General features: G+C 31.3%; 3 protein-coding genes across 7 annotated transcripts; 1 reads left to right on the top strand and 2 right to left on the bottom strand.

Annotated features, from left to right (window-relative positions):
- Positions 1–5075: 5075 nt before the first annotated feature.
- On the bottom strand, positions 5076–20427 carry LOC143047754 (uncharacterized). 2 transcript variants are annotated; one of them, XM_076220989.1, is made up of 13 exons: positions 20367–20427; positions 17961–18124; positions 17330–17554; positions 16494–16633; positions 15038–15227; positions 12868–12976; positions 12560–12697; positions 11180–11392; positions 9976–10126; positions 8838–8982; positions 7917–8056; positions 6370–7264; positions 5076–5269 (listed from the first exon to the last, which is right to left on the bottom strand). In XM_076220989.1, exons 2-13 carry the CDS (start codon positions 18115–18117, stop codon positions 5250–5252), a joined length of 2523 nt encoding a protein of 840 aa, XP_076077104.1. In that variant the 5' UTR covers positions 18118–18124; positions 20367–20427; the 3' UTR covers positions 5076–5249. The 2 variants fall into 2 exon arrangements, with proteins under 2 accessions (XP_076077104.1, XP_076077105.1); XM_076220990.1 differs by lacking the exon at positions 20367–20427 and adding an exon at positions 20189–20301.
- A 3899-nt stretch (positions 20428–24326) lies between these two features.
- LOC143047753 (protein AMN1 homolog) lies at positions 24327–33468 on the bottom strand. 2 transcript variants are annotated; one of them, XM_076220986.1, is made up of 7 exons: positions 33379–33468; positions 31623–31755; positions 30514–30658; positions 29823–30040; positions 28115–28171; positions 27553–27664; positions 24327–26579 (listed from the first exon to the last, which is right to left on the bottom strand). In XM_076220986.1, exons 1-7 carry the CDS (start codon positions 33429–33431, stop codon positions 26500–26502), a joined length of 798 nt encoding a protein of 265 aa, XP_076077101.1. In that variant the 5' UTR covers positions 33432–33468; the 3' UTR covers positions 24327–26499. The 2 variants fall into 2 exon arrangements, with proteins under 2 accessions (XP_076077101.1, XP_076077102.1); XM_076220987.1 differs by having other exon boundaries at positions 33357–33421.
- A 234-nt stretch (positions 33469–33702) lies between these two features.
- LOC143047756 (ADP-ribosylation factor GTPase-activating protein 2-like) lies at positions 33703–51553 on the top strand. 3 transcript variants are annotated; one of them, XM_076220995.1, is made up of 13 exons: positions 33703–33818; positions 36894–37085; positions 38073–38204; positions 38847–39021; positions 39684–39805; positions 40229–40371; positions 40829–40957; positions 44079–44237; positions 44972–45127; positions 46219–46342; positions 46869–47072; positions 48160–48191; positions 51053–51553. In XM_076220995.1, the coding sequence occupies exons 1-12, from the start codon at positions 33747–33749 to the stop codon at positions 48163–48165; spliced, it is 1614 nt and encodes a 537-aa protein (XP_076077110.1). In that variant the 5' UTR covers positions 33703–33746; the 3' UTR covers positions 48166–48191; positions 51053–51553. The 3 variants fall into 3 exon arrangements, with proteins under 3 accessions (XP_076077110.1, XP_076077109.1, XP_076077108.1); XM_076220994.1 differs by lacking the exon at positions 48160–48191 and adding an exon at positions 47564–47601 and having other exon boundaries at positions 51053–51433; XM_076220993.1 differs by lacking the exon at positions 48160–48191 and having other exon boundaries at positions 51053–51435.
- The last annotated feature ends 13419 nt before the right edge of the window (positions 51554–64972 follow it).

Genomic DNA, 64972 nt, shown 5'->3' with positions numbered 1-64972 from the left:
TCAAGCATTAAAAATATAGTACAATAAAAAAAATTATTGAAGATGTTCATAAATAAATAATTTATAACTTTATAATATTAATTAAAAGCATGAAAACACATTTGTATGTAACATTACTAAATATATTTTTTACTAAAAAATATTTATAAAAAATCTGTACTACATCACTACTCCACATTACCAGATTTTGCTGAACACTTTCTGATCGCCTTAAATTCTTTGCGAACAGAACGAGACCTCAAGACAAGTGGTATATTTCAAAAGAGGACTGTTTCAGCATTCTCCGGAATGATTCACCTGAATATAGATATCAAGAGTTGGTGACACCATATGCTTGGGCATATATCCTGAAACAGTTTTCACTCAGGTCTGAAGTAAAACTGGAGCAGAAAGAGAGATTATATGGACAGCTACAACAAGCCAAGGCCAAATGAGGGTCAATTCAAAAAGTTACTCTTGTATCTTTCATCAAAGTGTGCTTCTCCCGTGTAGGCATATACTCAAACTAAGAGAAGTTAATCACGAAAATTTGTTTGTTGAAGCAGTGTCAGATCGTTGGAAGATTAACACAGTCAGGACATCACATAGATTATTTGATGATACCAGTCAGAGGCAGATTTAGGGGGGGGGGGCAGGCCTCCCCCCCCCTTTTTGGGAAAAAATGTGTTGCTTATATAGGGAATCATTGAAGCGTGACTGGGGCGGGCCCCCTCTTAGGTCAGTCAGTGGGCCCCACTTATGAAAATTTCTGGATCCGCCACTGCCAGTCATCAATGTGCTCTATCATATGTACACCAAAAAGAGTGAGAAAAATTTCTCAAAGCACAAAACACAGGGAGACACAAATTCTGTTACATGATGATGATATAAATGTAACAGACAATAAAGAAAAGGATACTGATGATGTTCAAATATTCGAAAAATCACGAAAACTAGTTTCGCAAGAAGAAGAACGAGATACTGCTCAACAAGAAGAACACCTATTGGATTCCAGTTGAACTTTGTGGATCGTGTGTTACGCATATATTACTTCCACCAAATATGAAGAAACGTGGAAGGCCAAAAGGTTTGACCCAAACTGTCATCTGTCTTCAAAAAAAGAGTACCCGAAAAAGCAATTGTGTGCCATTTCATAAGAAAAGTTCCAAAGAAATCAGGGCATTTTATGAAAAAATGGTGGGTTGAACCTGGTTTTGTGGCATGCCAAACCTCCCGCTTTAATGGCAGTGTTAATTACGTGGTTAATTATAACATTAATATGACAACATTACACGACAGGGTTACAATAAATAAACAGATAAATAGGAGAAAATATAGGACAGAGAAACAAACAAACAAAAGTCTTAAGAAGTGTGTCATAATAGAATCAAATCGGTAATTGGCAAATGGGCTATTGTAAACATTGATTTAATTATTGTCGAAAAGATGCATGAGAAGCTATTAAGAGCGTTTATAAAGAGAAGAAAAAGAACCCTACCTACATATGCAACATATGCACACATGATGCATATTCAAAGGAAGCCAGTGTAATGTGAAGTTCCTGTTTGGAGTGGCAACATTTATCTTGTGCTAGATTAAAACAACTTCCAAAGGCAAAGAATTGGTTTTGTAACAATTGCAAATGTTAAATCATGTGTCCTTTTGAAATTCGTAGCAAACAACTTTTAATAATGTCTTTTTTAAGATGTATGGTGTAGTTTTACATAACACTATTTTTATAGCATGGCAGGATATTTAAACCATAGATTTTACACATCTTCAATATTATTATTTTTTATTGTACTGTATTTTTAATGCTTGATATTGTGATAAAATGATTTTAAATTATTATTAAGCTTTTTTATTTTCTACTTATTACATCAATGAAGTTTTATTCAGTGCCGGCTAAATAGCAAATTTGCTATTTTGCCGGTGCCGGTCAAATAGCAAATTTGCTATTTAGCCGGTGCCGGTCAAATAGCCACTGCCTTATCACAATCATTTTCTTTTGTATTTTTTTTATCTAAATGATCCTGTCTTTTTCATTATTCAAAACAAATCTGAAAGCTTGTGTTGTGTATTATTTGAATTCATATCTATGTTGCACTCAAATATATAAATGTTACAACCACAGTATCAAATGAACCAATATGCAAGATGACTATTACTTAGCCCTGATTATACACCAACCAATTGTACTTGATGATATTAGGAAGCCAAAAAAAAAAAAACGCAATGGTTATGTTTACCTTAGTACCCATGTCCTTTATTGACATTTTATAAAGTTATTATATAGATCCCCCTGTACCTCTGTTCGTGCATGGCTTACAGAATAACTAATAAATTTAACATTATCTTTATGGACTACACTGTACAATCAGATATCAGACAGTAACTAATTATTAAGAAGTTTCATTTTTGTTTCTTGTGTTCGAACTTGAATGCACATAGACATAAAAGATTAATATTATTTTAATGAAGTTATTTGATAAAAATATATTATTCATTGTTTTATTATGAAATCATTTACATCATATATTACACATACAAATGTAAGTGTAGTTCACAAAAAAAGTGCTACTGTTTACTGTCATGACATTAAAGATTAAAAGAATAAGAACTCCAAAATACAAAACATTTATGATAAGGGACTTTCCGTTTTGAATTTCCTCAGTGTTCGGTATGTTATTTTACTATTTAGGGAGTTACCATTTAATTTTTATGGGGGGGGGGGGGGGGGGGGGGGGGGGGGGGCTATGATGTAAAATTTTGTCCTGCTTTTTTTTTTAGTTGTAATCTCTGTCCTGCCTTTTTATTTTTTACTCTATTCGGTCATGCCTTTTTTTTTTACTAGTTATCCTAGTTATTTTACGCAAATTGTCATCCTGCCTTTTTTTTACCAAGTTGCTCATCCGCCTTTTTTTTTTACTAAAAACTCCTGTCCTGCCTATTTTTTTCAAATTTCATCCTAGCCCCCCCCCCCCCCCCCATAAAAATCAAATGGTAGCTCCCTAATATTCATACCAGCTGCAGATAATAAGAAATAATTTCATTAAATATTTGTTTTTCCTCAAGTTATGATAAAAAAAATATTTAACTTCTCATGTTTTCAAATAGTTGAAAATCAAAAGTTTGTGATCGAATAAAAGAAGACAGGAAGCACTATAACTGTGTGACCTACTTTTAAATGTCTCATACTCTCTAACATAAGTGAGTCACTTGTTTTCTTTGATTAGTGTGGTCAGATTTGATTTTCTTTTTTCCCATATGAACTTAAATCAGAGTATATCAGGTTAATTGGGTCATGTCGGAACTTTTTATAGCTGACCAAACTTTATGGTATATGCTCATTGGTGACTGCTTAAGGATGTTTGCTCCTCTTGTTTTTTGAATTTTCGCCAGATATTCAGAATCCTTTGTTATTAAAAAAAAAACGCTTACCCCTTTTTTCTTTACTTAAAAACAATATTTGAAAATCCTATAAAATCCTTGTTATTTTTGTTTCTTTTTTGTTTGGACAGAAAAGGGTACCAATGTTCAATTTACGAAAAGTGTAGCAAAAATATTTACCACTAAATTGTCGATGGCTAATTTCTCGAAAACAAGCATCTAAACTCTTCATTTTTTTGCCTTTTTAGTTCCTTTTGTTAAATACTACCAATTTATAAAAGTCTTTTAATAAGCTTGTTATTTTGAAACCGAGTAGCGAACATCCTTAGAGGTGAAAACATGTCCTGTTTCCAATTTAACCACATTATTAAGTATTAATATCATTCAATAGTTCCCTCATTTTTTTTTGGCATTTCCTTGAGTAACTTAATTAGTTTCCTAATGCCTTGTAATATACTAGGCAGTGTTCCAGCTAGGATTTCAAAAGGGCAGGGTGCCAATCATAGAAAAAAGGCATTTGACATGTAATATGATAATATGAAAAGGGCATGTTTTAATAAAGATATTTATCAAACATTGTGTTTATTCATTGAATCACTGGTTATAATACAAGAACAACATCATTAGCCCATAGAGAACTCTATCTGTCTAGTAGCAAAAGACGTACACACTATATCCAGAAAGAGTAAGGCTGTAAGGTCATCAAAACAAAATTGAACTGATCCATGAAATATCTGCTACATGCATCAATCTTGAAAGGTCTACTTGCTTGAAACTGTTTTTCATTCTCCATAGATATATGTTGTTATCCTTACAGATAAAATGACAAACAACATTGTATTTATATTTTACATTATATAAACTGCTTGATAAAAGAAAATTAGGTATTGGCATTTCATTCACTTTAGAACCTAAACATACACTCTCAAGTCACTATCAAAGGAGGAATTCAGGATAATCATAGGTTTGCTCTGTGCTCCTTAGGAATGTCAACATATGATAAAGAACTTTAAATACCATCATTTTATTTCATTATTTTTATTACAAACTTTACATTGCTGTGTTGTCAAAGTTATCCACGAAACCTCTTTCTACATCAATGTGATCAGCGTTCTCTGAACAATATAAGACTAATTCAACTCCCAATCCCAGTCATAATGTGTAAAAGATAACAATAATAGGTTAAAGTTCTGTCTTCAATTCAAAGACTTAGCTCACAGCAAACAACAAAATATAAGGATAGCAAAATTACTAGTGTTGAACGATTCAAAGGATACAAACAAGAAACAACATGAACACATATCAATCAACCACACCAACAAACGACAGCCACTGAACAACAGACTCTTGTCTAAGAACTGGTGCATAAAAATAAGGACGGCTTAAACATTTTAACAAGCACCAACATTCAACCAAAAATATTACTAGGACTTGTTGCTGAGAAAATGTAATGGCATAGATAACTGAATAAGTTGGCAATGAAAACTATCAAACAAAATTATAGCACGACTCAATAAGAGAATTTACCTTTACATGCGTCAATAATTCAAAGGATGTAAAGTTTTCCAATCTTGAAGTAGTTTCATTTTTGACAGAAGATAATGCCTGTACCAAGTCAGGAATATGACAGTTCAAAATGTGCTTTTAATATTATGTGCATGTTCATGTTGAGCATGTTCAGAAAGTAAATAAAAAAACTCATAAAATATTTTTCTTGAATTTAAAGTGACTCAATATTTCACATCTCATTGTTTTATCTTAAATAGCAATAATTTTAAAGACTATTAATAATTATAAAGATCAGAAGCACTTAGAAATGTGTGACCATTATAATGTTTTAACTCTCTCAGAATGATCATAACTGTAGAATGTCAGCATGGTCAGGAATCCTCAAGGTTACCTGTAATATAAAAAAAAAAATTGACTTCTTGAAAATTTAGTACCTAATTTCCATGTATTAAGTACAGTGTATGTTCATTGCAAAATTGGTTCATGTAATATGCATATATACAGGGCTCTTTATGAAATAATATGCAATGCTTTAAACCTCTTTTCTACAGAAAATAAATCATTTACGTCTTTAAATTTCTTTACTATTAAATAAAAAATTGATGTTCATTGACTTGGTAAAAATTGAAAATTGACCATGAGGAAAGTGACTGAAAGCCAGTTTTGTGAACAGGAAGACCTGATATCACTTTTGCATTAGGGCAAAGCAAACAGGATAACAACTTTATCATGTTTATAGCCCAAATTACTTGTTAGCGTGAGCCCTAATATATATATATTTCTCTAATTCTTCGTCAAATTATCCCTTTCTGCACCCATTGTATAAAAAAATTAATCAACGTGTGGTTTGTTTGATCTCAGTTCTTCATTGGTTAAAATCCGATTATGACGTCGAATTTTCTTGCTTTCCTCTGAATTTCCTATTGTGACGGCATGAAAAAAGGCGACCATGCCTGATGACGTCACATAGAAAGAACACATCTTTTTTTCAGATCATTCGAAAAGAAGGAATACGTTTGCCTGCATATTGTTTGAAAATCATTAGAGAAAGATTCTACCACTGCATCTCGTGTAATCTGATATTTATCCACTCTCGACAGTTAAATTTTAAATATTTAAAACGCGAGGCTCGTGTTTTAAATTTGAAAATTTAACTGTCTCTAGTAGATAAATATCGTATCACACTCGATGCAGTGGTAGAATCTATGTATATCTATCAATGTCTATATGTATATCAAGTTATTCATGTATAAATAAAATATACATATATAGCTACTAGTACTGTAAATCTAGAATTAAGACAAAAAATAAATCTACTAGACACCAGTGGAAGAACTTTATGTCTCTCCTTATTTGTGAAAGTTTATGTCATAATGAGATGATACAAAAGTCTCTTATTTTATAAAAATATCTTTTTTGACAAGTTTTAATTTTTTCTAGGGTTACCAGTGCTATAGGCTATGAAATTCACAGTAATAATTCAATATTTACCCTGCAATAAAGATTCATCAATGGCTGTCTCCATTTCCTCTTGTGACATTTCTGAACTAATTTGATTAGATTGCACATCTTCATTGTCTTTATGATTTAGTTTTATACTATAATGTTCAAGTTGGGTAGTATCGACATCATCATTTGCAAAAGAAATTTGCATATCTGCAATAGACTGTGGGTTATCAATTTGCATATCTGTGCAATCTGATGACGAATAAGTCAGAGAAACATTATCGTCTGATGTAATTTGTCCGATTTGAACAGGATGAATATTACCATTAGAAAAGCTAAATAAATTATTTCCTACTCCAGAAATTGGTATAATTTGTAATCCATTCACAGAATACGGTATTTGAATGATTCCACTCATGTCCCCAGATAATGTGTTTATTTCAAGTGGCGCCACCTGTGACGATGTCTCACTTATTTGACTTTCTGACGGTAAAGGATCAATCTGCAAATGAGATGTTTCACATTTTCTTTTGATTCCTAGCTGAGTTGTCTGAATGTTTGTTTGTGACGGAGATTCTGAAATTTCAGAATTTTCTGATTTTGGAATTATATTACTTAAATCACTGTGTCCTTCACAAATTTGCGATGTATTTTCTATCGAGTTCATGCTCTGGTCTAAATTTTCACAACCTATATGTTGACCTAGATGTTCTATTGTATATTGAGAACTAATACCATCTTCTGATTGTAAACTGTCAATTGAAAGATTTGGTACAGAATTAAAACTTGTCACTAAACTATCAGTTGTACTAAAACTTGGCATAAAATTGTCAACCGAGGAAAAATTATTTTCATCTGTGTTCACATCATTAGTTTCATCAGGTTTTTGATCAGTCAGTATTTTGTCTGATATTGATGTAACTGCTTGGTCAATTTGTTGCTGAAAAGAAGAAAAAATAATCTAGATAAGTTCATTTAAAGTTTTTAGGTCATTTGTTATAAAATTTACCATGCTATTACATGACATCAGTTACCATGCTATTACATGACATCAGTTACCATGCTATAACATGACATCAGTTACCATGCGATTTGCCTGTCTAAAAATTCTTCAAAGATCTGAATCCAAAACTTCAACACCAGCATTTAGTTACCTTTTTTGAAATCATTTGGTCCAAAATTTATTAGATATGCTAGATTGACATCAATTTATGACAATTAAAAACACTTATCATATATAGCTAACCTTAACAAATAATTTAACTTCTATGAATGGTTATTAAATAAATGTTAGACAGATAGGAAGGATTGTTTAATTATTTGACATTGGTTGTGGGTTGTTAATCGTGATAAAGGTTGCATGTCTATATGATGAACTCTTGTATTAAAGCAATTTCACTGAGAGACCGTGTTTTGTTTTTGGTTTTTGTTAAAAGTCTACCCTCCAATACCTTTTTCATTGATAAGACTAACAATGAATGATCAATAGAAAAGATTCATCTAGAATATCTCACAATGCCAAAAACATTTGCTCAGAGCAGTTGTTTTTACAATATTTCAATTATGAATTGAAAAGATGAAATTATTTTTACCTGTAAAAGTGATCCTGCTGGGAACATATTTGGATGTAGTCTTGACAACAACTGAGCAGTCTCGGGGGTCAAGGTTGTACTCACTCTGGTTGTACCATCACTAAGATGTGTTTCTATTCTAGATATTACATGATGGCCATCTATAAAGAAATATAATTAATCAAATATCAATATAAAAAAACAAAGATATATTTGAGAACAATGTTCTAGTATCATTTTGTCTGCCTCTTTCTTTGTGGATTGCCTATCATCAGGTTAACTCCTTTAGGAAGGCATCTGGTTAGCACCAAAACGAAATTGACTCATGGTGTTGTAATGATCTTGATATGTAAATTATGACTCAGTTATTTTTGTTACAATGATCACCATGTGTCATGTGACAAGAAATTATAAAAACAAGAATGTGTCCATAGTACACTGATGCTCCACTAGAACTATCATTTTCTATGTTCAGTGGACCTTGAAATTAGCATTAGAATTAGAAAGATCATATCATATAGAGCATGTGTTATAAGTTTCAAGTTGATTGAACTTCATCAAAAACTACCTTGACCAAAAACTTTAACCTGAAGCAGAATAGACAGACGACCGAATGGACCCACAGATCGAAAAACATAATGCCCCATGGTGGGGCATAAAAATGTAAAGCAATCAAAATAACTCCCTTTTATCAAATTATATTTCCTAAGAATGATTATAAACTAGAATTAATGATGTGATTCAAAATATAAGTTTTTCAGGTGTAGCTAGTTACAGAAGGAAAGGTCATAACTGAAAAAATGGTGTTACACACCACTGACTATTGCTAATTTGAATCCATGAGTATAGCTTTACATTTTAAATATTAGTCAATCTACTTCCGAGGTAAGATATGAGTTTGACAAATTTCTCCTGTACTAATGCTTAAATATGCAAAGTTACCTTCACCAGGTTGTTGAGTCAGTGTCACAGTTACTGTTTCTGGTACTGGTTCACTGCCATCCGATCCCCCACCTTGCTGCAACCATAATGACTGGTCTCCACTGGAGTCTCTAGAATTGTCATTTCCAATTATCTCCACATTAACCTACAAGTAATATACTGATAAATCTCATTGTCCCTAATTTACAAATCAATAATGTTAAACATAGGAATATTTCTACCAGGAGAGCATAAATCGCTGTTTCAGAATCTAATGCATTTTGGGTAATATTTTCAAAAGTGTATGCCAAAACATTGTGATTTGTTTAAAACGTTCTAAACAATGGAAATTCAACAAATGACGTAATGTTATTTTCATTTTGGTGTACAAACAATGAGATTACCCAAAGTCCATTACATTCTGAGAAGGCGAATTGCAACTGAATACATACAGAGACAATTGTTTTATATGTACACAAAAAAAATTAACACTGCTTTAAACTCCAAGAGTTCCTTCATGGTTTTTGAAAGTTGATTTGTGCTATACCCTTGCAACATATTTATAAATGTACATTAAAATTACAGATTTTAACAAATATTTAAAAAAAATTCTTAAAGGATAAACAAGACCATTAACATTGCATCACATGCAGTGCAGAGTATTAACTCAACCTCAGTATACTAAATGTGAATTGTACTTGTTGATTGTTGCTCACTTTTTCCTGTAATGACTTGGACAGTAAAAGAATTAAGCATTAATAATTATAACAAAAACCAAACATTACAAAGCTGTAAACATTAAGGTTTGTTTTTTTTTCAGTGAAAAAAAAAATCTAGAACAAATGTATTGTTTAGATGACCAATGCAACACAGCAGCGAGTTCTGCTATTAAGTCAGATCAATTTCTATTGCACCAATTTTATTGGTTTTCGATTGAATATCATTTATGCAACCTTGCATTATGAATACTACTGTGGATTCGTTTATTTTCGAGGGTACCAATTTTCGTGGAAATTTGATTTCATAACTATCAAAAATTCATACTTCATATGTTGAACATTTTAATTCATGGTTTAAGTTTAGCCATGAAATCCACAAGAATTGGTATCCCACATATAACAATAAATCCACATGATCCACAGTATATTGAATGACATACCGTAGGTGCTGTTAGAGGCAGTGTTCCATTTTCTACATCTTTTAATGCCTGGTGGATATGGTTCTTTAGATCATTAACAGTAGGGAATAATGTCAGGTCATGTCGCTCTGGAACATTACCCCCATGGTATAGATCTCTTGTTACAAATGCCCTAAAACAACATTTATATCAAACATGTATAACCTGTATATGAGACAACAGTCATGACAGTAGTTTACCATTGCTCTAAAACATTTAATGTGAAAAACACCAATCATTCTGTGAGTATTTCCTACCAGTTAAAATTTCATTGTACTGGAACAAAATTTCTAACTTGGTCTATAACAGTTAACTTGTCATGGTGTAAGCTATATAACAAATATCAAGTAATTTGTTCAATCATGACGAAAAAAGTGTTTGAAAACTATACCAATTTTTAAATCAATATATTCAAGTTTGACCAAAAAAGAGTGGAAAACTGATTATTAGGGTGAATTTTCAAAGTCAAAGGATCATAACTTTGCACAAAACCATCAGACCAGAACAAAATTAGAACTTGATCTGTAAATTGTCATGATTAAACAATATATATCAAATATCAAATCAATATCTTCAAGCACTAAGGAAGGATACTTCAATAGGGTAAGGATAACCTGCAATGCAAGCATTACCTGCCATGCAATTTTTATATTCAAATCACATCATAAGACACCACATTATAATAAATGGAGATGTAGGTATACATTTGTACATCAAAATGACAGCAACTAAACAACAAAGTCTAGAAAAGTTGTAAATATTAGCTGCTATAAAAGATCTGCCATTTCAACATTAAATTTCTCTTAAAAGACACTCCCTCCCATTCCTCCTAAAAAGACAATATGAATATGTAAATATTTACAAGCACTGATGAGGTTCCTTACTTAGAAATATTTGAAGTCAACTTATGCTATGACACACTTGTGAAAAAAATCAATCAGAGCAGAAAGTTATCATCACATCTGCTTCCCAAAATTTTTAAAAACACAAAAAAAAACAAATAGATTTCTATTTGAAAGCAAATTGTGATACATGTATCTGCATGATCAGTTTGTTATGTAATCACTATGATATTAAAAGAGTGATCAACTTGATCATTAAGGAAATTTTAACAAGCTTCTAACCATCGCAATATTCAAAATACTTTCAACCATTAAAATAGAGTGTAAAAATAAATCATTTAAACCTCAATTGTTTTCTGATGGCATAAACTCTGGTTTCTCCACTGGCTACAAGATCTCTGATTTTCTGAGCAACTCTAGGATCTAGTCTATGTGCTATCTGATCGGAGTCCACCTCTGCCTCTACAGTGTGTACAGGTACAATAGGTTGGACGGCAGGGATAGAGGTCATGTCATGGAATTCATGGGCTTTTTCTGTTGGAAGCTGCACATAATATCTGTTTAGAAATAATAGATGGAAGTTTAACTAAAATTTGGTGAAATTTATAAATTTTGAGAAACAATTACACAACACATTTTATAACAAATACCCTAATCCTATGTTGGTTATTTAACTTTATTTTCATTATGAAAACAATAGCAATTCTCAGCTAAGGGTAATGGGTTTTCAATATTAACTTTTATTATCTAATCTAAGGTCTGTTGTTTTCATCTATTCCATTTGAGTTACCTCCCTTCGCCAAACAAAATTTAAGATCATGTATGATGCTCAAAAACACACAAAAAACTACCCACTATGAAATTGTGCCTTTGATGGTTACCATTGTACACAACCTAAACCTAAACCTTAAAATATAAACATTTGATAACTCTTCAAACAAACAAATACAGCATAAAGCTATCAACTTCTCAAATTCTCCACTGAGAAACCACATGACTTTGAATGAGTGAATACAAGATCAACTCATTTGAAATGGGTTTTGAGGTATTTACATTTCAAAAGGAGGGTCACAAGAGTATGGTAAAAAAATGCTCATTATGTAACATTGTGTAAATCACCCCAAATCCATAAAAATGGCAATAAAATGATTTTCAAATTCCTATTGATAAATTAAAAATATAATTTAGGAGTACTAGTTTAATTGAACGATAATTAAACTCCTGCAATGTCCTTTTTGTCTTATACCTCTTAACATTTCTAAGTATTTGTACATCTATGGTTTTCAAATGTCTAGGTTTAATGTCCTCATACATGTATGTAAAATGATTTTAGTGTTGAAGAGGACATACATGCAAATGATAAAGAGAAACATTTAACAAGGGGGAAAGTAATGAACTGACTGATTAAAACATCCTTTTTTTATATTTTCTAAAAGTTAGTGTTGTAAAGTTCATAAAGAATGGGTTCATATTAAATGAAAAACTTATTTCATCTCCCATAAATCTTATTAACCCTTATTATTCATGCATACTAACACAAGTTAAACTCTTTCTATAAATAAGATTTCTTTAATAAGCCAGTTATCAAAAAGTAAAAACTATATGCAAGATAAATGTGTAACATTGTATTTAGTTGTAAAGTGGCTTCAATCTTTTTGGGCCTGTAAATAGGACTAAAACATATCCTTTTTAAAAAAACAATTCAGATTACTCAATTTGTGTACCTTTCTTGTCCAAATCCATTGAAACCAGTCTGTTTTAATTCATGGAAAGCTCTATCCATTTCCATCTTCAGTGTCTTCTTATCTAGATTCAAATCTACAGAAAATTCTGGAAACTTCTTTACTCTTTTCACATAAATCCTGATAAGAAAAAGAAATGATTTTTTTAATCACTTTACAACTGTGTGCATGAATTAAGCCATAATTCAGAAAAATATAATTTTGCATAGTTTACCTACGTTCGTGAAATATTTTGCTACAATTTGACTTTTGAAAAGGACAGATTTGACAATAGTTTGATTGGAACATACCTAGCAGGGCAGGTGAGTTTATAGTCTCCTGAAGCATTGGTCTCTTTTTTATGTGGATTACCCTTCCTTCGAGGCCCATACTGACACTCCATTACAACTGCTCTGCTTCCTAAAATATATATGTATATTAGACATCAACATTGCTTATGTTTGAATATTCACATATTAAAAAGAATCTAGGCCTATTTTAAAAAAATCTTTGACCTCTGAATTTTTTCTTTATTCCAACTTAATTATGACTTTATTGGGTATAACTCATCATTGAAGATAATCTCATGAGTATATCATACTATAAGTATTTTGTTGTTTTTCTCTTTATAGAGGTTTAACAATATTATACATTTTGCTTTATCCAGGGAAAAATTCAATACACAAATCAGTAAGTATTTTGGATGTCCACAATCTTGGTCTTACATCATTTGCATTTACTTGGAGCATTTTTCATGTTTTTGTCAATCATTACCACTCTTATTTAAGAAGCAATTAAAAAACTATTAAAGCCAGTTTTTGTCTGCTGAATACTTTAGATATAAAATTCTTGATCTTGTTTGACTTTAATATTTTTATAAAGAAAAAGTTTGTTATATTCTTTTGAACTGTTTATTGAATTTTCCAGTAATCCTGAATAAAAGTTGTTTGAAATATACTTAATCCAAGCCTTTAGTTTTTTTACTTGTTTTATAATTTGACAAGCCTATTTTTGTCTATCAATATACTGTACATTTCTTTTATGTAGAATCTTTGATAAAATGGACCAAGTGTAAATTCCTGAAGAATCAACGTGTTTACTTAATGTATAACTTTCTTTAAGTAATGAGTTTATGTTTCAGTATTTAATGGAGCCAAATAAAGGACTGCTAGTGTTTTGATATATTTTCTATTGATTGTCTACCAAGTTCAGCTTTAACCCCTAAATTAGCAGATGGTTTTTTGGTACAGAAATTAACATGAACCTTTTCGAAAGGAGTCATATCCAAATATAGCGATCATTAAATCTATCTTATACTTATGTATCTACAAAAGTACAAATCAGCATTGAATATAAGATTAGTACATAAAGACTTTATGATAATGTCATACAGTAACTGAAACAAGAGTGCACACCCTGAAATGTCTCGCCTTCTTTACTAATCATTGATATTATGTTGAAAGACCTGAATATAAAGCTTTATTACAACTGTCACATAAACTCAACATTAACAAAGAAAACAAAACATTGATCAAAGAACCATGAAAATGAGGTCAAGGTCAGATGAACCATGCCAGGCAGACATGTACAGCTAACACTTCTTCAATACAACAAATATAGTTGACTTATTGCTTATAAATTAAGAAAAACAGACCAAAACACAAACACTTAACACTTAGCAATGGACCGTGAAAATGAGGTTAAGGTCAAATAAAACCTGTGTAACAAACATATAGATCATAAAATATTTCCATACACCAAATATAGTTGACCTAATGCATAAAGTATTAGAAAAATAGACCAAAACTCAAAAACTTAACTTTGACCACTGAACCATGAAAATGAGGTCAAGGTCAGATGACACCGGTCAGCTAGACATGTATACCTTACAATCATTCCATACAACAAATATAGTAGACCTACTGCATATAGTATAAGAAAAACAGACCAAAACACAAAAACTTAACTATAACCACTGAACCATGAAAATGAGGTCAAGGTCAGATGACACCTGCCAGTTGGACATGTACACCTTACAGTCCTTCCATACACCGAATATACTAGACCTATTGCTTACAGTATCTGAGATATGGACTTGACCACCAAAACTTAACCTTGTTCACTGATCCATGAAATGAAGTCGAGGTCAAGTGAAAACTGTCTGACAGGCATGAGGACCTTGCAAGGTACGCACATACCAAATATAGTTATCCAATTACTTATAATAAGAGAGAATTTAACATTACAAAAAATCTTAACTTTTTTTCAAGTAGTCACTGAACCATGAAAATGAGGTCAAGGACTGACGGAAAGTTCGTAACATGAGGCATCTATATACAAAGTATGAATCATCCAGGTCTTCTACCTTCTAAAATATAAAGCTTTTAAGAAGTTAGCTAACACCGCCCCCGCCGGATCACTATCCCTATGTCGAGCTTTCTGCAACAAAAGTTGCAGGCTCGACAAAAACCCTCAAGTTACCTGTATTTACAAATGGTATACCATCCATGGGAACATACTGTGATTTCCACATTAATCTTGTTGAAGGTTTGGCTGGACTGGGTGATTGTCTGGTACCCCATAGACTCTGTGTTTGTTGTTTGTGGAAAGTTAAGAGGAGGTCAAGATCCATGTCACTTTCAACATATCCTCTGTAATAATCTCCAATTTTCTATAATGAAAAAGTCACAAAACATTGCTTTATAAACTAGATGTGTCAAAGCGACACGAATGGCCCCGTCCCAAAAAGTTGAAAAATCTGCAATTTCAATAACACATTTGGACACAAACATGATGGTAGTCTCACATATCAAAAATCAGCTCAAAATCTGGAGGGGTATAAAAAAAAATCTGTATTTATAACTATGATTTTCCCTTATTTATCAAAGTCCAAAGCCTGTAATTTCAGTAAAAAATAGCGAAGAGGAACAAAACTTATACTTGATCTGTAACTTATCATGGTTAACTCACATACCAAAAATCAGCTAAATATCTGAAGGCGTTTAGAAAAAAACTCTGTATAATGGTTTGTTGCAGAATGACAGAATGACGGAATTACAGAATTTCAGAATATCGGAATTACAGATTTCGAACCAGGGTAAAACTATATGGCACCGACAACTTCGTTGCTGAGCCATAAAAAGAAGATTTGGTCAGATTGCTTATAATACAACTCTCCACAAAACAATGCTTTAGTTTGTTTGAAGAAAAAAGTTATAAAAGAGTTCTGCAGACGCCTGTGTTGTGCATGCAATTATTGCTGTTAAGTGTATATGAGTAATGTTGATTGTAAAATGAAAGTCCATTAATTTAAAAAAAATATATATAAAATAACTTTCCTTTAGATTCTATTTTTTGATTGAGAACATAAGCTTCTGTCCCAAGTTTTGTAACAATTCATGAAGGTCTAAATATTTTTTAATTTTAAAAAATGTAAAAATTTTTTTTTATCCTGGACTGTCTGTAAATATTAAAAGCAAATCAAAGTGCTTGTAAGCACTGAAGGGTACAGATTGTTTTAATCCATCAGTGGAAAGTAAAATTAAATATTCCATTGTATAAAGCATGGGTGGTTACAATCTTGACAAAGGAAGATAACTCCATTTTGTAAAAAAAATACTTTAAAAGTTAATATATCATTAATATTTTTAGAACAGATATAAGATTCCTGCACCTTGAAAAAGTAATGTAATTTTCTTGACATTTTTGTAACCCTCACTTTGTATCTGAGCATATATTTCATTGATAAATTGCAGAAAAAGTAAGGAGACATAGCAACTGGAAAAAAATGCTGACCAGTACATGTTTTAAAAGTAAATCTGGTTTTCAACCTCAACATGGTGGTATGAATAAAAGGAGATGCCTGGTTGGCTGGTTTTGGAATTTTTTAACAGTGCACTGACTGCTGGGTCAGCTAAAACAAATAACAAATTATTACCTCACAACACCTTATTCTCTTGGCCCATTCTGGAGCATCAGCAGGAAGTGGCATCAACTCAGGGACAGGAGGGGGTGGCATTAAAACACTGTCATCTGATGTTGATGGGGTCACCTCATTAGAACTCCCTTCTTCCAAACCTGTCAATCAAAAATATCATTATGTTGGTTTTTTTAAGCTTTTCGTGTATGAATCCATATCTTTCTATAACATAATAATGTTTTCCAGCCAATATGAAGTAAAGGAAAACGCAGCTCTATTACTCATGTGGGTCTTATTGAGATGTAAGCGTGATATTTGAAAGTCAATCTATTTTTAGTGAGGGAAAAAGGGAAACAAAGTCTAACAGGACACTTTAAAATAAAAGTGCTATTACTGCAATGATAAGCAGGATTTGCAATTCTAACAATAAGCATGACCTGAGATCAGATTCCCCCAATGAGACTCCAAATTATGTAGTGTCATTCTGCATTCAATTTCCATGTGCAGATGGTTTATCACTCTACATTGTGTACGAGCCATGTAAAATATGAATTTTTTGCACCTGTCCTAAGTCAGGAATCTGATGTTCAGTAGTTGTCCTTTGTTGATGTGGTTCATAAGTGTTTCTTGTTTCTTGTTTTTATATAGATTAGACTGTTGGTTTTCCTGTTTGAATGGTTTTACACAAGGAAATTTTTGGAGCCCTTTATAGCTTGCTGTTAGGTGTGAGCCAAGGCTCCGTGTTGAAGACCATACCTTGATAATGGTTTAATTTCATAAATTGTGACTTGGATGGAGAGTTGTCTCATTGGCACTCATACCACATCTTCCTAATATATCTATTTTTAGTATACCTTGTACTTCTGACTTTCCATGATGGTCCACATTTTCATCCCCTACTGTTATAATTGTAGCAAGCTGCCATCTTGTTGAATCTGAATTTCCTGCAGATAGTATTTCATTAGGATTGTTGAGTGTGATAATCTGTATGCCCTCTGGATGACCAATCGTCAGAGCATTCGTCAGACTGACAGGGGAAGATAATAAACCTTGGATTGTTGGATTGGCTAGACTTGGAGCTAAAAAAAATAATAAATATATCTATTCACAAATTAATTTTACCCTATGCAAATGATGAAAAGTTAAACTGATGTAATTATAAATATCATGTGATTTTTTAAACATACTTCAGACTTCTTTTCAATAATCACAAGAAAATTGATAAACAAAAATAAAACTCCTTCTTATTGTATCTCTGTTCAAACTGCAGTTCATTATGCTAAAAAAGCGATTTTTTAATTTCAAATAATGATGACAACAATGTTAGATAGAAGATGGAGTTCAATTCAAAATTCATCTAATTTGTAAAAAATATTAAAATGATAATCCAGTATCAAATACAGCTTTATCAAAATCCTTTAAGTCCTTGATTTTTTTCTTCTTTCAAAATGATGTTTAAAATCATTAGTGTATGTTAATACTTACCTAAAGACACATGTAATGAATCCGGATCTAAGCTTGAAATTTCCTCATCAGCTACCACTAATCCTGAACTGGAATCAGAAATTGAAGATTGGCTTGAAGGGTCATAGACTGAGGAAACAAGGTCAGTGGATGAACTGACCACATCCAGTTCTGTCATGTTCTACCTGGGGAAAAATCAATTATTTTTAATCATTTTGTGAGTTTAACAATATTTTTTTTTCAAATTGCTTCCTCCTTTTGATCAATACTACTTATTTACTTAAGTTAACATAAAAAAAATGTAAAATTCTTTATCTAATAATCACTATACATTTATAAGCGTCTGAATTATTTGAATATCACATTAGAACTATTAGCTGGTGTGTTGAATTTGTAATCATGTTATCTATATCCATGTATTACTAAGTGTATAAGCAGGACATTTTAAAATAAAACTAGTCAACTAAAAAGGTGGAAATTTTTTATTTAATAAAAGATGTAAATGATTTCATATTGAAATTTTCAATAAAGAGTTTTGGTATAGTTTGCTGTACACTGTGAGCGAAGGCTCCATGTTGAAGACCTCACTTTGACCTATAATGGTTTACTTTTATACATTTTAACTTGGATGGAGGGTTGTCACATCTTCTTATACATGTATCTATAAACATTGTACTTTTTTTTCAAAAATGTCAATTTGCCCAAATAATCTAATTTTTTGGTATTTCATATAATGATTTCATAAGTCTAGTCAAAATAAATAGATATGATGACTAAAACAGAGACTTTACACAACTCCAATTTCATGAATTTGGGGTCAAGCTAAAAGGGATCTGCTAACTCTAAGGGAGCACCTGAGACCCCCTTCCCCACCCCAAAAAAAACAGTTTGAGGTGGTGTTCATGTCGATTAGTCCTTAGTTTTCTATGTTGTGTCTTGTGTTCTATTGTTTTTCTGTCTTTTTTCTGTTTTTTTTCTTTCTTTTAATCGGTTGTCAGTTTATTTTTTTATCGGAGCTTGAATGTCCCTCAGGTATCTTTCGCCCCCTGAATTAGGGTCCAATCACCCTAGTACCTGTTCGTCTTGATGTCCTGTTTGCCCAGGGTCCATTCGCCTTGATTTTTATATTTTTTTCTAATCAATGTCTATAGTTGCATAATGATTATAATTTGAAAGTTTGTTGAACAATTGAATGAATATTTGTATTGCCGCCAATGCCGCAACCAATTTATTATTTTCCCTCTGATTTGCTTAGTAGAATACTGGAGTACAATGTATTTTCATATAAATCTTTAATGATATTTGTTTACAAAATAATTGTATTCAGTATACAGTTTGTACATCATCGTGATCATTGTTTTTATTAATTCCAAGCCGACTAGTTTATCAAAATGAAATGTTTGTTTTTATTATAAATTCATAAAACATTTTGTCAAAAGACAAGTATCACAAAAATCAGTGAGAATTATTATGTCTATGAAAAATTAATAATCCTATCAAGCCATCAACTTTTTAATATTTCTAAATGTTTTCATAAATTTCAAGTATATAACTACAAATATCGGAATAAGTTTATTCAACTTTAATATAAATATATTTATTTTTATCAAAAAAGGGCGACGGACCATGAGCGAACATGTTCTTAGGGTAAACAGACACAATACCAGCCCCTCTTAGTTCTACAGTCATTTGGGGTATCCCTTAACCATATCTAGTCCAAATAATTATGAAGACTTGAAAGGCTATTATAATTTTTTTTTTGACGCCTTACTTCGTTCGTCGAAGTAAGGCGTCAAAGAAAAAAATTATAATGTCGAAGGCGCCAAAGAAAAAAATTAGGATAGCGATCGCCATTGACAGTAAAACCTCGTCTGACCCACTAAACAAGCCCCTGTGGGTCAACGTCTAGAAAGGGACATGTACAAAATCTATGCAGTAGCAATAAATGTAGCTTCATGAGGGGGAAACCCCTCCCCCCACAACTATTTCTGGCTCTGCAATCGCAATTAAAGTCCGAGTTGTCCACTCCCCCCCCCCCCCTTCTCCATGAAGACAGCAGAAATTTGACCCCAATGCAAAACATAGCCATATGTTTCTTGTCAAGAGACTGAAAACATTTATGGTAACCGTAAAAAATTAAACAGAATCATCCAGTGCTGTTTACTTTGGAAGAATATGTAATTATCGTTTCGGACCCCCATCTGCGGTCTTCTCAAGCTAAAAAAGAAAATAATATTTTATTTTGTAACCTTCCGGTTTACTTGACAGATTATGTTGCACAAAACTGCGTGTCTCGGTGAAAATAATCAGTTGCATATTTAATGTATTTGTTATATCCTTTAAAACTCGTTCTGAGTTTAAGGACAATATATGGTGACAAACAGAAACTACAACAATGAGGCAAAGTTGTGAGAACGAGTCACAAACCTCGAAATCATTGACTGGACCTCGTCCTGATAAATATGGCGACCAAAATGAGGCACATAAGTGACGTATACGCCACTCGCAAAAGTGGGCGTGTCTGCCGTGAGTGTATTAGCGCGGGAACTTTTGATTTTTAGAATTGCATTGGATTTTTTCAGGACAAAATATTTCTATTTTATTTAAAAATGCATATATAAGTATACAGTAAAGGGATTTTTTTTTAAATTCATGATATTGAATATAAATCTTTTCCAAGACCTTCATTGTACAATAGAGACAAACATATGAATATTTTGAATACCTAAGAGTAGTCCAAATAATTATGACGTCCTAGGAAGGCGTCCAAGAAAAAAAATCAAAAAAGCCTTGCCAGACGTCATAATTATTTAGACTAACCTAAGGGATGATCAGGGATAACTAATTTAAGGATGTACACCTCTGAGGAGCCAAAAATTTCTAGAATTAAACTTTTTTTCTTAACCTGATTTTTAGGTTTATAAGACTGTAACAAAACAATTGGTGAAGAAAAAATCATATGGTGGTGTGCTTCTTTTTTTGCTACGGCCCTTTGAAAATGCCCAATTTTGATGATTTTCTCACTTTTCATAGATTTTTACCTATTTTTGGGCTATTATCGTGAAAAAAATCACAGTTCCACAATTAAACTTTTTTTCATACTTTCCATAAAGATGAAGTGGACCAATCTGAATAAATTTAACTTACAAAAACTATAGGTAGGTGTTAATATAAGAAAGTTTTATCATATTTTGATGCTTTTTTGTGTAAAATTTACCATACTGCCAATTTTGTATTTTTATGATTTTTCTCATTTAAAGAACAAAATGCATATTAATTCAACTTTTTTGTTATAAATGATTGAAAAAATACATATCTAAGAAATTAGAAAAGACCAAAATGAGATGGGATGTATATTATTCTTGTAAAATCATTTTTTGTATCCCTCACCCATTTTCTCAAAATTTTGACTAAAAATACTGACTTGAATGGTCGTAAAATTTGAAAACTGGATTATTCAAAAACCGTTCATGGTAAATACACAATTTTTTCACAGAGTTATGTTTGATTATAATATTTTTAAAGTTCATTGATATTTTCCACTTCTATCATATGTTTTGGAAATAATTTAAGAACGAGATTTCAACGAGACTGAACGAGACTGAAAAGTCAGAAGAATACATCCTTAAAGCAGAAGAAGGAAACATAAGTTAAAGAAATTAAATTATAATATCAAAGATTTTTTTTTAAAAGGATAGTGATACATGCTCCAAGCAGTGGTGGATCAAGAAATTTTCATAAGTGGGGTCCCACTGACTGCCTAAGAGGGGCCCAGCTCCTGACATGCTTCAGTGATTCCCAAAATAAGCAACCAAATTTTCTCCCAGAAAAGAGGGCGCCCTGGCCCCTCTAAATCCCCCACTGTCAAGCTCACATGAAACATCACTATTATTGCATGATGAAGATACCTTAAAAGTTAAAAAAAACTCAAAAAATGGTGAGTTTTTTCTACTAATTTCAACAATGACAACACCTCATTTATTTTTTATTTCTAATATATATTATTTGAGTTAGTATAATAATATATAATAATAAATTCTTTATTTAAAGAGGGTAAACTCAGTTAGTTACAATAAACTAATCTTCCCTGAGGCCCTCACATACAAATTACAATACAATCAAAACAGATATTTACACATAGTTAATTTACACTCATGTAGTTCAATGTATTGTTATTAACATAAGATATAATGCTGTTTAAGATGTATACATGTAGTCAAAAAATCAAATGAAAATAAAAAATAAAAAATATACAAATACATTGTAGCAAACATTTCTTATCAGGGTTGTGTTAGATACTTCTTGATACTTTGCTTAAAAGTGAAAGTGTTTTGAGCTTTACGCATTGTGTGTGGTAGTCCATTCCATAATACTGATCCAGAATAAGCAAAGGATTTCTTAAATAGTTCAGCTTTTGGCTTAGGAACTATCATATTACCTTGAGTGACGCCTCTTAAGGAGTAAGGATTATTATCTGATTTCAGTTTAAACTTTTGAACTAGGTACATTGGTGCTTCCATATGCATACATTTATATAGAAGTAAATATTTGTGGTATTTTATTCTATTGTCAACTGTCATCCACCCAAGTTTTTTAAATAAGGGGGCTGAGGGGGATAAAGGATCTGCATCTAGAATTAATCTTGCTGCCCTTTTTTGGAGTTTTAAAATTCTTGTTATCCCTTCATTTTTACATTCACCCCAAATAATACAGCAGTAGTCAATTAAGGGAAGAATATACCCATTGTAATATGTTTTCCTTGCATTTATATCTAAAAATTTCTTTATTTTAGAAAGAAGGTATATTCTGGATGATATATTAGCACAAACTTGGTCAATTTGATTTTTCCAGTTAAGTGTGTTGTCAATTTTAACACCTAATAATTTTTCACATGAAGAATTTTGTAATACTTTTGAATTTATTATCAAGTTTGGTTGACAGGTCTGAATTGATAGTTTCTGTTTTGTTCCAGTAACCAAACATTTTGTTTTATTTGCATTAATGAACATGTTGTTCATTTTACACCACTCTTCAACCCTGTATAAATCTTCTTGAACATCATCATGTATGTTTTCTATGTTTTTCCCAGATTTATGAAGAGTGGTATCATCAGCATATAGGTCTGTTTCACAATTTTCAATGCATAAGGGAAGGTCATTTATAAATAGTACAAACAATAGGGGACCAAGTATGAAGGAAGTATATGAAAAATTTAATTGATTTCTAATTTTTAATTGTAATTAGCTTTGTCATCATATACGAAATTATGCTGCTTGCTTGAAAAAAGTCATGGCACCGAGGTGGTGGAAATAACATCTGCATTAGGTGTAAACTATCATATATTGAATAATTTTGAATGTTTAAACCATGAACTTACATTTTCTGTTTTTATGCTGTCAACACCTCGATGGGTTGCTGTTTTATTGACATTTACCCCGGGCCCACATTTCCTGTCATTCATTATTTCTATCGTTTTATCTATCTTTGAACAATATTTTTAATAGATTTTTACTTTACACCTTAATCTAAAGGACTTTTGGCACAACTTGTTTCTAAGGTGTCTGGTACTCTATTTTCTTAAAAATTTCCTTTTTCTGTGCTTATATGGATGTACTGGATTTACATTGAGTTCTGTGTACATTCAAAGAGTCGTCTGATTAAAGTTTTTATGTCTTGAAATGCAATTAAAATTAACAAGAAAAAAATGTATATGTATCCATAATGGAACAGCATGTGTATTATATGTATATATAGACCAGTGCCCCCAAGATTTGGCATATGGCTTATGTGATGTGTGGGTTTGTCTGACATGGGTGCATAAAAAAAACTTATATACATGTACATAAATATTTTTTTCTAGTTGTTAAAATTCTTAATTAAAAAAAAACAAACAGATGAATACAGGGGCCAATCCAGCTATTTTAAAGGTGGGGTGGGGGGGAGGAGGGGGGGGGAGTAGTCCAACTACATGTATATGTCCCCATTCAAATGCATTGATCATCCAAATAAAAGAGGGTTCCTACCCCCTGAACCCCTCTGGATCCGCCACTGGGATATGTGCAAGATTTTAAAATTAACTTTCCTATTTCGGGAAGAACAATAAAATCTTTGACAGAGATGCTTTTCAAAACCTTGAGGGAGTAATTCTTCAAGATATATGTTAGCATCCATCTTCTTTTGAAACTTGAACTTTGGAATGATTTAACGTTTAGCGTTTTTTTTGTCAGTATATAAAATATTTCACCTTTTTCGGATAAATTTATATACTCAATTATAGAAAAGGGATCATCAGTTTCAAATTTATTGCTATGTTGAATTTTTTACATTTAAATTTGTAATCACTGGTATTTATAATAAAAAAGAATCATAACAGAAATAAAAAGACAATTGTAATATGAGTCTCTCTCTTTAATAGAAATGATAAAAGGAATATATTAAATAACAAATATAAACAATCAACAAATATACATTTTTACAATATCACAGTCAATCATTTCAACAACAACTTGTTGGTTTTATGAAAAAACATATTGTAAAGTCAATACATGTATTAAACATCACTTCTTATTTAAGCATCAATATGTATTTTTGGGAATAAAATGAGGTTGTCAATGGGTTTTTTCGGAAAAATATAGCTATGAAACAAATCTTGTTAAATTATTTTTAGGTTTTTCCTTTCGTTTTATTATTCATTTACTATAGATGCATTATTTGAAAGGTGAACATCTGAAATTATAATCCCTGTCATAATTTCAGGCTCAAAACCTGGTTACATGTTTGTAAGTCAGTAATTTTTGCATCCAATGATGGCAGTGCTGCCCAACACCAGTAAATGAAAAAAACACAAATCACAAAATTATTCACATATCATTCATCATGTATTAAGATTTCAAGATTTTATTCATAACCTCAGACACATACTTGCCACTTGTGTACAAGAGGACAATATATACAAACATATTAAGATAATACATAGCGAGACAGGACAAACAAAACACAAATACATAGTATATTATAAGAGACAATTGGTATAATTAGATTAAGTATTTTAAAATTTTCTTCACGAAAATTGATAATTTCCTTTTAACTTGTACGTTACATATAGACAGCAAGCCAGTAAATTTGTTCTTAGATATTCAATTTTTTAATTCATATTTGATGTTCATCCCTTTTAATTGGAAATTTACAAACTAATAAATAAATATTTATATATATGTTTTTAATGTATAAATACCCTTCAGTATAATAGGCTCAAGCCTATTAATCAATTAATAGGATACAAATAAAAAAATTAGGATCCTATACAGAAACATAATTAGAAGACACAAATTTTTAATTGACTTAAACTTGTAATCCCTAGTAGTTGTTCCTAAAATATTTATGCACAAAAACTTCAAGCATCGTTGAATCATTTTTCACATAAATTGTCTTTGATTTAAAAGCAAATCCTAAATTAAAAAAGAATAATTTCAGCCAGTTATAACAAGATTGCCCTTAGTAAAATTCAGCAGTTCACTTGAGATAATAATGCTGCATGGTTGATTAATTTTGAAACTTGTCAAAACAAAAGAAATTGAACAAAAAGACCAGTAGTAACTTTGCTTAGTGTTCGGAGCACAAAAATCATGCTTGAAACATGAAATCAAGCATTTTGATTTTGATTGGTTGATTTTGGAGTATGAGTACAAAAAACGGACTCGAAAGTTTTATGACTTCAGGGCCAGGCCTTATTATACTTGCTAGTTCAAGAAATATCAAGATAATATTTGGTAAGAATGATAGAAAATTTTTGCCTGATTCGTAGACAGATTGGCACTTAATAATGAAAATAAAAGAACATTTTTATGCTACTTTTGAAATGCACTATTTCTTATTATTATAAAATTAAGTAAGGTTAATCATTGTTATACTGTATTTTAGTAGCCCTTTTATTTGAGAGATTAGGTTTAAATAACATTGTATTTAAAATTATACATTGAATGATGTACTTTTTAACATATAATTATTTTTATGCATATCAATATTTACAATGAGATGATGTACTTTTCAACATATTATCAATTTGTACATATCAATATTTACAATAAACAATATATAAAAACAAAAACAAAAACAAAAAAACAGTATTAAATAGGAATTGAAATTGAACCCTGAGCCATCAGTTATTCTAAACAGTCAAATCCAAATCTTCAAATAATGACCCCTATGTACAAACTTGTTTTTAACTTATTGAGTTCTGAAGATAATAATTAATATGAAACATGCAACAATCAATTTACTGTAAATTCAGATATTATTGCCTGCATTTATTATTGCGATTTTGTCATTTTAGACTAAAATGCCATTTTAATTTTTGAGATATTGAGAAAAATCCTATTAAATTTATTTAAAAAAAAAATCAAAATGCGAGTTTAAATTTCATGTATTGCGATCATAACCCTGCCATATTTTTTGCAATAATAAAAACATTGCAATAATTTCTGAATTTACAGTAACTTGAAAATGAATATTTAAGTACAGAACAATTATCTCCCCTTGAAAACAAGGAGAAATTAAAGATTCAATAAATAGTCCATGTAACTTGTTTCATAGGAGTTCCTCCTTCCATTGACTTTTGTTCTAATGCCTCTCTTGATTTATCTGCAAACAAAAATGAAGTATATTTTGATAAATTTTGAATGAGAAACAATGAAAGATATTGTGGAAATAGCCAATGCTATAAAATCATAATGAAATAAATTTAAAACAGTCAGTAGAAGCGAATTTAGGGTGAGGGGTTGGGGGATAACAGGCGGCCTGGACCCCTGCTTTTTTGATGAAAATTTGGTTGCTTATATAGGGAATCACTGAAGCACTACTGTAGTGTGCTTCCTCTTAGGCAGTCAGTGGGCCTCACTTATGAAAATTTCTGGATCTGCCACTATTCAGGGCTCATATTAATTTTTTTTATAAAGATCAATAGAATAAGGAAATAAAAGGACAATTATTTTTAAGCAGAGGTTGATTTATATGAACTAGACGTACACTGGTGTTAATGATTCTAAATCAAATCATAACCTTGATGTAATGGATTTAAAAAAAAAGGCCCAATAATATCATATATTCTTGATGCATGTGTTACCATTTTTTTTGCGATAAGCATTAAAAAACATGTAGCATTTTAGGGATGATAATTCAATGAGCTTTCATTTATTGTTTTTTAAACAAGAACTATGAGTTTTTTTTTAGGGTTGTCTTAAAACCAAATTTTGATACATAATCTTTCTAAACAAAATGACTATAACATTTCCAGCAAAAACCTCTAGACATTGACATTATCCAAAATTTTACAACACATTGCAAATATTTGGTGTATCTATTACCTTTCAAATATTAAGTGTACCTAACAACGTTTTCATATTTAAACCTATAAAAATAGCAAAGCAATGTGATGTTAAACAATTTCTCTCTATTCGCACTTTCAAATGTTTCAAAGAAATAGTTTTTTAACAATTATTTTCTTAAAGTCTATGAAATTTTCAATGTCTAATTAACAGACTAACAAGAAACTTTAAATATATTTGATTTATTACAGAACTGAAGCTAAAAAAAGACTAGTTTGTCAGTTACTGACCTGTAATTTTTGGGCAACCATGGAACAACAGAATAGTAAGATTTGGACAGAATTGTAAAGCTGCTTCAACGGCTTCGTCTGTTAATTCATGACAACCATCCATATGGATTTCCTGTAAAAGATAAACAACCATATGTTCAGTTTAGTCTATATGGAAAAGACTTAAAACTGTAATGTATTTAAAAATATTCTGTAATTTAGTAAACTCTTTTGTTTCATTCTTAATATTATTGTCTTTTAATGCATGTGGGTATAATATAAGGCTTATAAGCTTCATATCTCTGTACACTTAAACAGTTAGAATGAGAGTTTTATTCTGTCTTTATTTCATGAATATTGAATCTTGTAGTCCCTACAAATTATCTCCCTTGTATAAATCACACTTTTTTCATGTGAGAAAATATTATTGCACTGAGTATTGTATTATCTCAAAGTCAAGGTTTCCTGTTGATTTTAACCTTAGTAAAAATATTCATATATGACTAATCATCCTGAATATTAATATGATATTCATGTAATATTTGCTGCTGGACATTAAATCAACCATATCAATCATACCAACCTTGAGACTTTTACCACAGTTTCCCATCACTAAACTAACTACTCCTTCTGTTGTAACCTATCAATATATTAAATTAAAATATTCACTTTAAATGACAAAAACAAAATGTTATTGAAGGAATATCAATATAGGTAGTATATGATCTAATTGAACACTTTTCGAACACAAGAACTCAATTACAATTCACTGTTTAATATAGTACTGTGGGATAAATAAAGATTACATTGTTCATACCTCAAAATGAGAACAACTTTGGGTCATAAGTTGAATTTCCATGGTTTAGCCCGTTTATTTTAACCAATCAAAACATTTGTTGTACACTTTTAAAAATTGATACAAACATAAAATTATAAAACGTAGAAAACATTGTAATTCTTTCTAATTTTATCATTGTTTATTCTTTCACAAGTCAAATAAAAACATATTTTCAAATGGTTTATTTGTATAAATATAATCATTTGCATACTGCATGTTTCAAACGATTGCATGTATTATTCAAATTTTTAAGACAATATGGTGAGCTCTAGATGTTATTTTTTGACGTTGTTGTGTTGTCTCATTGTAATAAACCCATCACCTATTTTTATTAGTGTTGTCAACGGTTAACCGGTTAACCGGTTAACCGGTTAATCGGTCGAACGACCGAATACCGAATACCAAAAACGCTGACCGGTTAACCGGACTTTTTTTCAATTTTGATAGATTTTATATAAATTTGTATTGAAATTATTAAAAGGTTAGGTTTTACTTAAAAAATGTCGTCGTGGTAATTAATTTGACTGTAAATTGATTGCTATTGTTAATCCCATCATCATAAAATTAATTAGAATTTGTCTCTCAGCTCGGGGCAGGATCTTAAAGAAACATAATTAGTATACTTGTTTTTTTAGCAGTAACTCTAAATCAGTAATGCGATTTAATTTTACGATTTACTTCATTATTTCGTTTCTGATCTAATATTATGTAAACCTACATCTAAATGTGCAACCTCCGTCTTGCAAGGCTTTAGTCTTACTTTAAACGAAATGTTAACTCAAAAATTGTGAAATGCAAAGCAATGTGAATGTGCTCATTGCATACGTGATAGTAAGAGTAACGTGCAAACAAAGTAAAGAAACAGGCCGTACGGTGACCTATCAATAGTTGTTGATTTCTGTGTAATTTTGATCTCTTGTGGAGAATTGTCTCATTGGCAATCATACCACATCTTCTTTTTTATAATTAATCACTCAAAATGAAACACTTCACATCATTTTCGGAGACAACAAGTGAAAAGGAAAGAATAATTATTTTCAAACATATTCAATTCCACCACATCAAGTAGTTTTTTTTATTTCATTTTTCACACATCTTATATCCATGTGTAGGGTACTATTGATAAGGCTTGCAAGCACCAACTCAAACTACCGGTTAACCGGTTAATCGGTCGAACCCATGTGTAGGGTACTATTGATAAGGCTTGCAAGCACCAACTCAAACTACCGGTTAACCGGTTAATCGGTCGAACGATTATCCGAGTAACCGGTTAGGCAAAAGTGTACGATTTGACAACACTAATTTTTATCTAAAAGTAGGAAATCGTGTTAAATTATCTCCCTTTTACATCACTTTACATATTAGCTTCTACTTACTGTCTAAATTTGTAACTAAACATGAAATTTTGATTTTCAAATTCATACTTGAATTAATAGGTTTTGTGTGATTGTACCTTTGTTTTAGAAAAATTGATACTTCTCAAGAATTTTGAATTCTGTCCTAGTGCTTCCATTGCTTTATCTGTGATGAGACGACATCCTCCAATGTTTAAATAGCGTAGTTGACTGCAATGTTGTGAGAGAGATATAATAGCATCATCTGTGAGGTTTAAACATCTTCTGAGATAAACTGTCTGTAAATGTGGACATGCAGACAGTAACTTCTTTATTCCTTCAAAAGAAAAGTTATTGTATTCAAATTTTAATTCAGGAATTATGTGACAACTTTTTTGGATGGGATACATACTACAGCTATTAGGCCTTAGTCAACTGCAGTAACATTTGATTTTTTTGGTGATGGGATTAGAGTTGCTTATTTCACAATTTAGATAAAGTCTTGAGCATTTGCTCAAGTTTAATTAGAATCATGAAGGATGGTCAGATCTGTGATCATTTAGCTGTAGAATGCCAAAATAAAACTTGCAAGCACGTTTTGCCTTAAAAACTTGCTAATTCAAACTTATTGAGAAAAAAAATTGATTCAGTTTAAATATTTAAAATCTTAACTTTTTAACATTCAAAAAAGGTTTGTATACTTTAAGCAAAGCAAAATAAACATATAGACAAATAATTTCATGGACATCAGAAAAATCCATTCCATCAGCCAATTCATTTACCACAATAATTCCAAGCGTAAACTTATACCTTCTGAAGATATTTCTGTCCTTGATTCTTTGGCAGAGTTGATATCAATCTTTCTCAAGTTAAAGCATTTACTGATGTGTCCTAACCCTACATCTGATATTGTACACTCACTCAAATCTAACACTGATATCTTGTCATGTAAAAACTGAAAAAAATGAAAAGACAATTTGTATACCATACAAGATGATTGACATATATGGCATACACCATTATCTCCATTAATTGATGATACTGGACTAAAAAAAAGAACTGCTCTGTATAATTCTATGACAAATGTAAGAATCACAATAATTTGAGAAAAGATTTTTTTTTTAATTAACCCTTAAATTCTGGTTTTTACCATGAGAAATTGTAGATGTAAATTACATCATGTAAATATTTGTTTATCTTGACTTGGTATGTGGTTACCTGGACTTGTGATCTCCTGTTTGACAGTCAAGTGCATACTGATAGTTGATATTAGAGTCTGAATTGGGTTAAAATAATAGAGAATTATGGGGAAAAACGCAAAAAAAAGAGCAAACAAAATAAAGAATACAGAATAAAGGTCAAAATGAATAAAGGGTACCAGTAATTTAAAAGTAAAAATAGTCTGAAAATAAAGGATGAAGAATTGAAGAACCCCTAATCAAGACCCTCATGTAAGGTGGGAACAGCAACCTTAAAACAGTGATCCTCTATAATTCAATGCTTCCTGCAAATAAATGAACCTTTGCAACATTTCTTGACAAGTCCATCGGTGGCATATTGCAATTAGAATATATTTTTTTTTAATTTTTATGCTAAAGGGGAGGCATGTTGTTTAACATTTTAATATATTTTGTAAATGTCACATATCTGCATTGTTTATTTGTGTTGGTACGAATGTATCTAGTAGCAATTGGATTGTTTGATTTATACTACTAAAATGTATTATCTGACACATTTAATTGAATTTAAGCATCAAACAGCTATTAATCTAGCCCCCAAAACTGAACAGAAATAAAATCAGTGTTTATTTGACATATATATACTGGTTTCTGTTTACACATCCAAGTGACGAAGTGTTTGATTTTTATCTCATTCAAATCCTCTTTATGTCCTTCTTTTCCAACAGATAACAATCATACCTTTTTGATGTTAGAATCTGTGATGAATCCTCTTTTTGTCATCAAATACAGACATTTATCTTTTAAATTTGGTGGTAAATCTTGAATTCCATTCTCATTCACGTTTAAGTGCCTTACAACAGAATCTACACACCTACAAATACAAAAATATCAAGCTATATAGGTAAGGAACTATTTTGGGGTTTTTGGTGATGAAGACACAATGTCTGCTAATAATTCAAGTTAAATGATTGAAACCTATAAGATTATGGATATAAAAAATATTGAAATGTCTTGTTCTTCCCCAAGTAGCATTATCAAGCTATGTTTGATAATTGCTGGACAAATGATTAAAAGAAAAACCCATTAACATGATTAAGTTTGCTCAAATTTCAATATATCAAAAGACAATCTGCTATGATCATGTCCTTTGACCTAGTGAACACAAAAATTGAGGTCTGGAGCTGGCACGTCAGTTACTGTTAGTAGACCTTTGTTTGTTAATTTATGTATCATTCATTTTGTTTAGTTTCTTTTAACTGTTACATAGTCTGACATCGGATTCAGACTTCTTTTGAACTTAGTTTTACTGTGCGTATTGTTGTGTGTTCTGTTTTAGGTATAGTGGAGGGTTTAGATCTCACAACACATTTTAACTCTGCCACATTTTTGTGTCTGTCCCAAGTCCTGAGCCTCTGGCCTTTGTTAGTCTTGAATGATTTTTGTTTCATTAATATGGGAACAAAGTCCCCTATTACGGAGGAAAAATAAATGATTTTTTTTTTTTTTTAAATTAAAAATTTCAGGAAATTTTCCCCGAAATTTTCATTCTACTAATGAACTCAAGATCGTTAACTTTTTATTCAGACTTTTTCAATTCCCTGCAACTGCGCAGAAATCTACTTCCCTTTTCCGGTATTGTTTTACATGAGACTTTGAATTAAATATATATATATATATCAGTCAGAGTCTAGTAAAATATAGGAAGGAATTCAATATAAAAAAGAAGATGTGGTATGATTGCCAATGAGACAACTGTCCACAAGAGACCAAAATAACACAGAAATTAACATACCAATTCATTTTTAATAATTGTTTGAAATGAAAAACGTTACCTGATGACAGCGTTTCTTTGATTACATTGAATATGATGTCATAACTTAAATAACGTCACAACCAAAATCCCTAACAACAGAAACATTGGAAACATTACGGTATTTCCGTTTCTTTTATTAACATGCTTGAATTGAAAAAGAAAATCATACAGACTTCATCCTCTTTCACAGGTTATGCCTGCCTCATATTATATTTCAGAGTTTATCATGATTATCACTGGTACACATTTTTGTTTAGAGGCCACTGACAAGCACGCCTCTTGGTACAGGATTTTCCCGCTGTGTTAAAGACCCATACACCTTATTGCTATTTGGAAAAAATGTCCCAATTGAAATTTTTACGTCATACATGTACATCAATCACTTTACTATTATAACGTCAAAATTTTATGGTATTCGGTAACTTTTGTGATGTCCAGTAATGCCTAATGGCTGACACATAGGGATATCAAAGGTATATTTGGTGAACTTCGGCTATTTTCTTCAAAAGGAATAATGGTACACCTAGTTTGTTATAGTGAGAGTTTGTTATAGTCCGAGTTTGTTACTAATTTGTAAAGGTTGCAACGAATATAAAATATTTTTTCAATCAATTTTAAATATTTCTTCAATAAGTCTTTTATCTATCACAAACTGATACCATGCCAATCGCACGATCTTACGCATTGAGAAGTGTTGTTGTATTTCCATAAACTCTAGACGTAAATGCCGCCATGTTGTTTATTGTGAGCAACCTGCAATTTTTGACCAATGGAAAGAATTGTCTTTTCGTCAGTATGGAAATAAAAAGGTTTGTTCGATTACATTAATATTTTTAATTTCATCCTATATACTTAGATTTTAGGTTGAAAATAAGTCGACTCTGACGTTAAATTATCGGAAATTAAAACAACAAATGAAATTAATATATCATTCTTGATATTAATATAACCCGATAAGATAATTGTATTCCTATCTTCAGAATGGTATTCAAACACACCCCGGATGCAAAAACAAGAAGGTCATGTGATTCATTGAAAACGTCACCGAAATGGCAGATCAACCGTCTAAGACAGATATTCAGGCAATTTTCAAACGTCTTCGTTCAATTCCTACAAACAAAGTAAGGCATTTGAGACACTTAAAATTTTACTTTTGTTCAATGACTATTAAAAAGCCAAATATCTTTAACAATACTTAAATATAACCGCTTTCTACTAACATATGAGACGATGTGAATGGGCTAATAATGCCACCTGTCACTACCGGCGTGAAACACATTAGGCATACGAATTTCAATCGAGTAGATAGTGTTCAGACATTCTCTGTTTTGCCTTTCAAAGGTCTTGGTTCTGCATTTTATATCTGAATTCTGTAATGATAATTGTGTTGTTTCTGAAGAGATTGTGATTATATTTATGTAAATATTCATTTGTTATTCATTGGTATCTGAGGGGGGGGCGAGACCATTTTTCGGGACGCTGGGATTGACCGATTTTAGCAATGGGAAATTGGGATTGTCTTTTTTAAAGATCGGGAATTCGGGATAGAAAAACATCGGGATATGGGAAACCCACGTTTTTAACCATGGGAAATCATTATTTTTATGTTGAAATAATATGAGGCAGGCATTACCTGTAAATGGGGACGAAGTCTGTATGAATTAATTTTTTGTAACTTTAATATTTGTTAAAAAAAAAAAAGAAATGGAAATACCGTAACATTTCCCGGATTTTGGTTCTGTTGTTCGGGATTTTAGTTAAGACGTTATTTAAGTAATGACGTCATATACAATGTAAACAAAGAAACGCTATCATCAGGTAACGTTTTTTCATATCGAGGAATTATTAAAAATGAAATTGGTATTGCGTTCTTTCCTATTTTATGCAAGACTGATAAATATAAATTTTACTCAAAGTTTCCTACAAACGAGACCGGAAAAAGGAAGTACATTGTAGATTTCTGCGCAGATCCGGAAATTCAAAAACCCGACAAAAAAAAATTGAATGATTTTGAGTTCATTAGTACAATGAAAATATCGGGAAAATATTTCCCGATTTTTTTTTTTTTTATTGAATTTTCTACTGTTATTGGGGACTTCGTCGTTGAAATATAACGGGATTGACAAAAACTGTACCTTGGACAGATAAAAATGCCATTTTCATAATACTTCAATCAGAATCGCATCTAGAAACAGAGAAGATCCAGATCTTATTGTTATTTTCTGCTCGTTTTTTTTAAAGTAACCGTAGCCAGTGCCATATTTAATATCCACTGTACGTGAATGAAATGCTAACCAAAATTCATGATAAATGTCTAATCTCCTTGGTATTAGTGTCGCTCTGATTTAGAGGATCAGAATACCCAAAGAGGGTGGTTAAGGTTTTTTTTTCGTGCAACGTGTTTTGCCATTTTTAATTTCAACCTTCCGTGAAAACAGTTCGTGCTTCACTGCGAAATTGGTAACGTGCAAGCAATTTTTTTTTATTTTTCGTTCATCGTGAAATTTGAATTTTATTTCGCGGTTGTCCGTGAACATAACGCCTCTTTACAACCCTTCTCAAAAGTTAGACTTGATTTGGATATTTTCAATAAGAGTAAGATTATGTAAGACCTAAAAGAAAACACATGTGTTTCCGGTACCCTTAAATATATCTACCCCAATTTTAAGTACCTATAATCTAACTCTACAACTAAAGTTTTTTGGATGTTATTTGGACAAGCACTTATAAAGTCAGAATTTTTCTTCCATATGAACCAGTCAAAAACGTTTGAAAAAAAATAAATTTGCTTTCCTACCTATCCTAATTTTTTAGGGGATGTTGCCTAAAACACCTGTATTTTTTCTTGGCCTTACTACACAGATAATTTCACAGACGCAGTCTTCTCTATAATCGAATATCATATAAAAATATTTATGACATTCTACAATTTTGAAGAAAACAAATACCCCAACTTGACGTGTTTAAAATGTACGTACTGAATATATTGTTCAAAATGCACAAATTCAGGAAAGCAAATAATTAAGAACAACATTACTCAGAGGGTTTAATTTTCAAAGTTTACCAGGACGGCCTCCTTTAAAAGATGTGTCAGATGTGTCTATTCGTTACCTAAAATAGTGGAGGACCTCTTTAATAAATAAATGGTGATTTCTTGTTTATCGGGATCAGGATTTTTAACAAAATATGTCAGGGATTTCAGGATTTTCTGATATTAAAACCGGGAAATCGGGATGAGACCCCCTCTAGCCCCCCCCCCCCCCCCCCCTCGTATCTGGCAGGGAGACAAAACCAGAAAAGATAATTATGTCTCATATGCTCGCCAAATAAAAACTTCAAGTACTACCATCACTACAGACAAGGTTATCAAGCCAGAAGCATATATTTCTGTATAAAATTTTCAAGGGGTTGGGTCATGTTATAGAACCAGATCATTCCAGATAAATATTAATCAAGGCACCATCAAAAAGAAAAAAAATACTGCAATGAAATTTGACAATTAATACCAGACAATAAATATTTTGGATAACTTTTTTGAAAAATAATAAGAACAACACCAAGTGTTTTGACATGCTATTGAACTAACTAAGAATTGATATAATTATCACCACAATATTCACTCATTCTTAGTGAATAAGTGATCAAGTAGATGACCTTCAGTCTTGAAGACACTGTAGTACCCTTACTGAGTATTAAGAGCTTCACAACTGCTTGTATTCACACTCAATATATGATAGTGCTCTCTGCTTTGTCTGCACAGTTGTATTAAAGCTAGTATTGTTATACATGTACAGGCATATGACAGGTCCAAATACAAGAGGTTTTGTTTAACATTATAATAGATTATGTTTATCTCTTCTGAAAAAAAAAATGCTTGAAACAATTTCGAAATTGATTACATAATGTTAATTTATATATGGAAACCTCTAGATCTACTGTTAATTCAATTTAAGAAAAAAAATTGGAATGTCTGATTGTCAAAGTAACTAATCCTACATCATTTGTACATAGATATAGGAAGACGTGATATGAGTGCCAATGAGACAACTCTCCATCCTTATCACAATTAGTAAAAAATAAACTACATTAGATCAAAGTACATTGAAGTATGCATGACCTTCAAAACAGAGCCTTGTTTGTTTTAAGTACTTTGACTTAAATGTTCCAAAAAATGTATATTTCCATTCACTTTTCAGCAATGTTTTGATTGTCAAAGCAATAATCCAACATGGGCAAGTGTAACCTATGGTGTTTTCTTGTGCATTGATTGTTCAGCTGTTCACAGATCTCTAGGGGTCCACATTACCTTTATCAGATCTACACAACTGGATACTAGTTGGACATGGATACAGTTAAGAGCCATGCAAGTGGGAGGAAATGCAAATGCTGTAAGTATTCGACCACACAGAATTGGCCGTTTCAGAATCGAAAGCATCATGGGTAATTTCATTGTTTGTTCCCCAAAATGAAAAGAACGTCACGTCTTTGGTTAAATTTCCATTGTTAATGACATTTTTAACCAATCAGGACGTTTTGGTGTACACTTTTGAAAATATTACCCAGGATGCATTAGATTCTGAAACAGTGGATTAGTAAGTATCTTAAATCCCTAGAAGAAAACCCCATGCTGACATTTAATCTTTCTAATGTAGATCATGTACATGATGTACATGTTGGGAATGCGACATTTGTACAAACTTTATGTGTAACCATTTTCAATTTTTTTTTAGAAGACATCATTATTCATGTTATTAAAAAGAAGATGTTGTGTGATTTTTTGTTTTATTAATAGCCAATTAACCTACTTCATTAGCATGCATTAGATGTTAAACTGTTTTATGCACTGAATCAATAGTACAGTTGTGTACATCTACATATGGAATGCATATAAATCCAAACTAAATTATTAAAAGCAGTTTAATCCAGAACCTAAATGAATTCCTTGACCATGTATAATTGCCAATGAGACTAACTATATCACGGGACACAGGAAGAGGATGTAAACAATGCTAAAGCCTCTACTATAGAAGAATCCAGCATTAATAATGTGAGACAATGACCCACACATACTTTGAACTGGCAGATACATAATTTGACATGATTAAAGCTTTGAATCTATCCTAACTTTAGATCAGAGGTCAGCTGGACATAATTTACACAAAGAAAAGTATTTTTAATGCATGCTCAATGTATGTATTTATATAATAAAGGAGGATATGATATGAAGGTAAAAAATCTGGGAATATTATCAGAATTTTATCAAGTTCTTTTAAGTGATACTTAAAAAGATTTGCTTGTAGCAGACACATATATTTGATAATTCTTATATCATATGTACAAAATGAATGTTTTACATCAAAGTACTTTCATTGCAGACACATTTTTTCCGTCAACATGGTTGTACATCTTCAGACTCGCAACAGAAATACCACAGCCGAGCAGCTGAGTTGTATAAAGGAAAGTTACATTCACTAGCAACACAGGCCATGAAATTACATGGTACAAAGGTAGGTGTCATCAACACAGGCCATGAAATACATGGTACAAAGGTAGGTGTCATCAACACAGGCCATGAAATTACATGGTACAAAGGTAGGTGTCATCAACACAGGCCATGAAATTACATGGTACAAAGGTAGGTGTCATCAAAATCTTTAATATAGCAACACAGGCCATGAAATTACATGGTACAAAGGTAGGTGTCAGCAAAATCTTTAATATAAAAACAAGTGTTTAATATTCTTAGCTTCCACTATTATAAACCTCATACATGTTATAAGATTAAAAATTATGACATAATTAGCATATAAAACAGGGCATCTGTGAGATTAGCATAAAAAGATATGAATATATATATATATAGAAAAAAAGAGCCAGGAAGATCAATTTTATGCATTATGTTTCTCGGTCTGTGCTTTCGTTCGTCTATCCTGCTTCAGTTAAAGTTTTTGGTGAAGGTCGAGTCCAATCAGCTTGAAACTTAGTAAACATGTTCCCTATGATATGCTCTTTCTAGTTTTAATGCCAAAAAGAGTTTTGACTCTTTGTCCACTGACAATAGAAAATGATAGTGCAAGTGGGGCATCTGTGTACTATGGACACATTCTTGTTTACCCTGACATTGATATATTTTATATGTTTCTTTTTAGGTACACATTGAAAGTCATCATGATCCCACATCTCCAGTGAATAAGGAAGTAGATTTCTTTGATGCCCATACAGAGGATAAAGAACCTGATTTGATACAAGAAAATCAGAAACTCACACATACTTCAGAACCAAAGCCTATTAAAAATGGAAGTCTAAGTAAAGCAGAGGAAATAGGTATGGTCCACTATAATAGATTGAATCTTTTTACAAGGATATATATATTAAGACTAAAATGTTTCCTCTCTCATTTTAGCAAAAACGCTTTGAATGCATTGATTTTTGTTGATTTTATTTAACATGTTTAATGGAATGATTTTATAGTCTTAAGGTAAAAAAAAAAAATTACACATAACTATTTGCTCATTTGATAGTTAACCTACACTCTACAGATGTTAGTATAATAAAAAAAAAACAACGTTTATTTATAGTAGTAAATTTGATTAAAAAAATTAAAAATGTGTGGAAAGTATGATTCAGAATTGACATTCTTGTTTAGGATAATTTTTTTGTCTTCTTGAACTAATTTATTTGACATGTTTTAAACTCTCACAAGGACTGTCTATTTGGATCACAGCAGCGGATTGAATAAGAATTATCAGAGCTTTAAAAAATGTCATAAAATAGTATACAATATGTTATTGAAATACATATGCATCATAAAATCAAATTACAAATTTTAAAATACATTTTCTGGATTGACAATTTGACATTTTTCCGAAAATTATAGACCAAAAATTTGGAAAATCAAAATGTATAACCTGGTACACCATGCATGTATTTGTACTGTCAAAGTTCATGTAGATAATTGATATATAAGTAAATTTATTTTTCATCAGATCCATCAGAAGGTCCTTCTGTTGATCATGCTTTGAGTATGTCTCCTACTCAAGCTATGGCTGTTGCTGAACCAAGAAAGGCATTGATAGGTGCCAAGAAAACAGGAGGGGCAAAAAAATCGGTTAGTATTAGTCCATAGATTTATGAAAAAATATTTAATAAAGCACAACATAGAAATATTGAAACAATAACATCACATATGTAACTCATTAAACAAAGTTTTTTTTTATCCTCATTTGCTGCATTGATTAACAAAAGTAAAATTCTTAAAAAAAAAATTGCAATAGGCAAATGGAATTAAATAGGTTGTAGGGAGTATTTTCTTTGTGAAGAATACATATTAAAAGTTTGAGATACAGTCATGTCTGAACGATATACTGGTAGATCCACACAAAATAAAACAACAAAGAGTTTTCTTTGATATTCGTTCTTGTCGATGTCCTCTTGAATCTGTTGTTGCTTTTTGAAGTTTACACTTGTATTCAATTACATTTTTCAGAAAAAATAAGGATTTTTGTTAAATACATGTTACTTTTGATTTCAGAAAGGATTTGGTGCTCAAAGAGTAAAAGCAAATTTCAGCGAAATTGAGAATAAAGCCCAGCAACTTGATAAAGACAGAGAAGAGCTAGCTAAAAATATGGCCGTAGAAGAGGCAAAAACACAAGAGCAGAAAGATAAACAAATGTAATTTAAACAAATGATTATAACCCCCCTTGTATACCCTTGCTTGATCAGGAGTTGGTTTATTTGTTTTTGTGTCCTTCTTACCCTCCTATCTGCAACCACCTGAATCACTTGACAGAATTTTGTTTTTATCTTTCACAGAGTTATGCCCTTTGGGTACATTAATTATATGGAAAATTGTTTGGTTAGTTCTTTCATGTGTTTAATTCTTGTCAAATTTTTATTTAATTTGTATCAAAAGTTTATAATAGCAATGTCTTTGATGAATTCGAAAATCAGTGCCAATCAATTATTTTTAAAGAGTTATGTCCCTTGGATAAATCCTGACCTTACAAAAATGTTAATTGTGCATGCATGGTTCTGCAATGTGTTTATTTGAATATAAATCAAGGCAAGAGAAAGATTATTAACTTGACAATTGGAGAATAAATATTGACAGATGTACTGTAATTTACAGGGCGACTATGAAGTTAGCATATAAAGATATGAGTATAGAGAGAAAGAAACAAGAAGATAAATTAATGACCAATGATCCAAAGAAAGCAGCACAGTTTGAGAGGCTTGGAATGGGATTTAGTGGCCATAAGTATGTACTATATGAACATCTTGGTATACATTTTTATAGGACCGCAAAAAAAAATTTGGGATGGTGTAATTGTATGATGTCATCTGCGTCGTCGTCCGAAGACACATTTGGTTTCCTGACAGTAACTTTAGTTTAAGTAAATGGATCTCTATGATTTTTTTTAGAAGGTTCAATACCTCAAAAGATAGATTGGGATTAATTTTGGGGATGATGGTCCCTACCGTTTAGCATTTTTCAAGTGGAAGGATAATAACTTGTGTATTGGTATTTTGATCGCTCTGAAATTGTACAGCAATGTTTAATACCACAGGTTAAAGTTTGGGATTCATTTCAGGGGTTATGGTGCCAACAGTTTAGGTATTAAGGGCCAAAAAGGGGCCAAAAACAAGCATTTTTGTAGTTACGGACAATAACTTGTGTGTGAGTGAATGGATATCTCTGACATTGTACCACAAGGTTCCATATTACAAAGGGAAGTCTAAAAATGAGTTTGAGGGTAATTGCCCCAAACAGGCAGGAATAAGGGGCCAAAAAGAAGCATTTTTATACGACCGCAAAAATTTTAATTTTTCGTCGTATATTGCTATCACGTTGGCCTCGTCGTCGTCCGAATACTTTGAGTTTTCGCACTCTAACTTTAGTAAAAGTGAATAGAAATCTATGAAATTTTAACACAAGGTTTATGACCACAAAAGGAAGGTTGGGATTGATTTTGGGAGTTTTGATCCCAACATTTTAGGAATTAGGGGCCAAAAAGGGCCCAAATAAGCATTTTCTTGGTTTTCGCACAATAACTTAAGTTTAAGTAAATAGAAATCTATGAAATTTTGACACAAGGTTTATGACCACAAAAGGAAGGTTGGTATTGATTTTGGGAGTTGAGGTCTGAACAGTTTAGGAATTAGGGGCCAAAAAGGGGCCCAAGTAAGCATTATTCTTGGTTTTCGCACCATAATTTTAAGTAAATAGAAATCTATGAAATTTTGACACAAGGTTTATGACCACAAAAGGAAGGTTGGTATTGATTTTGGGAGTTGAGGTCTGAACAGTTTAGGAATTAGGGGCCAAAAAGGGGCCCAAGTAAGCATTATTCTTGGTTTTCGCACCATAACTTTAAGTAAATAGAAACCTATGAAATTTAAACACAAGGTTTATGACCACTAAAGGAAGGTTGGGTTTGATTTTGGGAGTTTTGGTCCCAACAGTTTAGGAATAAGGGGCCCAAAGGGTCCAAAATTGAACTTAGTTTGATTTCATCAAAAATTGAATAATTGGGGTTCTTTGATATGCCGAATCTAACTGTGTATGTAGATTCTTAATTTTTGGTCCCGTTTTCAAATTGGTCTACATTAAGGTCCAAAGGGTCCAAAATTAAACTTAGTTTGATTTTGACAAAAATTGAATCCTTGGGGTTCTTTGATATGCTGAATCTAAAAATGTACTTAGATTTTTGATTATTGGCCCAGTTTTCAAGTTGGTCCAAATCGGGTCCAAATTAAACTTTGTTTGATTTCATAAAAAATTGAATAATTGGGGTTCTTTGATATGCCAAATCTTACTGTGTATGTAGATTCTTTATTTTTAGTCCCGTTTTCAAATTGGTCTACATTAAAGTCCAAAGGGTCCAAAATTAAACTAAGTTTGATTTTAACAAAAATTGAATTCTTGAGCTTTTTTGATATGCTGAATCTAAACATGTACTTAGATTTTTGATTATGGGCCCAGTTTTCAAGTTGGTTCAAATCAGGTTCCAAAATTATTATATTAAGTATTGTGCAATAGCAAGAAATTTTCAATTGCACAGTATTGCGCAATAGCAAGAAATCTTCAATTGCACAGTATTGTGCAATAGCAAATATTTTCAATTGCACAGTATTGCGCAATAGCAAGAAATATCTAATGGCACAATATTGTGCAATAGCAAGAAATTTTCAATTGATTGGAGTTATCTTTCTTTGTCCAGAATAGTAGTTGAATCAACTTAAATCATTGTTTTATACAATATACAATGTATATTCACTTTTACTACCAACTGATAAAATAAAACAATCTTTACCATTCAGTGATAACAAGCACCTTTTGTTACATTTTAATATTTTATGATGTATTTAAATGAGTAGTTATTGTTGCAAACTCCATTAGAAATTTGAATTGAGATCAGTTTTGGAAAAAGGGAAAGGGGGATGTGGAAAAAAAAATGGAGGGGGGGTTAAATTTTTCTCATTTCAGATTTCATAAATAAAAAAGAAAACTTCTTCAAACATTTTTTTGAGAGGATTAATATTCAACAGCATAGTGAATTGCTCAAAGGAAAAAAAAGTATTTTAAGTTCATTAGACCACATTCATTCTGTGTCAGAAACCTATGCTGTGTCAACTATTTAATCACAATCCAAATTTAGAGCTGAATCCAGCTTGAATGTTGTGTCCATACTTGCCCCAACCGTTCTGGGTTCAACCTCTGCGGTCGTATAAAGCTGCGCCCTGCAGAGCATCTGGTTCTAGTTTCTAGACAATAATTGTGTTTAAGTGAATAAATCTCTTTGAAATTGTACTACAAGGTTCAATACTTCAAAGGCTTGGAATGAGTATGGGGTAATTGCTCCAAGGGATTCAAAAAGTTTTGGGGGAAATTTTTTCCAAATTTTTTGAGGGGTTAAAAAAAAAATTTCAAAATTATTCAATTTTTCACAAAGTTTCAAGAAGAAAGAAGAAACCTTCCATTGCACAGTATTACGCAATAGATTTGTCTCATCTTTGACCATTTTTGGTGTCAGAAACCTATAATATGTTAAAAATTGGATCACAATCCAAATTCAGACAGTATCAAGCTTAAATATTGTGTCCAAATTTGCCCCAAATATCAGGGTTTGACCTCTGCAGTCGTATCAGACTGTGCTCAGCGAGGCAATTTATTCTTAATAAGATAGAATGGTCATGCTTGAATATCTTTATATGATCAAATGACAGACCACTGATATTGCTTAGGTTTTTATTTAAAGGTTTTTGTCCCAACTTAACTTGCTTGAAATTTTAAAATTCAAAAAATGATTAATAATAGCAAATCTTTATCCTTCATTTATATCCCAGTATGTGTATATATATATTAAATTCTTTTTCAGAGGAGTTAGTCACTCAGCTATGACAGATATGCAGACAATTAACCAAGACTCTCCAGATAAAGACAGCAAATCACGTTTAGACAAATACAGCAGTAAACCTGCACGATCCAGAAATTTCTTTGAGGATGAACTAGATGATATGGGATTTTCAGGAAATAAGTAAGTAGCAGTGCTTTCCTTAAAAAAGGTTATGATAGCTGCTTTGTCAAGTTTGCTTACAATTTTGTAAAGTGCTGACTATGATATATAAGGCCTTACACTGAAACCTTTATGGACGAGCTGTAAATGGAAGTAGATCTAAATCTGTATGGATACATGACATACTCTTGCAGCTAAATGTATTGAATGTGTAGGTAAAGGTAATGTCTTTGGTTAGCTTGCTTGCTAGCTGAACTTTGAAATCATTATAAGCTGAGGTATACTTCCCTACTTTTTGAGTAGTCTTTGCCAACAGACAGATAGATTGGTTATCTGTCAGAGTAGTCTACTCTTAACAGACGGTAGTATAACAGATGGTTGTATACCAAGGTAATAAAAAATACTGACTTTTAATACCTACACACTAAGCATTTTGCTGTAAATATTGGTTTTCACTTGTTCTGTTGCAAATTTTAAAAAAAAACCACAGAAGTGTCAGATTAACAGCTACATTTTAGTCACTTGAGAATCATTTATTTCCATAGTTAAAATGTTTTATTGATCTTGTAAAAAGTATTTTTGTTGCTACTTGATTTCATGCTTTTGCTAAAGTCTGAATTCAAGCATGTAGGAAACTTATGCCATGTGGATTGTTTTAAATTGTAACTTACATTGGCCATCAAAATCCGAGAAAAATTGGTAAGTCACAAAATGATATGAATCTACAGTATGTAATCTTGAATTTATAATTGTAGAAATGAAAGTGCATTTGATATAGACAGAGACAATACCTGGGGAAATAAAGAAAGCAGTTGGGGCAGCAGCAATAAATCTGGTAGCTGGGATATAGATAGATTTGAATCTAAACAAAGCTTTACTGAAAATTTTCCATCAAAGAATGAAGATGACCGGTAAGTTATTTTAGGTGTCAAATGTATTGTGGATTCTCACTAGGAGACACAAAAACCACAGTAGACTTATATATAAAATATTTTGCAGAATTGTTACTGGTGTAATTTAGTTAGGCATTGTGAACTGTAAAGAGTTTATAATTGTTGCATATAATTTGACCATGCTTTGGTGAAAAAAAATATTCAAAATATAAAATTCATGCAAATTATATGAAAGGACAATCATTATTTAGCAAGTGAGAAAAAATTTATGGACAGAAATTTATAATTTGGAGGTATTTCTAAAAACTACGTTTTCAAGGATGTAAAAATGAAAATTTAGTTATATAATTTTCCTGACCTTGCTGTACTGTCTCACAAAAACTATGAAACTGTGTTGATATGTAGCAATATGCATCATAATTATCTCCCCCTGATTTAAACACATTTGTGAACATTTCTTTTCTCCCCTGGCTTAAAGATAATACACATATATATCCTTATTCTCAAACATTTAATGCATAGATTCCACAAGCATCTATAAAATAAATAAAAAACAAACAAACCTTTTCAATATTCAAAATACATGTGTGTATATAACAATCCAATCAAGCAATGGTAAATTAAAAAAAAATGTGAATTTAATAGAAAAGAGTATTAGAAAAATAATATTAACATAATAAATGAAGTTAAAGTTTACTCAATTCTGCATCTTCTTCTTTATTCTATTGTCAGTTTTTAATTTGTTGTCCAGAATCTGATATACATATATAACAAGTCAAGTACATGTAAATATAAAAAAAAAGATGTGGTATGATTGCAAATGGACAACTCTCGTCAAAGGCCAAAATAACACAGAAATTAACAACTAAAGGTCACTGTACGTCCTTCAACAATGAGTTTGGCCCATACTGCATACCTTTAAAAGGCCCTGAAATGACAATGTAAAACAATTCAAACGAGAAAACTTACGGTCTAATATATGTATGAAAAATTAACGAAATATATAACACATAAACAAACAACCACTGAATTACAGGCCCCTGGCTTGAGACAGGTACATAAATACAGAATGTGTCTGGGTTAAACATGTTAGTTTATTTTATTTTCAGACCAAGTAGAAGTAGAAAGGCTTATGATTATAATACAACTTCATCTGCCGAAGATGCACAGAAAAAATTTGGGAACGCAAAAGCCATTTCATCAGACCAGTACTTTGGAGGTCGAGATTCAGATGTAAGTAGATCAATGATAAAACTCCAGTTAAATGAATTGAATATTTTTGATATTATCTAAATACTTAAATGTGAAAGAAATTTATGTCCAATATTTGCCTATGCTTCTATGGAGATATTTTTAAGACTGTCAATTCATTTATTTTTCATGGATTGAGGATAAATTTGATTTTTGTGGATATTTGATTTTGTTGTTTTGCACACAATCCTCTAGGATTTTAGTACTTTGATCAAAATTATATTCTTGGTTAAATTTTATCCGTGAAATCCACAAAAATATGTATCCAGTGAATAAAAATGAACATGATGAATCCACCGTCAGTATAGCAGAAAACTTATATGATAGTGAAAAATGAACTCTCACACATTTTAGAAGTGAAGGTACAATGAGAAATTAAAGGAGATATTTCTTTTTTTTATGGACATCTAATAAAAGATTAAGCATGTTTATATCAACAACTTCCAAAGACATAAATCATGACTTTTTGCTTGAATTATATTAAATTATGTTTTGTTTTTTATTGTAGTTTGAAACAAAACAAAATTTACAGAAATTTCAAGGAAGTAATAGTATATCTAGTGACGATTATTTTGGTGACAATTCCTCTAAAAATAGATCTTATAATAGTGGACCCGATTTACAAGAGATTAAAGATGGTGTACGACAAGGTGTTACTAAAGTAGCAGGAAAAATATCATCTATAGCCAGTGGTGTTATGACTTCTTTACAGGTTAGTATTTATATAGTTATCTCCCTTCTGTGAACTCTTCAATATCTTATGCAAGTAGGGTTACACAGAAGTTGTCAATGTTCCACTTTTGTTTTACCCTTGTTTTCTAAGTTATTATGTCTTATAAAAACAAAAATATTAAAAAAAAAGAGGTGTTAATATGAATGGAGTTGCATGTTGGTTTTAAGATACCACATCTGAATTTTTATAATTTTATTAAGTCATAATTCCACCTATCAGATATAATGATGCTGAAATTTAACACAATGATACCAGTTGTATTTTTTTGAGGAATAAATTGCCTTGATTTTCAGGAAAATGTACATCTAAAAATTGCATGAATTATTTAAAATAATATTTATACAAAATCCAGTGAAATAAGTATGAATAATAGATGTGAGGTATACATCAATAAGACAACAATGAAAATAATCAAAAGAGATCTATAGGTCAAATAGTAACTATAACACAGACTGTTTTATTTATTTCAGAGAAAATCTTGAGCTTTGCGTTTGCACTAACTACATAGGTGAAATATGTCACATAATAAATTTTGTATGCTTTGCATGCATATGGTGATATGAAGTCCTTGGATGCTTTTGTCCTGCGTTATTGAATAATTTTTAAGTGTTTTGATTGCTTCATTCATACTTCACCACATACTTTCCATGTTTTTTGTTATCTTTATTGTTATCTATGGTAAATTTTCAAATGCTTGGTTTGGTTCTTGACAATGAAAAAGAATTGAAAAGAATTCCTTTGATAACAGATTGCAGTATAGAATAAAAGGTTGTAGCCACAAAAGTCTTAAATTGTAAGGATTTTCAAAATTAACCTCAGCTCAAAAGTTGTTGGATTGGTAATTAGAGAACACATATTTTTATGTTTCTCTGAAATCTGCCATTTTCATCACAACATTAAAAATCACGATTATATCTTCCTTATAATTAATTGAAACTGTAATGTTTGCTTGCATAGAAAAATTCATATTTAGTTTGATTGATTCACATTTTAAACACTTATTCATCTTTTTATTTTGTTTGTTTCTTCATCACATCACATCATTGCCTGGTATGTTATGTTTCAGAATTAAAGATATTATAAAGAAGAAGATAATAGGTGTGTTGTGTGCTAAATTTGCACTGATTTGATGTTGTGTAGATTGTAGTAGAATTGTGTTCCTCATATACATTCCTCCTATGTAGAAGCACCTCATCTAACATTCATCAAATCACAAGAAAATATAGTATTTCCTTTAACAAAAGTATAAACAGTTTTCATTTGTACTCTATTTCCAATTCTAAACATGGTAAACTCAATCACTATTCACAGTTTTTATTTATATGAAATAATTGTGAACTGAGATTATTTTTTAATTGGGAAAATGGGTATGTCTATCATCAAATTCTACGTTTTAAAAGTTAATTGACCAGATAGCACATCCTTCATTACATGTATCCTTAATATAATTTGTATACTTTAAAGATTGTTTGCTATAACTGACAAAAAAAATATGTTTGTGACATGGTAAAATGTATTAGAATATGTTTACCTTGAATAAAAAATTGATTTAGAATTTTTTTTTTTTTTTAAAGAATTCAGTGAATATTTAATTTTGTGTTTCCTCTGTAATCACAAAGGAGTAGGAGCATTAAGGCCTGGTTTTTCGCCCAAGAAAATAAAATGTTTAATAACTTTTTCAAGTTGGCACATAATGTTTAGAAATATCAATGAAAAACATTAAGATTTGTATGTGATGACGTCATAATTACATCATAATATGTACTGTTTTCACAAAAACGATGAAAAATACAAAATTTATGCAGTTTTCTATCTTTATTTCTGTTGTGGAAACATCGTGTGCAGCCAAGAAACAACAAAATAATTTAACACAAGCTTTATTATAACTATTGACAAAATCTCACCAATATAAAGTTATTTCTTGGGTGCGCACATAATTTTTCAATCTAAAATATACTTAAAAAATTTGATGAAAAACAAAGAAAATCGCGAAATTTTACAAATTATGCAAATTAAGTCATGATTTGTTGCCATTGTTACTTGTTCAATGTCCAAAATTGTTTTGTTTTTCTGAATACCTTGTACCTTAGATACTGTACAGTAATTTAAAATATGTATGATAACTTTTAAATTTGCAGTAATTTTTGGGCCAAATAAGGGCCTGATTGCCCCTACTCCTTTAGTTGAATCCACAGTAGTTTATCCCTAATTTCTTTATTCTGATAAAAGATAAGGGGAGTATAACTATCTTGTTTAGAGGGAATATTGAACATATGAAATGACACAAAAGTAAGATATAAAGTCAGAAGTAATAGTCCAATACAAAATGTTGAAAGTCATTGACAAAATTTAGGAAGGATTTTTATATATAAAGACTTCAAACAAATTAAACAGCAGTGCCTATATGCTGCTTCACATACAGCATTCATCATTATTTTATTTTTTTATGTTTTAATGTTTAAAGGTGTATGATGTTTCTTTGGATTTTTTAACTAAAATATTGGTGAAACAGAAAATGAATTAGATAGCAGTAAATAATTGCTTATCATTCTTGCAGTGGATCTTCTCTTGGCTTGTTTTAGCTTACTAGTTTTTGCTTAAAATAAATGTGGAATTAAAAGCACTGTATAAGCCACTTCCTTTTTTATATGCTTCATTTGTCACAATATCAAATCCATATAAAATTCTCAGAATTTCAGTCATCTTTTTAGACTAGTAAATCAAAAAGTTAAATAGATATATCTTTAAAGCTTACTAGCTTTTTCTTGAAAAGATATAGATTATTCATGTATTTTAAGTATTTCATTTTTCTGTCAGACTAAATAAAAATAAAATAACAAAAGATAAAAAATATACCATAAGAATAGAATAATATTTGTATTTGATATCATGGGTTATAAGATATTTTACCATAGATGATGACTTTATGGTGTGTAAAGTTGAACAAAGTCATTCTAAAAAATCATAAATGTTTGATTCTTGTTTGTACAAATTTAAAACACAATGTTATGTTATCAATGTGTATAAGCTGTAGTATGGTTGGCATTCACATGAGCTATTAAGGTGCTACCTAACACTTTAACTAAAATTAATTTGGCTCGTTTAATTTTCTTAAAATTTTGAAAAGTTCACTTTGACCCTTTGATAAAAATATAAACATTTAAAAAAATTTGAACCAACCGTTTAATCAGAAAAATTACACTGGTTATATAGCAGTTTGACAAACACTTATTTTGATCATTGAGAAGCTTAATATTCCCTTATGGACACGTCATTAAAATGTTCTGCTGATTTTACAGAGTTATCTCCCTGTAGTGTTAGGTACCACCTTAATATACTGTAAATTCAGAAATTATGGTGAGGTAATTACTAATGTGAATAGTATAACTTGGTGGCATTCTCAATATTCTTTAAAGAACTCACATTCTGATATCAAATATCTGTATGTAGATTGTTCTGAAACATTTCTTTCAGTGTTTTCTTGTTGGTTATAGAATTAAATTAACTTGAAATTGAGAAATTTTGCGATTTTTTTTTTTAATTTTAAAATTTCTACACTTTTAGTTTTTGCAAAAACAATGACATGCATTTTAAATTTGATCATATCATTTGTATGCAGCTTTTTCAGAAATCATAAAAATTTTATCATTTGTTCAGCAATCACAATAACAAATGAACACAGGAATGTTTGAACTTACAGCATGTTCTATGATAGACAAAATTGAGGTACTTAAAATTATTAAATATATCTGATAAAACATTTTGGTCTTGTAGCGGGAAATATTTTGTGCTTATAAAAAGAACCATTGTTATTATTTATAACTCTTGTGTGTCATGTGATTGAGAGCCTGTGTTGTAGCTACATGTACCAAGTGTCAGTCAGAATGGTAGAGGATTGAGCATATAATCTATATACAGGTAGAAATCATATTTTTTACATTTATTTTACTTTTTTTCAGGACAAATATGGCAATTGATGGGAATTTATATTAATTTTGGTCATCTTATTATTCAAAGAACAGTGGAAAAAGAAAACCTGGCTAACATACAATGAAAAACTACACTTTTATTCCTTTCTGGTTCACCAGCTTAAAGAAGAGTCTGAAAACAATATTTGCAGGAATAACAGTTGATTGAATTTATGAGAATAAAAGAAAATGGGATTTATTTATTCAAAGTATAAGACTTGGAGTAAATCTAAAATATATATTTATATGAATTCATCAACATCTGAAATGAAGATTTTACATGACAGATATTTGTTAAGTAAAAATTGTATAAACCGAGTCATTCCGGCTATGTAAAGAGGGGCTGCAGTGTCTCAGCATGCATTGCAAAGTACAATTATTTGTTGTACATGATATTTTATGCTAATTGTATGACAATTTTGTTGAATCCTTACTAATTTATATCATAAGTATAAATGGATTTCATTTAACATTAAAAAAATTAAATGTGAATCCTCTCAGCTATCTGCCTTGTCAATTAAAAATCCCCCTATGTTTTTTTTTTTATCAAAAAGTTAGATTTATTGCAGACTATTTGAAAGGGAGTAAGAGGGAGGTTCTTGCTTTTCATACTCTTTACCTATATCATATGTACAGTTAGAAATTTTAGATTAAACCTCCTATTCTACTTACAGTGTTATTTTAAACTAAAGTGCTTTACACTCCACTACAATTTTCTATATACCTGCTTTTTACTTCTTGTCCATGTGTAAACACTTTTTCTTGAATCTCATTTAGGAGATTTTGACTACTGTATGGTAACCTTCATGGACAATGTATGTTCAAAATAGATATTTCTTAAAATAAGAGAAATTACAAAAAACATGCATTTCATAATTTTTTACTCAAAAGTTAAAAAATGGCATCAAATTTAAGCACTGAGCATCTGTTATGCTTCTGACATTTATTAAATTCTCAAGTATAGTGTCTTTTCCCTTATAAATATTAATTTTCAATTGTAAAATAGTCCACTAACTTTCTAAATTAGTTTTACATGTAGGTTGAATAAAATAGCAATTGTACATTAACTGTGATTAACATGTTAAAAAGTTGACTGTGAACAATACATTTTTATAGTATTTATTTTTAGAAATATAAAAAATGATTATTACCTTTTCATATTTTGTTAAAACCACCACATAAGTACTATATTGTATGTAGTACTTCCATAATACAAGTATATCTGCCTTATAATTCAGGGGTAGACAATCAACAAATCATTTAAGCACAAGTTTTAAGAAACATGAAATCTCTCTGTTATTGAAGAACATATTGGTCAAATGTTTGGTGGCAGGTCCTCCCTTATACTATATTCTAGTTCAGTCTCTAGTGTGGTCATTTCTATACATTTTTGTCGAGCCTTCGACTTTAGTCGAAAAAGCGAGACTAAGCGATCCTACATTCCGTCGTCGTCGGCGTCGTCGGCGGCGTCAACAAATATTCACTCTGTGGTTAAAGTTTTTGAAATTTTAATAACTTTCTTAAACTATACTGGATTTCTACCAAACTTTGACAGAAGCTTGTTTATGATCATAAGGTAGTATCCAAAAGTAAATTTTGTAAAAATAAAATTCCATTTTTTTCGTATTTTACTATAAATGGACTTAGTTTTTTCTGCGAGGAAACAAAACATTCACTCTGTAGTTAAAGTTTTTAGAATTTTAATAACTTTCTCAAACTATCCTGGGTTTGTACTAAACTTGCACAGAAGCTTGTTTATGATCATAAGATAATATCCAGAAGTAAATTTTGAAAAAATAAAATTCCATTTTTTCCATATTTTACTTATAAATGGACTTAGTTTTTTCTGCGGAGAAACATTACATTCACTCTGTGGTTAAAGTTTTTAGAACTTTCTTAAACTATCCTGGGTTTGTACCAAATTTGGACAGAAGCTTGTTTATGATCATAAGATAGTATCCAGAAGTAAATTTTGTAAATAAATAAATCCATTTTTTCCATATTTCATGTATTTTACTTTTAAATGGACTTAGTTTTTCTCCAGGGAACCATTACATTCACTCTGTGGTTAAAGTTTTAAAAATTTTAATAACTTTCTTAAACTATCCTGGGTTTGTACCAAACTTGGACAGAAGCTTATTTATGATCATAATATTGTATCCAGAAGTAAAGTTTGTAAAAAGATTACTCAGTTTTTTCTGTAATTTACTTTTAAATGGACTTAGATTTTCTTGCAATCATAAAATAGTACATGTAACAAGAGGAATATTTTTATTGATTTTTTCCCTCATTGTTGTTGAGTCTGCAATTTACAGCAAAAATAGGCGAGACACTGGGTTCCGCGGAACCCTTACAAATTTTGTATCTGAATCATCATTGGCATTGGTGAAAATGTGTTAAATTGTTCGTATTGGCTGTTTATTTCTCATATTTTCCTTTTCTGATATGATAACCCCTCTAACTTATCTTGGACAATTGAGTATTGAAATATTTCCACTGGAAAACCTTTATTTTTAAAATGTTTTAATGAATGAATGTAGAAGAATGTGATAATGTGGATTCATGTATTTTCTTGCATTGAAGATTTATATTTGACTTCAACATTTTGACAAAGTCTGTTTATTGAACAATTGAAATAGTGGTTCTGCTTTACCCGCAAGTACAAAAATCCACAATAGATATAGGAAGATGTGGTGTGAGTGCCAATGAGACAACTCTCCATCCAAATAACAATTTTTAAAAAGTAAACCATTATATGTCAATGTACAGCCTTCAATGTTTAGTATGGCACAAATAATAATGAATTCATACTTCATCTTTAGACCAGAGCCCAATGACACAAAAAACTAAAAGACACATTTCCTATTCATTTCTTTTTATTTTTTTTAATTTGGTCATGTACACTTTTACGTCCTAAGAGTAGTGTACATTCATATGAAAAATTCAGATACTGTAGTTTTAAAAATTATTTGGAGGTTTTGCCTAATGAGAATAATGTTACTTGTTGAAAAACGCAATAATAAGAATTCACATTTATATCTGTATTCAGATTTGACTAAATCGCAAAAATTACACTAACATCTCTGTCAATTCTTCAAATATTGCAGTAATAAATGCATGGAGTAATTTCTGGCTGTACTATTCGTCGATTTTCTGTGCCAAAATTGATGTTTTTCATATACTTATACCGGGAACTAGTATTTTAAAAACAAACCAAAATGCCCCCAACTGTATTTTTTTTAATGTGTAATTCATTTTTAATTCATGCAACAAACATCAATTTTTGACATCAGGAATTTTGAATTCCCCAGCATATTTATTGCAAATGTACCTGTGGGTAATAAAACAGAATACTATTAAATTATGACTTGCAGGACATTTGGGGGCAATGTCAATGAAACACCCAAAACCCAAGTTCCTTGAAAATAAAAACATCTCTATTTTTATATCTGTTTTTGATTTATGTGGAAGAATTATTGCTAACATTTTTTTTTTTTTGAGTAAGAATGTGTTTTTGTTAATGCATTTTAAAATGTTAAAAAATGTCATTTGTTTTTTTCAGTGGTACATGTACTACATTTAAAATGTCTAAATTATAAAATAAACTTAAAGTACAAAAGTTGCTTTGGTTATTATTAAGGCACTGCTTGTGGAACCAATCTGAAATGTTTTTGACCAAAACCTAAATGATTAGGGCCAAAAGCACAACATAGGAAAAACTATAAAAATCAGTTGAAAAAGATTATCAGATTGATAGAAGGAAGAAAAACATCTAACAAAAACAGACCATACTTGACAGGGTATTTATACTACCCTAACATTGCATTGGCATTCGCTCCATGTCAGTTGCAAACACAAACACATGCATTGGGTTTAAACGTTTGGACAGGCACCAACCTACAACTTAACATGAAATAATAGTGTACGGTCACAACATTGAAACAGCTAAAATGTCAACTGAAATGTTGCATAACTCTATCAAAAGACATTTTAACATAAACAAGTAAACACACTAAATATGATATATGACACAATGTAAATACAAAATTTAAAAAAAAGTCAACTCACCTTGTACTTTGAGTTCATCCATTTTAAAGACAATTATCTTTGAGTCGCCTTCTTTGAAATAAACATGGATATAAGAAGATGTCTGTATGAGTGCCAATGAGACAACACTCCATCCAAGTCAATGTTTGTAAAAGTAAACCATTATTAGTCAAAGTACAGTCTCCAACACGAGCCTGATGTTACACTGACACAGCAACCTCTAAAGGATCCCTAAAATGACTAGTGTAAAACCATTTAAATTAATATACAGTCGAAGTCTATTGAAACCCTATTTAAGGGAAAATCTCCTTTTCATCTTCTCTGAATTGACAAAGGGGTGGTGACTGGGGTATAAAAAAAAATATGTCATCCCTTAACTTTTCCATTCTACAATAAACAAGAATGTGTCCCAAGTACACGGATGCCCCACTCGCATTTTCTATGTTCAGTGGACCGTGAAGTTGGGGTAAAACTCTAATTTGGCATTAAAATTAGAAAGATCATATAGGGAACAAGTGTCAAGTTGATTGGACCTCAACTTCATCAAAAACTATCTTGACTAAAAACTTTAACCTGAAGATGAACGAACGAACGAACCCACAGACAGAAAACATAATGCCCCTCGTTTATCGTGGGGCATAAAAAAAACTTGCCAAAAATGCAGTCTGAATGTACCGTCATTTACTCTCAGTGGGTCTTGATGTTTGAACTTTATACTTATTGTATTGGTTGATACTAGGTTTTCGTCTTGAATCTCAGTGGTCAATGTAGATACTACTGTAATCACTAGCCAGTCAACACTGAGGCTGTGAGTTCGAACCGTGCTTGTACAGGTGCATTCGACTCTAATCTCAATTGACTAAGATTGTCAGTTATTGTTGTCCAATCAAAGGTCGGTGGTTTTCTCCAAACACTCCGGCTTCCTCCACCAATAGAAACTGTCCGCCATGAAATAGCACAAAAGTGGCGTTAAAAACACATAACATCAAATCAAATGAATATACTGTGGAATGTTTGCCACCAAACTTTAAGAAAAAACACCCAATCAATGCATCTTCTAAGCCATGAAGCCATGAACACTTTGTATGAATGGTACACAGGTAAGGTTTTACAAATGGGCACAGGACGTTTGCGCTTTTTTACCTGTAAATCGATAGGACATTTACGCTTTAAATTTTGATTCACCTGTATTAAATTGACCGGACATTTGCGCTTTTTACCTATATAGCCGTCTTCATGTATTTTTAATCATTCATTACATAAATAAATCCAATTCATATTTGTCATTAGTTAGTTCAAATTAACACAGTCTTATGCACGGAGTTTAAGTTATAAAGACTAGTAATGGAAAAAAATGTATAGGTCATGATGGATTTTTTATATCGTTTTGATCAAACCCTCAAAGGTGAGGACATTTCATGGAGATGTACCTTGACAAATTGTAATGTAGTATTAAAACGGACAATGGAACTACTTATAGTTTGAGTCAGAAAAATGAACATAATAAAAAATAATTCGTGCTGGATTGAATTATGTAAGAAAGATGTTGGTGAAGATTCTTTGCTTCCTAAGAATTTACAGCCTGTATCAAAGGTTATGTACAGAATAAGAAGAAAATCACTAAGTCTAGAGAAGATGTACACACTCTCTTTGAAGGTTATCCCTTACAGACCTCAAAATCCCCCCAATAACTCTGCCAGGTCAAATCGGCCGGTCTCAAATCCGGATAACACAGGATGGAAGTCTTAAACACCAAATATTGCAAAAGCGCAAATGTCCTATGTAAAAAGCGCAAATGTCCTTTTCAAAAAGCGCAAATGTCCTGTAATTTGAAGCGCAAGTGTCTAATATAAAAAGCGCAAATGTCCTATGAAAAAGCGCAAACGTCCCGCGCCGTTACAAATAATCACCTTTTAAATAAAAGAGACATCCTGATTGTCAAAATAAATCTTTAAATTTGCTTATCATTTGCCAATTTTAAAACATTCCAGGACATACGCAATTGGAGAAATGAAGGAATTAAAGCAAGTAATGGACAAAAAGTCAAATAACGGTTCGAGATATTCTATAACTAAATGGTAAAGTTATTTGAAATTTCAATGGATTGGAAAATAAGTAGACAAACTATATATTCGATTTGTTTTTTTTTTGTTTTTTTTTTTTTTTATGGCAAATCATATGCCTTATGTGCCATACAGAATGAGAGTGGGTGCTCATTTTCGCCATAACTTTCCATGTTTTCTGCAGTTTATATTCAGGTCTTTATGTTTGTGAAGTATACCGATATTTCTATATGAAGATAACATCAAAACCAAAATATTCTTAGCTTGAAAATGTTTTTCTTTGAAGAAAAAACATCTGAAAAGTTAGATTAAAGGCTATTTGAAATTTCCTTATGTTTTGTCAAGGGGGGACACATATATATTCGCCGTTTTTACACATCTATTTAAAACCAAATGACTGCAGCTATAAACAATATTTATCAAAATAATTTCATTATAGATGAAAAGAAGGCATTGCAAAGGTGTAAAGAACTGAAATTTAGGGCAATCAGCAACGAATTACTAAGAAATACTTCTTTGAAATCATTTTTTCATTCAGGAAATTGCCCGAAAATCGTTGTCTGTTTTTCGGTCCTTTGCAGCAAGTGCCGAAATTTTGTTTAAGTTAAAAAAAAATTAATCCTATTTGTTGTAATAATATAATTTACCGGCATATTTCGTCCATTTCATCCATCCTTTGAAGTTTTTACACCTCAAAATCATAAAACGGCGAAATTGTGTCCCCGGCGAATATGAGCGCCCCACTCCAGTCTACATTGAAATCCTCTCGAAAAATCCCATTTTTATCCGTTTCCTAAAACTTATTTAAAAATTTAAATAATATAAAGAAGACGTTTTTATACGTCATTTTTTTTTTTTGAGAGATGTACCTGTATTCAGTCCAATTTTATTATTAAAGCACGTTTGATTTATCGTAGCTACAATTTCCGCCCCTTTTCACGGTTATCATCATATGATTTATTAGCAAACTTTTATATAGAATAGCCAGCATGATGGTTGATTTTTGTAAAAAAAAAAATAATTCCCTAAATTACAGGGCCCATAAAGGGTACACTAGAATAGGAATTGATGTCAATGCCAGAGCTCTTCGGTGAAGATTTTTGTATCTCGCCACTTGGTATCTTCTTAGTACATTTTAGAGATGAGAAAACTGCAAAAATTTCACTAAATTCAATATATAAAGTTTCAAACAGTACGACATGTGTTATAAATGTTGCGCCTTTTCAGATAACTGCAACAATATGAAGCTTCTCATACTTTAATCATCGTTGTAAGCTTACCCTTCTTTCAAGTACATACATTTCCTTAAATTAAGACTTTAATAAAAGATAAAATATTGAATCTACATAACGTAAAATAGTTAACTATCTATTTCAAGAAATTCACCAAGTATCAAAACTTTTTGTTTTGCCACATACTATCTGATCGATAAATGGAGTAAAATGATCCCTATTCTTTAAAATATTTAGAGATTTTCTTGTAATATTGATTATCATAGAGAAGTTTTTAAAAATCTTTCTTTGTTCAAACCTTTTCCAAACGTCTTAAAGTGAAGCTGTAACTGATTATTGAACGTTGTCATAATTTGTGAGTATTTTTGAAAGATATCGTTTTCATGTTTCAAATCATACGAATATTAAATCATTTTTGAAAAGAAAATTCAGTATCGGAATCTTGAAAAGATCTTAAAAAGATCTTAAAAAGTATGTAACCGGTCATTTCAATGATTTGAATTTAAAAAATAAAACAGCTCAAGATATTTTATCTATAAATGCTAGATTTCACAATAATTTAGGACAAGAGGGTGAAAGATACCAGAGGGACATTCAATCTCATAGATAAAAATTAAACTTACAAATAAAAGAACATCAGACACAATATTGAAAACTAAATGCTAAGCAACACGAACCCCCCAACAACTGGGGGTTATCTCAGGTGCTCCGGAAGGGTAAGCATATCCTTCTCTACCTTCGGCACCCGGAGTGTTGCTCATGTTATTACACACCCGCTAAATAGTCAAATTCGTGAAAAGGGAATGGGTTTGTAGTGGCGACATAAGGAACATAACCGATATCATCTGTGAAACGGATATTCCATAACGGTCAACCAACTCGTGATGGCGTCCGTAAAATTTACGAAGGGATGATTTCAACTTCATCAGTTGGAATTCCTGGTTAAATAGTTTCCTTGCAGGAAAGCAGGATAGAAAATACAAGCCCTGAAATATCGTATCAATTGGGAGATATATACTCCGTATGCGGGCGTTGCTGGAATGTTGCTAAATAGATATGGAAAGTTCACAATTGGGAAGATAAAATCCATTATGTGGTAAAGTTTTGTTTTCAATCGATGATGTAAGCCAAGATATGAGGAAAACTAAACTGTATCCATTGTATCCTTTATCTCTTGTTCGATGGGATAGATGCGTTCAACATAGTCACCAAATTTTGAGTTATTAATTGAGGGAACATTATCTATATAGCGGAAAGTAAAGTTTAAGGATATTGCTAACTTCCTTTCTTTTTTCCTAAGAAGTTCCTGTATGAAGTCAGCTTCATAAGAATAAAGGAACAAGTGACAAGAAGAGGGCACACTTGGTTCCCATAGGAAAGTTGATAGTTTGTTGAAAAACACGTCCTCCGAACATAACAAATATATTGCCGATCCGGAAATAAAGCATGTTGATAATGTCGGTTCAGAGAATAAAGTAATAAAGAATTCAACTTCTAATCGGCAAAAAAAAAAAAAAAAAAAAAAATTAACCACAGTAACTCAAACATTGATTTAACTGTTTAATAGGAAAATGATTTGAATAAGTAAGTTAGCTATGTAGCTTAAGTTAACTTACAAGCTTATTCAGACTTTTATGTGTATTTTGTTTTCTGACAAATACACATGATAAACACTTCAAAAATCCACTTGCTATGCATACCACATTAATTTTTCGTCCTGATTTTCGTGAAATACTCTCTGTTAGACACAATTTAACGTCCTTCCACCCAGCTGTATATAGTTCTGTTCATTCCAAATACTTTATTTTTTATAGGAACCAGAAAATAATTTAACAACATGCCACATCCTTTCATGAGTGACACTGAAAGACCGTTTGTAACAAAATTCAAATTTTTCGGATCAGGGGTAGTAACTGGAGCAGTTGTGAGTGCATGTGTACTTGTTTTTGTTTACTATAACTTCGGATATCTGTTTGATGGTGATAACACAACTGATCCATACGGGGAAGATATGATAACTAAACCTGGAGTGATGACTGCCATAGTGACTGTTCAAGAAGAGGTAACAATTATCAAACATGTGACCGGAACCATAGAAACCGAAACTGATCAATCTTCCCGTCGAAAACGTGATTCAAGAAATTATTTCCAGTCAATCATGTTTGGTTTATTAATGGATGGGTATAACTAGATAAGTGTATCTAGCCTTGTCGGCTTATGATCCAACACAAATATGAAACAATACGTGTATCGTTTTTGTTGTTGTTTGAAGATATAACTCATTTTTTACGACTGCAAACATTTTTTTGGGGTTCGTATAATGCTATAATGTTGTCGTCTGCGTCTGCGTCGTTGTCGGCATCCGAAGACAAATTTGGATTCCGGACAATAACTTAAGTTGAAATGAATGGATCTCTATAAAAATTTACCAGAAGCTTCAATACCACAAAAGGAAGGTTGGAATTTTTTTGGGGGGTTATGGTACCAACAGTTTAGGAATAAGGGGTCAAAAAGGGGTATTTTTGTAGTTTCCAAATAATAACTTATGTGTAAGTGTGTAAGTCTCTCAAGAAGAAATCTTTAATTGCACAGTATTGCGCATTATATTTTTTCAAAGATCCCTGACCACATTAATTTTGTGTCAGAAACCTATATTATGTAAAAATATTTGATCACAATCCAAAATCAGACAGTACCAAGCTTGAATATTGTGTCCAAAATTGCCACAACCTTTCAAGGTTCAACCTTTGTGGTCGTATCAGGCTGCGCTCAGCGAAGCATTATATTATTCCAAGCGTGCATATACTTTTTGTAGACTCTATTCGACAAACTTTGCATAAGTATGTTAAGGATATTCATAATGTTACTATCATATTAAACCTGTACATAGATACTGACCGAATTTACCAAGCTTGGATAAAGCTTAAAAAAAGAGGATTTGGTAGTCAAAAAAGGAATTTAATTACAAAATGGTTGTATGGACTACGTGAAAAAAAAACCCACACACATTGTGGTATGTATATTGGCAATCATAACACATATATCCGTATTAATGTACACCAAAAGCTTGATACTATCTCATAGAAACTGCCGACCGTAGTGAAAATATATTAACGAACTTGTTAACGAAAAAGTTATTTGAAACCTCCTGTTCTGTTACGCCTTGCTTAGTCGATCATTTGACTCAAATGTATACTGTACCATGGCATCGGGATTTGACTCAGAAGTATATTTTAGCATGACACTGGGATTTGACTTTAATTTTTATTTTTACCATGACATCGGGATTTGACTTAAATTTATATTTTCACCATGACATCCAGGGTCGGATCCAGGGGGGAGGGGGTAACTGGAGGGTTGGACCCCCCTTTTTTGGACGATCAATGCATTTGAATGGGGACATGTAGTTGGAACCCCCTCTTTGTCCTGGGTTAGAAACACCCTTTTTAAAATGGCTGGATCCGCCCTCGACATCGGGTTTTGACTTAAAATTTATATTTTTACCATAACGTTAAGGGAGTTCGCTTCTCAGTTTCAAAATAATAAACTTTTCAACAAAACACTAATTTATAATGAAGGGGGATTAATAAAGGAATAAAAAGAGCAAAACCAATATATAGGTCAATGTGCTTGTTTTCATATATTTCCCATTGAAATTTTTGCGGGACAATATTCTCTCTTGACTTTTCATAGCTTTATCATTGTCAAGTTTAAGTTCTCAAAAACCATTAAAAAATTACTAAAATTTTATAAAACTTTTACAGATGGCTTATCATTATACATGTAAAAGATTTATAACAAGAATGTGTCCCAAGTACGCGGATTCCCCATCTATATATCCGCACTATCATTTTCTTTGTTCAGTGGACCGTGAAAATGGGGTAAAATCTCTAATTTGGCATTACAATTAGAAAGATCATATCATAAAGAACATGTGTACTAAGTTTCAAGTTGATTGAACTTTAACTTCATCAAAAACTACTTCGACCAAAAACTTTAACCTGAAGCGGGACAGACGGACGGACGGACGGACGGAAGGACGAAAGAACGGTACGACGAACGAACGCACGGACGCACAGACCAGAAAACCTAATGCCCATAAATGGGGCATAAAAGAAAAATGAGGGTCAATAGGGAAAATATTTTAAGGCATTCAAATGGATAAAACCAAAGGCTTTCGAAAATCCCGAAAACATGACAAGCGAACTGCTAGGCTGGTCCTCTCCTTTGCAACATACGGGTATCACAGCCAAACAGATAAAGAACAGAGAACCAGTCTAAGCGAACTGCCTTAAATTTATATTCTTAAATGACACCGGGTGCAATTAGGTTGATTTCTTAAAAATGTCGGCAAAAATAGAAGTTATAATTTTTTTTTTGGCTTCTTGTTTTATTATTCTTTTAAATTTCAAACTACATACAGTGTAGCATCGATTGAAATAATTAACCGGTTTTAAATAGAATGAAATTCAAAACAGTGTGGCTGTGGCCATTGATTGACACATTAAATTCATCCATTGACTGGGACAATTTAGTGAACGTTTGTATGTAACAATTTCTGCTCACTATGTACTTTTTAAAGACACCTAAACTATGGGGTCACCAAAGGTTCTCAACACCTTAATAAAGTAATTCGAAACACTAATCAGAAATAACACGATGTTTTGATTTATATCAATTATATAAATCAAAACATAAAGGTTATTCCTGATTAATTTTTTGAATTATTTTATAATTAAAGGCGTTAAGAAACCTTTGGTGACCCCACAGTTTAAATGTCTATCGTAGGTACGTCGTGAACAATAGTCGTTACAGACAAACGTTCACGTAAATTGTCCCAGTCAATGGATGAATTTAATGTGTCAATCAATGGCCACAGCCACACTGTTTTGAATTTCATTCTATAACCGGGACAGTTTTTATACAGACTATCATTTGTGTGCCAATATTAACAATACATATCAATAACCTTTTAAGTTATAATGAGCGCTTCAATTATTAGAAAACAAATCTATTTCAAATACACATGAACGGAAAAAGCTTTTCGATTTTATTTCGAACATAATTTTATTCAAAAATATAAGTTCGACCTAATTAGAATTAACAGGAGAAAAGTATAAACTTCAAGATTTTTTTGGGTGTGCAATGAACAAAGTTTTTAAAGAGATCCCATTTTACCCCCTTTCCCAATATCCCTCATTCCTATTTTTTATCCCTTTTACCCTACATCTCAACTTTTTAAACTTCATTTTACTAGAGACATGTAGTATTTGTCTCTGATTTCACAAATCACAAAAGCGTGTCATCCTCCTCTTTAAAGATTGTTTAGTCTTAATTATCGTACATTATATCTACTTGCTTACATCTCTTTTTTTCTGAAATACAACATACTGTTTGAAGGGAAATGTCAACAATATTGTAAACTTTGTAATTGAACTTTAATGAAACATTGATTATTCACACATAATTTAAACATGTACATTTTCTTCACAGATTTCTTAGTGTTTATCGATATGTAAATACATATTATTTGCATTTATTAACACGTCCTTTCTTATTTAACTGGACATTTCCGTCTTAAAATGTGGGAAAATAAACTTTCCCAAAACCTTGCAATATAATAGACAAACATTTATTTAAATTTCAAAGCGAAAAAGGATATTTTAGCTATACATATGTATTTGATAAAACCGAACAAGTATTTATCATACTTAAATTATGTCCTAATGTGTTGGAAAGTTTAACTTTTCTTACTCTCATTTCTGCCTGATAAAATGGATCTTTAAAATAATTGTGAGTTAAGTCGTGTTATACTTTTGCCTTAAGTGTAGCGATTATATATCTGCTATTTAACATTTACAGCTAAAATTAAATATTTAAAAAAAAACTTAGAACGGAATGTACACGACAAAGGATTATTCAAAATTCAGATATATCAAAGATTAAGAAGCTTTGATCTTCCGGAACTGCAACTGAAGGTCAGTAAAGCTGTAATTGCTAAACACGGTCTGTCTCTAACTACTTCGGAATTCATGGACAACAACGAAAAGGTGCCATTACGAAAAAGGTACGAAGTGAAAAATCAACCTTCAAGAATAAAAACTGTCGGTAAATTGGATACCATCAAAGAGGAAGAATTATGTAACAATGATCAATTCGAAAAGAAAGTCTTCTTATGTGGAAAATACGGTAATATTTTACCCAATACCAAATATAATTTTGTTCATCACAATAAATCTTCAGCAAATGGCTGCTACTCTTACCCTCGCTTCTGGATGCCAAAAATAGCCCATAGTAAAAACGTCATAACTAACAGTCTGTTGTATCATGAGGTTTTCATTCGTTCAAAAGGTACAATTCGTAAAAGTCAACTTGCAGATTCATTACAGGATTTCAGAAGGAGACTGAATGTGGTAAAACAACGATAGATTTGACTGGTTATCACAGGAGTGGGCCTACTCTGTAACTGTCCTGGCGTTGCCTTTTGGAAGGAACATGAACATGTTTCAATATGAACCGATTATCTAACCCTTCGTTTATTCAATATTTAATGATATATAGATCAGTAA

The sequence above is a fragment of the Mytilus galloprovincialis genome, chromosome 10, assembly GCF_965363235.1.
Source record: "Mytilus galloprovincialis chromosome 10, xbMytGall1.hap1.1, whole genome shotgun sequence".
In the NCBI taxonomy this organism is placed as follows: domain Eukaryota; kingdom Metazoa; phylum Mollusca; class Bivalvia; order Mytilida; family Mytilidae; genus Mytilus; species Mytilus galloprovincialis.
The sequence above is the reverse complement of the archived record's forward strand: the minus strand, read 5'-3'. Positions and strand labels throughout refer to the sequence as shown.

Bases quoted from the DNA above. Each gene is read 5' to 3' on its own strand.
- LOC143047754 (XM_076220989.1), bottom strand. From the start codon at position 18,117: ATGACAGAACTGGATGTGGTCAGTTCATCCACTGACCTTGTTTCCTCA. The intron at 17,555-17,960 runs GTAAGTATTAAC...TATTTTTTTTAG, and splicing joins TTCATTACATGTGTCTTTAG to CTCCAAGTCTAGCCAATCCA. The intron at 7,265-7,916 runs GTAAAAATAATT...TCTTCTTTTCAG, and splicing joins CAGCAGGATCACTTTTACAG to CAACAAATTGACCAAGCAGT.
- LOC143047753 (XM_076220986.1), bottom strand. From the start codon at position 33,431: ATGGCGGCATTTACGTCTAGAGTTTATGGAAATACAACAACACTTCTC. The intron at 30,041-30,513 runs GTATAAGTTTAC...TTTCTTTTGAAG, and splicing joins GACAGAAATATCTTCAGAAG to GAATAAAGAAGTTACTGTCT. The intron at 28,172-29,822 runs GTACAATCACAC...ATATATTGATAG, and splicing joins TCAATTTTTCTAAAACAAAG to GTTACAACAGAAGGAGTAGT.
- LOC143047756 (XM_076220993.1), top strand. From the start codon at position 33,747: ATGGCAGATCAACCGTCTAAGACAGATATTCAGGCAATTTTCAAACGT. The intron at 40,372-40,828 runs GTAATTTAAACA...TGTAATTTACAG, and splicing joins GAGCAGAAAGATAAACAAAT to GGCGACTATGAAGTTAGCAT. The intron at 45,128-46,218 runs GTAAGTTATTTT...TTTTATTTTCAG, and splicing joins TCAAAGAATGAAGATGACCG to ACCAAGTAGAAGTAGAAAGG.